General features: G+C 38.8%; 1 pseudogene; it reads right to left on the bottom strand.

The window, feature by feature from the left end:
• Positions 1 to 54,350: 54,350 nt before the first annotated feature.
• Positions 54,351 to 55,563, bottom strand: LOC101442058 (AP-3 complex subunit sigma-1-like; annotated as a pseudogene).
• Positions 55,564 to 72,089: the final 16,526 nt, after the last annotated feature.

Raw genomic sequence — 72,089 nt, 5'->3', positions numbered from 1 at the left:
TTATGATACAATATGTATATAATATTACATTAATATTATAGAATATAGAATATATGGATTATACAGCCAGTAGATATGTGTTTATGTGTATACTGCCCAGGCTTATAATGTATTTTGATTGATAGATAAGTAGACAGAGAGACATAACAATATTAGATAAATAAATTAGAATAAATGTTCTCTTAATACAGAGCACAAGGGAATATAGTCTCAATATTGACAGTAAAAAATATCAGTCTACATAATAATGACACAAGTGTAATCACAACAATGATAAACAAGAATAACACACCTAATTTTACAACTATGGTTAGAATTTTTTTGTTTCTTTTAACTCTGATTTCCAAATATAATTTTATATTTTTTTAAAAAATACATATTACCAACATACATATTTTTCTTTTAGAATCATATTTAAATTAGAAAATTATAAGACAATTCAATATCTCACTAAGAAAGGGAATGCACTGCTCTCTTTGCTCAAAGTTTAGACCTTTCCAGGACTTTGAGGAAAGAGAAAGAGCCTGAGAAATAGAAGAAAGCAGAAGCCTACAAAGAGAAGGGGTGGGTGACAAATATTAAAAAGATGTGTTGTAGAGATATTTATTTAGGCATAAGCCTTTCAGAACTAAACGTTTTCCACTTTGTAAATTATATTCCAAAAAATTAATCATATGCTAAACATCCTAAATTCTGACTAGCATATCACAATGTATGGGTCAGTACTAGAACGAAAACAGATAACTCAAAATCACATAGCTGTGTTGAAAATATGATAGAAATATTTAAATATCATTAACAGTGTTTAAATTAGATCAACACATTCTATTCGACTGGCATCAAATGGAGACTTCCCCTTCCCACTTCCTGTCAACAAAATCACAACTCTAAATCCCTTAACCTCTTACAATTTCTGAGAGAAATTTTTCTTAGGGACCCATGTTTACATCTGTTAAATCCAGGTGGTTAGGTTGCTGTTACATTTTTTAACAATATATTTAATAATTATATGCTCTAAGTGATAGATATTAAAAAGAAATATTTGTAGGTATAGAAAGATATGAAAACCTCAGAAAAATATTGCTATAAGCAATTATATTGGTCTGTTTAGAAAAGCTGACAATGTTCTACTCACCGAGGTTTGCACAACAGGCAAACAACTTGCTCTTTCAATTCCAAACTTGTTCCTTCAATTCCAAAAGGGAGGGCAAGCTTCATTGAACCTTGAGCCTTTGAACCTCTGAGATACCTTCCTATCTGTTTGCTTCAATGTGTAGCTCTGGGCTTTCTGGGTGAGGGATTTAAACTTTTATTAAAATAAATGAGGACTAGGCAAAACAGTAATTTATATTTTAATTTTTACAGTATAAAATGAAATGTCTTGTTAAATATCCCTTCCTTCCTTCCTCCCCCCTCCTTCTTTCTTTTCTCTTTCTTTCTCTTACTTCCTTCTTTTCTTTCTTTCTTTCTCTCCTTCCTTCCTTCCTACCTTTCTTTTTCTAGCTAATCATTTAAAGTAACCCAAGACAAACTATTAAAAGTGCACGTTTTAGTTTTTATTTTCAAAACTTCAGTCGAATTTTTGGCTGAAAGAAAAGTTAATAAACCAAGTAAAAAAAAATCAGGGTTGCTATTTCTCATGTTGTAGTCTGTCTATTCGGTGAGATATAATGCAAGATGCTTTGGCAAAGCCTGAGCAACAGATGCGTATTTGAAGTCATTTCATGAAAGTTATGAAAGGTTAGGGCATAGCTTTAAGTCTTCATTAAATGTATCAAAGTGATGCGTTGTAAGATAAGTGAACCTCCTAGCATCCCAGATGATCTTTTTGAAATGCAAGGCGAATGATGGTTTTCCTTCCTAGCTCATCAGAGTAAATTCCGAAGCCCTGGACCCCCAAGAGCTTGGAGCTGGCCTGGCACCCACAGCTAGGGCTTGGCGTTCTCCTGTTGATCAGCATCATTTGACAGAGCACCAGCATCAGGCGAGGACGTTCCACCTCTAAGATCCACCAAGACAAAAGCAAGGCCACTTTGTAATCATGTCTGAACACTGTCAAAAACATCAACTTTGTTCAAACCACAAAATGACCAAACACCCCCCTCTCCTGGCTGATGTAAGTAACTGCTCCTCTATAAATCACAGCTTTAGCCTTGCTTCCCATTTTATAGAGCAGAAGATTAAGACTCCCAGTCATAGAATTGCTTCTGCTTCCTGACAGTACCAAGCTCCACTTCCTTAAATCTTCCCTCAAAACCCACCTAACACAAGCCCAAATCCTATAATGGTTTCATTCCAACAATCATCTTGCTGGAGACCCTCGTTTCCCTATGGAGTGTGTATTGTCCCTTGATGCAGCAAGCGATAAATTCAATTTGTCTTCCTGGTGGTCTAAAATGTAGCTTTTTGTCCTTTGCCATTAAATAAGAAAACTCAAAAAATTGCTTCCAAACAATTTTTCAACTAATTAAAGGAAATTTTGTAAAGTAGTGAATTGAGTATCGTTGAATATGAGACCACAGAAAATTGACACTGCCATTTATTGAGAACTGTGTTGCAGGAAGTGGGGACTGACTCTTCACCAGTCAGTAAATGGGTCACCATAACATTGATTCTTTAACATATCAAAATTATAGATGTTCTTACAAACTGAGTCTATCTCCAAGAACTACACAGGCACAGTTCTTCTATCCCAAAGAGGGGAGGAGAAAGCGTGCCTTGTACTTTCTGGCTTGCAAATGTCAAAAAGACTTTAGAAAGAATCACTGTGTTTGCCTCAAAAACTTAATATTGGAGATCTTTGCTTATTTTGCTGGGATGTTAGCTTTGTTTTTTGAATAGCCAACATGTAGCAGTAGTTTATCTTTTCTATAAAAATGGAGCTTAGTAATTCCAGGTTTTTCTACCCATAAGGTTCTGATTTTATAGGAAACTGCATTTTAAGCATATTGGTTAAAGAGAATCATGTGTTACTGTTGGAGCCCCTTTCCCTTTTTGCATAAGGGAAAATTAATGTATATTTTTTCAATTTATTTTTACCCTTACATTAAAATCACAAACAATGTTCCTCACAGGAGATTGCTTTTAGTTACTTCCCTAGGCATAATTATCTACTATATTGCAATTAAATAAGCCATTGCTTATTGATGAGTACATATGGAACAGAATATTTTCTTTTTGAATTAGAAACATCTCAAGTATTCAGTCTTCTCCTTGCCAAAGTTACTTTTCAAGTAAAATGTATAAATACCTCTTTACATTTCATCTTGTTTTAGTTTGGTGAAAGAATGGAATTTTTGCTTTGTCTATTAAAGTTAATTTGTTTAAGAGGAATATAGTATAGATTACCTAAATGTGAATTCATTCAATCCATTCTACCTTCCTAACAAACATGTTAAAACGCAGCGCAGGAAACTGTGGGCTTGGATTCAATTTTTTAGGAAATGATAAGGGACGCTCGTGCCCTACTCAGCCCAAAGAAATGATATACAGGACAACTGTGACCCAACCAGCCCCGGGAGACCAGGGCTGTGCAGCTTGTTGACGGCAGTGTGGCCAGAGGTTAGTTCGAGCGGGAAGAGGCTGAGCTCCTGGCAAGGGAGGAGCAGGTACGGCTGCCCCCTGGAAAGGAAATCTACTCACTTCAGAAAGCAGGTGCAGTGGGGCCGGGTTCCAATGCAGGGTGTTCGGTTTCTTGAGATAAGAGCACAGAATGTTGCTACATGAGGGATTGAACCCATTCTGGCCAATACCTTTCAATACCTCTCAAGTCATTCCAGGGAACCATTTCTAGAATTATCAAGTCTTTTATCAAGGAGACCAGAATGAAACCCAGTGCCATCCTTAGACCCATGCCAAGGCATCCCTGCCTTTGGGCCTCCCTGAGCCCTGTCTGGGTGTACTCTCCCCACACCCCAGGTATGAGAGACTCAAGGTGCCTTTCCCAAGATGTCTACATTTTTCCTTTAAAAGAGCATGATCAGGAGAAGGGATGTGGCTCAAGTGGTTGAGCACCTGCTTCCCACATGGCAGGTCCTGGGTTCAGTTCCCAGTACCTCCTAAAAACAAAAACAACAAGCAAATGAACTAAAAAACCAGCTCAGGGGAGCCGATGTGGCTCAGTGGTCGAGTGCCAGCTTCCCACTTATGAGGTCCCGGGTTCATCCCAGCCCCAGTACCTCAAAAAGTAATCATAACAATAAAGCAAGTACTCTTCAGACATGGCATCAAATAAGCACTGGGTACAGACAGACCCCTTCACCACAAAAATATGTGTGTGACGTGCGTCCGCACAGCTCCAGGGCCGGGGCAGTGTGAGAGAAGCTGTGTGGCACTCCTAATGCCCTTAAAGGGAGAATGACTTATTTGCTTCCTCAAACTGGCAGAACTGTATTTTTTCCTTCTTTAGGTCATTCAGCTCCTACTGGTCCTTGAAGGTGGCTTTTCTCATCTCCACAAATGCAGCCATCCCTTCTTTCCAGTTTTCAATGGCAAAAGTTGAAGGAAAAAAAGTTCTCAAGCATTTCCTTCTGTTGATGTTCTCTACAGAGAGTGGACTGGCCAAGAGTTTGTATGTCCCAAGGTCTGAGGTGCGGGCCCCGAGTGGAAGTTTTTGCCAGGGTGTGGACTCGAATGGGGGACCGGGATGTCCACACAGCCCTTGAAGTCTCTCACAGTGCAGAAGGGAGCTGTGAGAGAAGAGGGGCAGGTGTCTCAACCTCCACCACGTCCATCTCAGAGCGTCCCAGGGTCAACCTTCACACCCAGCCCTACACATAACTATGAAGGTGCTTTTGAAAAAGTATGAGGTCAGGACATACTTTTTTAGCAGTTTTCAGCTTGATTGATAACTTTTAATATTATGTCTTTGTATTATTGTCCCAGACCCCACAAGCATAATGGAAATCGTGATAGAATCAGTTTCATATATGGGATGTAATAACACAAGTCTGAAAGGAAATTGGAAAAGAAAAATCCGAAATAGTAAAAATGTGTCAGACCTGTTCAGGACGGGGGCCATTCTGAATCTAATGGCCAAAAGTCCAGAGAGAAATCCCAAAAGTAGATGCATGAGCAATTTAGTGTCTACATTCGTTTAAAGGCATTCTACCTTCTACAGTAGGCAAAACCTTCTATTTTCATTCTGTCCTCACTATGAAACTTCCTGACATTGAGTTTTGTCTTCTCACAAATATTCCTCACAAGGAAGTGATGTTTATCCTGCTAGTGTGGCCGCTATGAAAAATTGGCTCATGGTTTTGAGGCCAGGAGAAGTCCAAAATCAAGATGATGCTTTCTCTGGCTTTGGCTGCTGGCAATCCTTGGGGCTCCTTTCCTTGGATCCTTACATTCCGTCAAAGGGCGATGTCCTCTCCTTTCTCTTCTTCAAGTATTCACTAATTTCCTGGTTTTCTCGAGAAGGCTTCCATTAATACATTTTAAAACCTGTCTTCATTCCATTGGGCCATTGGGCCTTAACTAAAAATACCTTCTTCAAGAGGTCCTGTTTACAGTGAGTTCACACCAACAGGAACACGGATTAAGAGTAAGATCATGTCTGAATCGCGGTACGTAGTTCAACCTACCACATGGGACATCTCCCACTATAAAATTATAGACTGATATTTTGATACCATTCATTTGGTCACTTTGAATTTTCACTGAATTCCTAGACCCAAGAGTTCAATATGGTACTACTAAGCATATATGTTCTTGAGCACTTGACATAGGGATTGTCCAAAGAGTGAAGAGCTCAATTTAGACAAACCAGATTTCAAACACAGCACAAAAAAGAAGAATGTGTAATTCCTTGTTAACTTTTTTCATGTTGATTACATGATGAAATAATACTTTGGATGTATTAAGTAAAATAAAATATATTTTTAAAATTAATATCACCTGTTTCTTTGGTCTTTTAAATGAAAGCTACTACAAAATTTAAAGCTATACGTTTGGCTTTTGTTAGATTACTGTTGGACAGTGCTGCTCCATGGCAAATATGAGATGAATTTATACCCTGGCCTGTCCAAAGCAAGCTTAAATTATGCCCAGTGTGCCTATAGAGTCATCCAGTTTGGCATTTTTCCTGGAGAAATAGATAGGTAGATAGATAAATAGGTAGATAATACATTTGTTTTTATTTTAAACAAAGTATTTCTAAATAATTGCATTCAGATAAGTTGAAATAGGTTTAGTAGAGTTCTACTTTACTTTTCTGGCTTCCTTCATGGTCTCATAAAACAGTATCCAAGACATGTGGTGAGCAGAGTGCCAACTTGAATACTTGGTCACGTCTGCCATGACTTGTCTCTTCCTCTGACCATTTCCAGGAGCAAGATGGCTTCCACCTCCCTTTCAACTTCACCCCAAGCAAGCACTTGCTGATTAAACAGATTAACCCAAAAGCGTGCATGTTTACACAGGGTAACATTTTGACCACTAAATCCTCTGCTTAGATTGGAACAACATGGCAGCATGTGTGGACCCAATTTTGAATGATGTTTGCAGCATGACCAGTTCCAAGTACATCTCTGCCCCATAGTTTTCTTAACTTACTAGGCTCACTATTGTTACCAGGTGTACTGGGTTGAATAGTATCCCCACAAAAAATTCGTGTCCACCTGGAACCTTAGAATGTGAAATCATTTGGAAATAGGGTCTTTGCAGATGTGGTCATACTGGATTAGGGGAGTCCTAAATCCAATATGACATGAGTCCTTATAAGAAGAGAAAATTTGGACACAGATGTAAACACAGATGGAAGACATCCAAGTGAAGTTGGGGCTGGGGATTAGAGTGATGCTGCCACAAACTAGGGCAGCTGGAGCCACCAGAAGGTGGAAAAGGCAAGGAAGGACGCTCCCCTACAGGCCTTGCCAACCCCTCAATTTTGGACTTCTAGCTTCCCAGTCTGGTGTGTGTTTGTTGTTGCTGTTGTTTGTTTATTTTTATTAATTATTTTTTACTTTTAAATAAGCTTTGGATTACATAAATGTTACATTAAAAAAATAGGGGATTCCCATATGCCCCACTCCCTCTCCACCTCACACATTTCCCCATTAACATCATCTTTCATTAGTGTGGCACATTTATACAATTGATGAACACGTATTGAAGCATTGCTTTGAACCATGGACCACAGTTTACTGTAGTCTGGTTTGGTGTTTTAAGCCACCCAGGTTGTAGTACTTTGTTACCCAGCTCCAGGAAACTAAAGCACCATATCACTGCACTCCATCTAAAGGTTTTCATATTACCATTCCAAAACAAATACTTGACACCATCTCACTCTGAGCATACTTGAATCTCAATGCCTGCAGAGAATTTTCTCAAATAAAATGGTCCATGGAGATATGCCACTGTAAGGCATCAACAATTACAACTTTGTTAACTCTAAATGCAGCTTTAGGGCTGTGTCTACTTTGGCTATCTCTGGGATCCTACTGAGATGTGTGTAAGTGCGACCCCTCTGATGATCTCCCAACTCTTTTTTGAAGACTCTTAGCCATATAAACTCATTTGTCTTTTCCATTTCCCCCTTTTATTTAAGGTCTTTTCTAGTTGCATCACCGGCTAGTGATTGGAAGTAACCCCTTTGTGCCAGGGAGGCTGATTCCCAGGAGTCATGTCCCATGCTGGGGGGAAGGTAATGCATTTACATGCTGAGTTTGGCTTAGAGAGTGGCCACAATTGAGCCACATGAAGGCTCTCAGGAGGTAACTCTTAAGCACTCTGCAGCTGTAGGCCTAGTTGAAATTTCAGGCACACAGTCTCATCAGCATAGTCATCAGTATCAAGGGCTCATCGTTGGACCATCCTTCTTCACTGGTCTTTGCCCTTGTACTTGGGGGATTGTTGCTGTTCTGTTGGACCTAGCTCCCCTGGCTAGGAACTCAGCACTCTCTCAGTTGTCATTTGTAACTGTAACTACTATGAAAATACCCAGTGAATATCTGAACATTTTTATGTATACTATATACACACCCTGGAGAACTCCCTCCCAACCATGTGTCCCGCATCAATATCACCCCACACCAGTGTTCCTCCCCTGCCATAGTTGAACCCCTCTGTGGTCCAAAACTTCTTCAAAAATGAAGCCAAATATATTGCCAAATTCAGTAAGTAGGAAAATGACATAGTAATGGTAGGTTTAAGGACCAGAAATAAATACATACTAATTTAGAAAAACTAAAATAAAGTAAAAAATAAATTGAGGTATTAAAAAATGAAAAATATCATAAAACTTTGTTTTTGACATTTTGCCTTTCATCAGTCTAACAGGTGTTGCCCTCCTGGGGGCTATGGAGACACACAGTTTCTATGGTCATGGCAGATGGCTCTGGAGTTCAGTGCCTTGTCAGTGGGCTCTACTTTGGAATTTGTATTCCTGAGTGTGATGGAGTTGGACTCAGATGTGACATTTCTACACATGCCTTGTCTGCCACTTTTACTGAACCTGTGGTTGGTGCTGGGGTTGGTGTATACTCAGAGACTTGAATCTCTGGACTGGCCATGTGCCAGCTGGGACCTGAACCTCAGCAGAGTTGCAACTCCTACTCTCTGGTTCATTGGACTTATCCAGGTCAGCTAACAGGGAGGTGAAGATGGTCAACCACCACATCAGGGAGCCAAGAGTGCCTACAAGTGCAAGCAGGAGAATCATATTCATCAGCCATGTGGGATCTAAGACCCCTCCCAATTTAGAGGTGGAGTGGACATCACCATCCCAGGGTCCACAGGATGGAGGAATAAAATATGGATTAGAGTGGACTTACTGGTATTCTACTATAGACTATTGTGACTAGGAATTGAAGAAATTGTAGCAATGATGTGGAGAAAGTGGCCACGGTGGTTGTTGAGGGCAGAGAGAGGGAAGAAGAGATGTGATGTGGGGGCATTTTCAAGACTTGGAGTTGTCCTAAATGATATTGCAGGGACAGATGCTGGACATTATATATCCTGCCATAACCCACTGAATGTACTGGGGAAACGTGTAAACTACAATGTAAACTATAATCCAGGCAGTGCAGCAGTGCTCAAAATGTATCCATCAAATGCAATGAATGTGCCACAGTGATGAAAGAAGTTGTTGATGTGGGAGGGGTGGGGTGGGGTGGGGGTTGGAATATATGGGAACCTCATATTTTTAAATGTAACTTTTTCGTGATCTGTGTATCTTTAAAAAAAAAAAGACAAAAAAATTTAAGTGAAAAAATAAAAATAAAATAAATGCAACTTTGAATAAGACTGCAGGCAATTTTATTTAGAAAATGTTTTAATAATGGTTATATTGAAAAAAATATTTTCAGAAAAATAGCGGTGCCATGGTATTAAAAAAAAACTTAAAAAATGATTAAAGTATTTGAATATATACCAAGAATAATGATCTTGCTTATGCTATTTTAATGATCATATCATAAAGTAGCTTTAATTTTTTTCTCTAATATACACAAGTATTATTCCTATTTTTTTAGAAAGAATCTATATTTGAAAATCATTTTTGAATGTAATTATTTTGGGGGTCCACCAATATAATGAAGCCAATGTGTTGGTCAGTAAATTCGTATTTTAAGATTTATGTAAATTTCAAAAATGTCAGGGTCATTTATATTCTCAAAAGTGTTCTAGTTGGATGGCCTACCATGGTCACCCAAGCCCAGGACAATCACACTTGCAGGCTTAGGAGTGATTCCAGGCTGTCCATCAAGTCTGGAGTACCGAGGCTGCTTTGTGGGCTTGTCACACAGGCATCCCTCCAGTTGCATCAGCCCTTCTGTAGTTTTCCCAGACTGTAGGACCTCCCAGGATATCCCTCTTACCCTCATCTCATGATATGGAAAGAGAGGGGGAGACGTTTCCATCTGCTTCATCCCTACACGACACAAAGAGCAGTCTAAGGGTTACAATACTTCAGTGTGTTAAAAGAGTCTATACCCGAGGACTGAATACTAGCATATAAAATTTCATACACAATTTGCATTTACTGAACAACTCTCCTTTTATGGACTTCACAATATTAAGGTATGGGACTAAGGTAGAATCTTTTTCTTTGAAATGATTAAAAGATCTCAATTCAGAATTTTTATTATCTAACTCTCCATTTCAAGCCAAGTAAATACTAATTGAATCAATGCCCTAGTGGTAAAATTTTTAAGCATTACCTAAACCAGCAATATATGTTTAAGTGTCAAACAAAATGCAAAATTTATTATGTTATAATCATTTTAATTCTATTAATTACTATATTCATTTAAAAGATACCATCAAATACCTAAGATGGGTTTAAAATGTAAATGAAAATACGACAATATAACCAGGAAAGTCAAAACTAAAATTTCTTTTATCAATTTGGGTTATGTTCCTTTCCTTAGCATGTGGTCTCTCAGAATTATTTCTTTAGGTTCTGTTATTTAAATATATAAAACAAAAGTTAATAAGCCAGTAAGGCTCTATCCTGCTAAAACCCTAAAAGATGTGGGGATCAGGTAAATTCAGAGGAAAGAATGGCCGGTTTCTTTGTCGTAGTCTGCTTTGCTCACTAAGCCAGCACTGGTAAGCCTCGGTGTACCTCCGTGGTGGCATCCACAGAGAAGGGCCCTGCTGGCACCGCCAGCTGGGCTTGGCTGGACCGAGCAGTCAGAGAGCTCCTCCAACAGCTCTGTTTTGGACCTGCAGCAGTTTTGGAAACGCTCTTTTCTGCTCCTACTCAGAAGTTCTGGACATTTCTACACTTGTATTCTTTTATGAATGACAATCATAGAAAGCTTGTTCTAGATGAAGCTTACTGCAAAGATTAAAACAAGGCCTTCATTAAAAATTTAAAGCCCATTGATATTCTGGATAATAGATTGCTTAAACTTTAAGGAAGCCAGCCTTCCTTCCTCCCTCCCTCCCTTCCTTCCATCCTTCCTTTCTCGGGTTCTTCCTTCCCTTCCTCCCCCTACCCTCCCTCCCTCCCTTCCTTCCTTCTTCTCCACATGCCCGTCTGAGATTTGCTGTCTGCCGTGTCCCCTGGAGACCGTCTCCTCACGTTTTCCGCAGCCCGTCCTCCTCCAGATCCTGGGTGCAGCCTCCGAGCTTGGGCCCAGCCGCTCATCAGCACCCCTGGCATGGACCGCCCAGGTCTCTCTCCCCAGCCTGCTTCCAGCCCATCAGCATCAGCACTTCATCCCACACACAATCAGCAAGCGTTCCTGAAAGCTGCTACGAGGTACAGCCCGAAAGTCAGAATCTCAACAAAGGCTCCTTTCACAGACTTCCCAGAAGTCCCATCAATATTCCCACTTATATCTCAGGGTCCAGAAATTAGTCTCATGGCATCATCTAACTGGGGTAGAGTAGAATATTAAGATTTTAATTAGGCAGCAATGCAACTGGAAGAAAACCTTGAATAAAGGAGAGAAAGGTAAAGGCAAATGAGTTTATACGGCTGAGAGACTTCAAAGTGAGTCGGAAGGTAATTCCAGAGGTAACGCTTATGCACATCTCAGAGGATGTCACAGATTGCCAAAGTGGATACTACCCCAAATAGTGGGGCTCCTGAGGGCTCTGGAGACACCCAGGTCCTATGGTCAGAGAAGATATTTTCAGAGTTTGGTGCCTTGCCAGTGGGCCCTGCTTTGGAGCTTGTGCTCCTGCATGACAGAGTTGCACTCAATTATGACTTCTCTACACATGCCTCTTCTGTCCCTTCTATTTGAACCTATAGTTGGTGCTGGAGTTTGTAGGTGTATGTCCACGAGACTGGAATCTTTGGACTTTCCATGTGCCAGCTGGGCCTAGAGCCTCAGTGGAGATGCAACCCCTACTCTCCAGTTCATTGGACTAACCCAGGACAACTAACGAGGAGGTGAGGACTGACAGCCACTCTACCAAGGAAATGAGAGAGCCTACAACTGCAAGCAAGAGAGTCCCATCCATCAGTTATATGGGATTGAAGCCCCCTCTCAATTAGAGGTGGAGTGAACATCACCATCCCAGAATCCTCAGGCCTGGGGAATGAACTATGTACTAGAATGGACTTACTGGCATTCTACTATACATTCATTGTGATTCTAGCAATGGAAGAAATTACAACATTGATGTGGAGGCAGTGGACACTGGAGGCTCTGGGGGGCAGGGAGAGGGAAAAACAGCTGTAATATGGAGGCTTTTTCAGGACGTGGGAATTGTCCTAAATGACGTTGCCACAACAGATATAGGCCATTTTATATCTTCCTATAACGGGAAGAATTGTGTGGGAATGTAAACTACAATGTGAACTATGGTCCATGCTCAGTGGTAATGCCCCAGGATGCATTTATTAATTGCAATGAATGTGCCACACTAATGAAGGATGTTGTTTATGTGGGAGAGTGTGGGAGGTGTGGGGAGCGGGAAGTCCTATATTTTTGGTGTAACATTTATGTAATCTAAGTATCTTTTAAAATATATTAAAAATTATTTTAAAAATACTTTAATTAGGTATACTGTTAATTACAAATGTAATAAGAATTATGTTCTTAATGAAGAAGAGTATGGCTTTCAGGAGACAACTGTCTTTGATACTGTATTTTCACATAAAATGGGATAAATGACACCTTGTTGAATTGTTTTACAAATGGGACTAAATATGTGAAGTATCTAGCCTAGTACCTAACCAATAGCTATTGTTATTAGATTATCTTTGGGAATGGACAGAGTCACCTAGTGTTCATGACCTATCTAAGACAATGCTTGATATAGTTATACAGTGCTTGATATATGCATTGCTAGAATTGGAAGCACACATTATCTATTTGGTGTTCTTGCCCAGACTATTGTACCTAAATTTAATGATGAGAAAGCATGATCAAACAAATCCAGAAAAAGGGATTTTCAATGATGAAACTGGCTTGGACCTTTAAAAAAGTCAATGTTGTCCCATCCAGTCAACCAAATGGCAGCATTAGATACCCCAAGATGCCATTCGCATTTATCACTAGTCTCTCACTAGTCAAAAGTTTTTATATCAAGGACAAATACTGTATGATTACACTATTATGAACCAAATATATTGTGTAAATTCATCAAGTTAATAATTAGAATATATGTCACCAGAAAGTAGAAGAAGGGTAGAGAATGGAAAGCTGAGGGTTAATCTGTGCAGAATTGGTAAAAAGGTGGCTTGTAAATCTTTGGAAATGAAAAGAAATGGTGAAAGCTTATCATGGTGTTTGTAACTAGCCAAGCTATTATATGGGTATGACAGTGGTTGAAAGGGAAAGTCTAACTTCATGTATATAGCCAGAAGGAAAGCTAAAAACTGTAACATGGGACTGTATATGATAGTAAAACTTCATGCAAAACACGAGTGTGGGTGATATTGCATATATAAGACTGTTTTTACAAAATATAAATACCAATATACTAGAGAGAAAGAAACAGAGTAGCAGTTATGACCCGCAGGGGAGGCATAGAAAGATCGAGAGGTGATGAGTTTTGCTGTTTATTATTATTATTACTGGAAAAACGAAAGTGCTCTAAGAATGACTATAGTGACGAGTGCCCAAATACATGATTACACTGAATACCATTGATTTTACACTTTGGATGAATTTAAACTTATTAATATGTATCAACAAAATCTATTTGTTTTTTTAAAAAGTCTTTGTATTAATTTATCTGCTAAAATAACTTATGTGCCTCTGTCTTCTGGCTTGACTCTGAAAAAATATAGAAATGTGTGCTGTGAGTAGTCCCAGTAAACGATCTCAAAATCCTAGCTGGAATCCCATGAGGTCAGCCTGCCTGGCTATGGTAAAGGAAAGGCACACAGACTGGGAAAATCAGGCAGATTCTCTGCTCCGCTAAAGTGGCTTTTAGTCACAGAAAGAAGACTGCAGGTTTGTGCTGGATGATGCTGGCATCACTATTCCATGAAACATTAGTCATTATTCCACATTTGCGTGAAAGATAATGTCTTCCAGTAGACAAAAGCCGTGTGGCTAGGGAGTTCAGCAAAAAGAATTGATTCAAAACCATGCTTCCTGATTATTATCCTTATTGGCGCAGGAGCAGAGAAAGAACTGGTTATGTATTAGCAAAAATCAAACTGTGATTTAAAGGCATTAATTTAGTTAACCAAATGTATGCATGTGATTAAAATGCAATATTGCTGTGATTATAATGCAATCAGCAAATTATTAAACAGCAATCAAAATGTAAACAAGTCTGATGTGCCTGCCAGAAGTCTCCTCATCTCATTATTTTAACTCAATCTGTAAACTAGTTTTTAGTAAATAGACGCTTTGATGTTTCTCATCTGTCACATTTCATTCTTTTCCTTTAATTTGTTAACTGAAAGAAAATATCAAGGACATTGTTAAGGAATGTAGTGTATCTTTCAAAATATAATCAAATCGTATTCAAATGGGGGTTTAACTGTATTATTGTATAAAGTTTGTACTGCTATAGAATAAAAAATTAAATTTAGGTTTCTCATTCACATGTTTTACCATGATTAAGCAACATGTAATGAATAATTCTAACACTTTTTGATGATTAGTACAATTCTTTACAAATTATTTTTAAAAGAAAACCACATATGAATGAGCTTTTTCCTCAACATTAGTATTGGATGTGATCATACTTTTAAAATATTTTAAAGTAGATAATTTTAGATGAAAATCATAAAATTTCCAAAACATAAACATCAGTAAAGTGTATTCCATTTAGATCATACATGTTAATCAAATCATTAGCTCTGTTTGCTCAACCAACATTTTTTAAAATACTTCACTTTCTTTCTGGTCCTAAATTATACAAGAAAGAAAGAAAGATTCTCTAAATTATTTCACCCATTCAATCTCAGCACAGGCCCCAAAAGGAAACCTAAAATATTTTCACTCCCAATATTTCATTTCTATTTTAACTTAACATTGTCGTGCCTATTGTTTAATATGAATCATCTTCTCTAGGCTTGCTGGATTCCTGTAATCTAAGTCTCAATAAAGCCTTGTTGTTCATTGGAAAGTCTTGCTAGAAGCTCTGGATCTTGTCATGGGGTTATAATATAAATGGGTTGGGCTGCCTTCACAAGGTTGAGACACAAAGAGCTATTTCATTTAAGCAAAATAAAGAGTGTCTCTCGGAATTGTTTTCTTAGACAAGGGTGGAGTTGCAGTGGCATTTTATGGTCTTTGAAGCTTGCTTCCAGACATCCCACTTGCTGAGAGCAAGAATTGTCTGTCTCAATAACTGGAACAGCTTGGAAGCATTTTAAAACTCACCTAGTTATTAAAGGAGTTGCTTTTTCTCTTTTCTATATCTTCTCCTTTAAAATAATATTCTTCAACATTAAAAGAGCGCAAAATATAACGTTCCTTTATTCCAACCTTTACACATTCAAAAATTTCATGTAAAATCAATGCATACTCATAATTCTACTTTGTCTATATGCTTCCTTTTTAATTGACAGTAATATATTCTGCAGTTTGTTCATTTTACAATTTATGCATTTGAGTTGTTTCTAGTTGTTAATAATGTATTATATACAAATAATGTAGCCATCTTTATAGAATAATGCTTTCCCCACCTTTTCAATAAGTAAATAAAATGAATTACTGGTGCAATCCACTAAACCGTAAGTAAAAGAAAAACCACCATAACATTCAAGAGAGAATTTGAGTTTTTAGAACATATTTTAAAAAATAACAATGTCAGACAATGATCTATGTAATTTACATGTATTAACATTTAATCCTTAGAACAATCTCATAGAAGTTATTTATAGATAAGGAAACTGAAGCACAGATAAGTAAAGCAACTTGCTTTATGTGAAAGGGCTGATATTCCAACTCAGGTCCTTTGGAGTCAACCTTCATACTGCACTCCCTCTCTAAGGATTAAAAAAAAAAAAAAAAGGATAAAAAAAGAAAGATAGGATTAATATAGTGGCCTTAGAATAGAGATTTAATCCTTTCCAAACACAAATCCTTCAAAATGACAGAAAACAGACAGTAAATGAAGGAAGGAAATAAGGTAGAGAGGGAAGTAGGAGGAGAGAGGGAGAGAGAAAAGTGAGGGGAGGGAGGAAAGGAAGGAGGAAAGCACTGTTGTGGGAAACTGGCCCACCTGTTCCTTATTGTAAATGTTACACCTGTTCTAGTGTAGATGTTGCAGTTGTTCCCTATTATTGTAAATGATGTTGCAGTTATAATAGCAAACAGCTGCTCGGTAGTTTCCAACGAATACGAGGTGGAAACTAGAGTCAGGGCTCTCAGTTCCAGAAGCTTTGAGTTCCCTGGTCCCAGCTTTATCTCCTCTCTCATGTCTCTCTCTCTTGCTTTATTTCTGTAAGTGCTGTGTTGTCTTCCCTTGGAGCAAACCTGTCGCTGAGCTGATCGCAACAAGGCACAAAGAGAAGGGAGGGAGAAAAAAGAAAAAAGAAGGTAGGAAGAAAATAAGAAATCCATAACCGGCTCTCCTCAAGGTTGTGAGCTCTGCTCTCTCACGTGAGTGGTCAGTGACACTCCCTTGTGTGTCCCAGGACTATGATGCCAACATTGTGGCCGTGGTGAACGTGGGAGCCATGCCGACTCGTGGCCACGACGGCCAGCAGTGTGAAGTTGACCTGGTCACTGGCGCTGGCGTGAGTGCCTGCCACATGGAGGAACTGAGGCACACTGACCTGGTGGAGGGTGACGAGGAGAGGATGTATATCAACACCAAGTGCGGGCCTTTGAAGAGGATGGCTCCCTGGAGGACATCTGGACCAAGGCTGACCGAGAGATAGACAGGGGATCCCTCAACCCTGGAAAACAGCTGTTTGAGAACACGGTCCGTGGCGTGTACAAGGGGGAGGTGGTTTGGATGACCCTGGTCGAGATGGCCAAGGAGGGCCTCTTATTTGAAGGGCAGATCGCCCAGAGCTGCTCACCAACGGGAAGCTCAACGCCAGTGACGTGCCAGCCGTTGAAAAGTAAGATGAGAGTCCAGGAATCAGATGACTCTAATGGGGAGCAGGAAGCTGAGCAAGCTGCAACGACAGATACAGGCCATTATAAATCCTGCCGTAACCTACAGAATTGGGTGGGAGAGTGTAAACTGCGATGTACACTTTAATCCACGCTTAGTGGCGATGCTCCAGTATGTGCTCATCAATTGCAATGAACGTACCACACTAATGAAGAATGTTGTTAATGTGGGAAAGTATGGGAGGGATAGGGAGTGGGGCATATGAGAATCCCCTACATTTTTTATATAACATTTATGTAACCTAAGTATTTTTTTTTTTAAAAAAAAAAGGAACCTCTGGATCTTGATGACGAGCACAAAAGAGAAAAGAAATAAAAGGTGACTTTTAGCGAGAGTGGGAATACCACACATTTAAAGTAAAGATGACCTCCCTTTACCCCTTGCAGTCATCAGCCCGGTGCCTGCCTGTCTCACACCCCCCGCGAGCCCTGAAGTGAAGCCTTAGCCTCACGGGCTCACCTGTACCAACCTGCACGCAGGCTGCGCTCTCACGCAAGGAAGACTCTCCCTCTTGGAAAATGGACCTACAAATTTCAGAGAAACCCACACAGCAACCGATACTATTTAACTTGTCTCTTTCGTTATGAATATGAATGTGCAAAAAAAGGAGGTGGGAAACCACCAGATAGTTGAAAGAGAAGCATCAAGATGAACAAAGAGAACAATTGATCCTGAAAGTCTATAGCAATTCGTGAAGCAAAATTTTTAGAAAAAGATTTAATTAAAATGTTAACAAATAGATTTAAGAATAATGCCTAAAAAGAACACTTTTCTATGGAAAAAAAAGAGAAACAATAATCTGTTATACAATGCGATTTTCACTTGAGGTAATGGACCTCTTTCATACCTTAAATTTTCTCAATGCTTAAATGAATGCATTTGTCAAAAATTATAGAATTGTACACTTAAAAGCATGAATTCACTGCATGCAAATTATCCTCAAAAAACCCGAAAGTAAAAACAGTTTTAAATTGTGAATGAAAATTTTTTAAACAACTAAAACCAGCTAAAGTAAATTAGTAACCTGAAAAACAGAGTGAAAGGACAAAGCCAAAAATTATCCAGGAACATAAAATTAAAAGACAAGGAAATGGACAATATGAGAAAACATTTTACAAGACAGGGAGGAAAAATCTGCAAAGTTCAATACACTTGTACTAAGAGTTCCCAAAAATAAAGCCTAGAGAAGAGAGAAGGGGAAAAATCAAACAAGATATTATTTCCCCACCTAAAAAAAGGAAAGGTTGGGAATAGGGAATAAGGAATTAAGGCTTAAAAGATACAAGAGTTTTTACTTGGAACGTTGGAAACATTTTGGTAGTGGATAGTGGTGATGGTAGCACAATATTGTGAATGTAATTAACAACACTGAATTATATGTTTGAATGTGATTAAAAGGGAAAATGGCAGGTTGTATATACGTTACTAGAATAAAAATTTTTTTAAAAACCATGGAACTGCACAACACAGTGAATCCTAAATTATACCATGGACTATCATTAATAGTACAATTATAAAAATGTGCTTTCATCAATTATACAAGTATATCACACTAATGCAAGATGTTAATAATAGGGTGGTATATGGGAATTCTGTATTTTATGCATGATTTTTCTATAAACCCACAACTTCTCTAATTAGAAAAAAAAGGTAAGGTGAAAGATTTTTTCACCCTTTATCTTAAAATGAGCATTTGGATGGTTATATTCCTTAAAGATATTAATAGTATGCCTTGCCTGATTCCCTAGTAGCATGACTGATAGGGACAAGACAAATGGAGAATAGATTTTTTTTTCAGGTTCCTTTACATTTTATCTATCATAAACATTGCGATAATATAGCAAACACTGGAAAATGCCTTTTTATAAAATTTTTATATGATGCTTAGCACTTAAAATTATGTTTGCTCCCCCCACCCATTCCAATTCAGCATGCCGCTATCACGTCTCAGGCCGATTCTGGAGCATTACGATCTGATAGTTTTCTGAGAGTATCTTTGCCCTGTAACTTTTAAGACTGTGACAAAACTGTACACTATCATGCTATAAAATCATCATTCATACAGGTCCCCAAAGTGAGTACATTTTCAGTGTTAATATTAAAAATCTGTATTTTTTTAAATGTCAGAATAAACCAAACCACAAGACCCAGGTTTCAGTTTTAAATAAGTTGGTGAAGGCTGCTGCCGAACACAAAGCCCGTAGAAATCCACGACCACCTGATGAAGCTGGACATGATACGCTTTACTCACCCCACGGATTTCTATATATTCTTTTTTTTTTTTTTTCACTCTTTCCTGCATAGGCTTGATAGATGGCTACCAAATCCTTACAGCATTTTTTTAATGTCATAAATCTGGTTTCTGGCAAACTAAAAATAATGAACACTTATCCCCTTCAGTTTCTGTATTTTGATTCTCCAAAATATGAACTTGAAAATGGCTCCATAAAACAGAAAATAAATTACTTTAAATATATAATTTGGACTTAGCACATCTTATATGACACTGTCTGATTCCAAATTAAGAGAGTTTTCTCTAAATCCAGTGGTGGGGAAAATCGGCTTCATAAAAATGATTTAGGACTAGATGTGAATGGAATGTTGGTTCCATGTTTCAAGAAAGAAGAATAATGAGTTTCTAGGCTCATTAACCTCTAAATAAAAAATTCCTCTGCTGAAACATTATTATTTTTTTAATAGTGAAAACATCTTTAAAGCCAATAATATGCTATATAAGTTTGGGGGGGAAACTATTCATGCAGGGAGTGAGAATGTGACTAAAATATTCAGTGATCCTCACTCAGCACCTAACGTTGCAGGGATCCGCACAGCGCTGCGGCGCGTGCTGAGGTGGACGGGCAACAAGGAATCCAGTCTGCAGTTTCAGGCTCTCCTCCAGTCCTGAGTGAGGTCTGTGGGGTAGCTCTCACTTTCTCCTCCCTTTTCTCCATTCCACACGTCGCTGTGGAGAGTCGATCAGTCGGACGGGGCCTCTGCCCCTGATTCTGGTGGGACCCTCGCCCGGCCGGGCCTGGCCATCGTCAGCACAGGGCCCCGCACTCTCAAGGCATTTCTAAGCTAGGCAGCGCTGTCTTCGCTGGGGTCCGCCTGGAGCCAGGCCCTGACCGCGGGAGGGTGAGCGAGCTGTGGGAGCTGGGACCGGGAAACGGCGCGAGGGGCTGGAGCCCCGGCTGGAGCCCTCGGCCCGCGGCGCGCCTGGGGTCCGGCACGCGCCCGGGGCCTGGTGGAAGGCTGGGCGCGGGCTGCAGCCGGGGCCCTCCCGAGAGACGCGCACGGCAGGTGGGCCGCAGACGCGCCGAGCAAACACGCACGCCCCGCGGGGCTTCCCACGGTCCTGTCCCTCGGATCCCGCCCACCCCCCACCCCCAAAAAGTAGCAGAAACACGAAACCTTCTGCCTCCTCCTAACCTCTCCAGCTTCCATCTCTGCTTTTGAAAAGGACGAAAGGGTGGAAACAGCCTTAAATTATCCGATTTTGCCTTGAATCTTTTTAAAGCCCATTTTGTTTAGCCCAATAATTGCTCTGAGAGGGGTATTGGGACAGTGCCGTGGGAGCTGGAGGAGGGATGGCAGCCTCTAGCTGGGGTAGTGGAGGAGGACTTCCCAAGAGGGCCAGGCTTGAAGGGACTATGAGGAGCAGCTGGAAAGGTGGAGCGGGATGAAGCTATTCCAGAGAGGATGGCCAGGTGCAGGGTCACGGGTGCTCTGAGACCCCGAGAACGTCCTCTAGGGCTGGGATGAGGACAAGGGAAGTCAGGAAAGATGCCTAGATTTAGACGGGGCCCGGCTGTATTTTGGAGGATTGTGAAGGATGGCTTCCCAATATTCACATATTTAATCCCAAATCAAATATCACCAACATAACCCTACGTTTTAAAAAGCTGGAGAAAAAAGAAGTTGGAGGAGGGGGTGAGTAACCTAGCTGAATCTTCATTTTCATTCATCAAAAGTAAATAAATTATGGGCAGCATGGATGTTTTAAGTGGCAATAAAACATGTTATGGAGACACTGTTAAATAAAGTGAAAGCGGGAGTGGGGTCTGATGTGGGGAGAAGGGAAGCCAGGAACTGATTCAGGATAATCTGACTTTTAAGCCTATGAATGTGAGCATGTATGACTTTGGCAAAAGAAAAATAATTTTGTTACAACCTTGCAGGTGCATCCCTCAGTGAATATAGTTAAGAAATAGCATTTGTAGTCACTGTAAGACGCTGCTTGTTCTTTTGTCATCTCTGTCTTCCTTCTAAGAAAGCCATGGAATACTCTGAATGAGCGGAGAAGCTCTGAAAAGTTTTCTTGCTTCTCTTAAATTTATTAGACTTTTGGTCAATAAAGTTTAGTGTGTTCAAAGCTTGCTCCAGTATCTGTTTAAATTATTTCCCATAAATATCAGTTTGAAGGCCACTAAAGGCTGCATTAGAAATAAAAATGAATTGTTCACCATTCCCTCTGAAGCTTTATTTGAAAAGTTTCTTGAACTTTTAATCTAATTCAAATTCACAACATTGGGTGCTGAAACTCAGAGGGAAAGAGGCCACTAGAAGTGTATTCTTGATTTTTGGTTTTTACTCTCAGAAGGACTGAACATTATTTTGTTTTCTTCTAAACAATCATTAGCCAACAACAATTCAGTAAAATTAGTTTTCCAATTAATTCTCTATAGTCCAACATCTAGATACTCTGTTGCCTGTAGGTAAATTTTATTAAGTATTTACCTACATCTCCTCATTAACAGAAAGCTTGACGGTCCAGTGACGACCACAGAGTCAGGCAGGCTTAACAGAAAGATAAGATGTGCTTATGGTGTTCTCCTTTGGAGTTCTGTCAAAAGTGTGCGTATGTGTGTGTGAGTTTGTGCATGGGATCCTTTCCTAAAATGACTGGGGCAGAACCGGGGCTTTCAAGACCTTGCATAATATCAAATGCAAATAAAATGGAAACGTCAGTGACGGTGCCTCTGACACTTATTGGACATTAGTAATTTGAAATTCAAAGGTGCCTGTACATTTGTACTGTTGCAGTTAATAACAGTAATATGTCATTGCACGGCATTTATTTCCTTAGATTTGGAATGATAACTCTGGCCATTTGCCAGCAAAGCAGTTGCTGGAAGCTGTTTCCTTCTGTGATGCTGGTGGATGTCCACTGTGTTATCTCCTCTCTCGCCTGGTCTCCTTGGCAACCTTAGGCACGTATTTCTATTGTGGATGAGCAGAGTTAGTGAAGGTCACACACCATGCTGGAGATAGTGCAAAGGTAAGTGACCTGTAGAGAAATCAGTGGAGTTCTTTGTTTGATCATTGGTTTCACTGGCAGGTCTATTAATTCAACAGCGAGTTAACCTCCCTCAGCTAGGTCACAAAACAGCGATCATGTTATAAAACCCTGGCAGACTGAAGAGCCCAAGCAATATCTTCTCCAGCTACCCGTGAATTGCTACGGCGAAGAGAGGAGGAAAAATGAACAGAAAGGATGAGATGAGATCTATTTTGTAATAAAACTGATTAATTCATGACTTAGAAAAGGAATAGTTGTTCCAACAACATCACATTGCACTGTTAAGTGCCAAGACTATCAGCTCTTTTGAGGGCAGCCTCTCGTGCAGTACTTTGAAACCCACTGCTAAAATTATTTTTGTGCCGGTAATTTTATGATTAGTATAAATTATCCTTCATTTAATTTTCTTAGTGTCAGTCATCTCAAAAAAGACAACTAATTTTTGTTGACTCAACTGTGATTTAGGAGTGTGACATCTTACATTTTAGGCCTGTAAAATGAACACTCAAGTAGACCTACTTCCTTTAGGTACAATCCTTGAAATTTTCAGAGTGGGCCACAAGGTGGCAGTAGGACTCTTGTATCAAGTAATTTAATCCCGAGGTTGAGTTAATCTTGAGATCTAAATGTCAACCAAGAATTTTCCAGAAATTTTTAATGTAAATTCAAGACATAAGTTTATTAAAGCAGCTAAACATAACAGACATAAAGAGTAAATTACGTGCTCTGACAGGTATGTCCTGAGGGAAATGGGCCTGTCTGTCCTGTTTAGGTCCCAGAAAAAAAGGATGTCAGTACAATGCAGCTGCTCCACAGTCACACTATCAATATCTGCACTATAAGTAGATGAAGAATAAATAGAAGAGAGCATGTTCTGAAGTTGGTTTGATTTGGTTATTTTCTCAATTATAACTTTATCATTCTCAGTAATAAATAACTATATTTTATTCATAAACTTATTTGTCTTGGGGACATATCCCTCTAAGCAGTTGCATTATTCTGTGGACTTTCCGAATAACCTGCTTTCCAAAGTCACTCTGAGAAAACTTACTCAGCTCTGGTTGGTATATTTAATCTTTCCAAGATATCCAAGTGGATTAAAAAACATATATTAATTTATCATTCCACAAATCTCCAACACCTGAAGGAGAAGCTAAGATAGGGTAGGAACAGAATAGTAACGATATTATTGCTGTGTTTCAATGGGAGTGGAAGCAAGCAGTTTCTGAGTATCTTCCTGCGCCAGACGACGTGCTTATGCAGACTACATTTCTACATTTCCCTGCTGGGTAAGCCTCGGCTTCCCTATTTATAACAGGGGATAATATCTCCTACTTCATAGAAGGATTACACCAGTGAGATAGTGAATATCAATTGTTTAGCACAATATTTAGTAACACTCAACATGATTTAACCAATGTTCTAGATTTGCAGACTGAATTCTAGATCTAGGGAGGCTAACTAACTTCATTAAAATTACAAATCTAATAAGTGACTGTCTTAGTTTGCCACAGGGCTGCCAATGCAAAGTACTGGAAATGGGTTGGTTTTGGTACTGGGAAATTTATTAGGGTAAAAGCTTACAGTTCCAAGACTGCAAAATTGTTCCATCAAGGCATTGTCAGAGATGCTTTCCCACCAGAGGTCAGCAGCTGGCAGATCCTGGAGTCCTGCCACCTGGTGAGACAGGACAGCCCACTGCCAATCTCTCGCTGCTTTCTCCTGTAGCGCAGCGGTGGGCAATCAATTGACTCCTTGAGCCTCTTGGGGTTTCTCTTTCTACAGCCTTAGGTAGACCTGGAGTCCTCTCTCTCACATGACTGGGTCAAAATGGCAGAGCACAGTTTTCTGTGTCTCTCTGTATGTTCTTAGTTTGTATAAGACCCAGCAAGAAGGCAGAGACCCAAAGTGAGTCATGCCTCACTGATGTAGTCCAGCCAAAAGGAATCTAATCAAGGTCCCTTAACAGAATCTAAAGCAATCACAGGGTCTCACATCCACAGGAATGGATCAGTTCAAAAACAATCTTTTTTGGGATTCACAAAAGAATGTCAAACTATCACCATGATAGGTCGAGACTTTGAACCAAGACTGACAATTTCAAAGTCCATGCCTTTGGCTTCCCTGCTTTAATGTCTCTATTTCGTATTGAGAAAACTCTTTCTGAATCATTTCCTCTTCAAAATATTTACTCTTCAACTTGTGTTTACAGTTTCATCTGGCAACATACAAACTACTCCTGCCACCCTAGAAGTTCACATTTCACATAGGCATGGTGGGTGGATTGTTGCATGTTTTCCTCAACCCCAGAATTGCAGGTCTCCATATGTTACCCAGAGTAACCTTCAATCATCTAGTCACTTGCTAACACACATGTTGCTTGTGGCTTATAGAACCAAGTTTGCTCTTAAGATCTCAGTTTCCTTCTCCTACCTCTCATTTGAACTGTAGTGTCTGGGGAAAACCCAGAACTAAAATCCTACTAAATATAGAACTGGTTTGTTCTGCAATTTTTTTCCCCATGTACTATTTTCAGTACCAATTCAAGCCTATCACCACGCCCCTCAAAAAAAAAAAAAAAAGGAAAGAACAATAAAAACTTCCTCTCTAAAAGAGAAGTAGCTTCATTTTACTTATTTTTTTTTCTATTTGAAAAGCAAAAACAACACATCAGCATTTCCTTATTGATTTTAAGAGGCATAAGTTCAATTAGTTGAGAAAGTAATAATGTTTTTATAGTAAAACTAGAGTTTGAAAGTGAAGGAGAAAACTTAAGACCCCAGATTCCAGATAACTGATAGGCCTTGTATCTATATACTTCATAAATTGAGGAAATCGAAAGCCATCTTAATAGTTAATAGACATATAAAAATTTTTTTTTAATTTTTAAATTTTTTAAAAAGTTAACAGACACAAAAGGGGATCTTTGACTTACTGACAACCTTTGTCTATAGCCATTTGCACTTTTTTTTAAATTGTAAGATAAGTCCTTAGTACTGCTTTATACTGTTGTCGTTTGTGATTGTTTCACATATTGAGAAACACTGTAACCAAGTTCAGGAAAAGGAGCTCTATGCAACATAATACTAACTATCCTCTAGAAAAAGAGTGGAAAAAAGAAGTCTTTTAAGCCAGTGGTTCTCCAAGTGTAGGCCAGGATCAGTGGAATCAAACCAGGCAAGGACTTATTAGGGACACAAACCTGAGGGCCCCATTCCCTTTGACAAGCTCTTTAGGTGATTCTGATGCATTCAAGTCTGAGAACCATTGGCTCAAACCATGAACCATACTTTTCAAGTATATCATTTTGTCTATAATACACAGAAATCACAGACATGAAATTGGCTAGAATATAGTCTTCATTTAGTGAGAAATAAAACAATATCCCATTCCTGGTATTCCCAATGTCAATAATATCTCTTGGCTGAGAAATTCAACTCTTCTATGAAAATCAACTTGCGTAAATACACTCACTTAGCTGTTTCCTACCATTTCCCACCACCAAAAATATTCACAGCAAATATTGAAAAATAGAAAATTTTAATTTTAAAGTTTATAGCTTTTTTAATTCAGTAACCATTTACATCTACGTAATTAAGGGATTGTATGTACAATTAAAAACAAAATTATACTTTACCAAAATCATTTGACCCCATTCTTCTTTAAATAAATAGTTCAGAAATTCCTGTCCTATTTAATATTTAAAATGAACCTGATTTGTGCAGGCTACATTCAACTAGATTTAATTTCAAATTTAATCTCAAATAACTTTAAACTATAATATACATACTTATGTGTTTTATTGTTGTATCTGTGTATACATGTATCTTATTTACTTCCCTGAAAATACATAACAGTATCAGACATTTTTAAAGGCCTGGCTGTTTTTGGCTTCATATCTGACCATGGATCTACACTACTACTGATCCTCATTATCTCTTACTCTCCTCTGCTGGCTGAAGGGTTTTTAAAAGTCATTATACACAAAAAAACTATACAGATAGCCTTGTTAGCTAAATTAAGTGATAAGGTTTACTGGTTGCATGTGCCTAATACTGATTTTATATTAATGTAATATCAAATTAGCCAAATGTTCTTTTAAATGATGGATAATATCCATTCTGTTCATATGTAAATTGATATATCTTATAGATTCTGTGTATAAAAGACAAAGAAAGGAGAAAATTTCATTTATGAAATGATTTGAGAGATTCTTTAATGTCATGAGTCTATGAAGTTTATGAATTAGCTAAATTATGGTATATATGCTTAAAAATATGAAATAACTAACTGGAATTGATGGCATTGGAGTACCTCTTGCCCCGGAACCTGTCTTCTTTCCACATTAAGAAATTTTACCCCCCTCTGTAATAGACTAAAAGTACAAGTTCAAATCATTTCCCTATGATGAATATTTAACTTATGTCTTAAGTTTCAAATTTTGCAAAACAGGCTGCTTTCTGGAACTTAAATGTGAAGACTATTTTTCCTTTTTCATTAGAATAACACTTCTGGGAAGCATTTACCATAACTAGCTTACTATATATCATAGCTATATATATTTTTAAGCTACTAAAATAATAGATATAAAGATGTTATTTTATTACCAAAATAGCATTTAACATATTATTTACAAAAGTATGTAAGATACTCTATTTTCATGAAAACTTCCAGTCTCTTTCTGCACCCTTCTTTTTTCCAACTTCTTGTTATTTCTTCTGTACCCTGGGTATTCAAGCACTAGCAAATAGGAAAAGTAAGTCATTACATTTTTAGAGCTCATTAATATTTAACCAAAGAGAAATCTAACCCTCATCTTGGATCTGGATTCAGACGTGTGTTCAGATATTTTTTTTCATACAAGGCTTCTTCCAGAGAGCTGCATATAAGCAAACATCTGCCATAAACTTGAAAAGTCATAGCAGGCAACATTTAAACCAGTGAATTGGGATGAGGGTGTGACAAGGGCATTTATGGACTTTAATCATCAGTGAGTTGATTTCATAGATGGTTGATTACATCTACAATCAACCAAGGAGATTGCTGTAAGCAATGAGTGACATTTTATCCAATCATTTGAAAGCCTTAAAAGGAGTAGTGATTTCAGCATTCAGAGAAAAATTTCCAGCTCAACTTCAGACAGCCAACATCTCCTGGGAACTCATCAAGGACCTTCATCAGAGCCTCTGGTTTGCAGCCTGCCTGCAGAATTTGGACTTGTGCATCCTCACGGTCATGCAAGAGAATTTTATAAACTCATACTATTGACAGATACCTCTTGTCGATTCTCTTTCTCTAGAGAACACTGACTAATACAGGGTGGTCCTGAAAATATCCCATTTCTGTACTTCCTATGCTCTATTGCCACAGAAATTATAGTTCCATTTCTGCTAAGATGTAGAAGGGAGAGGGAAGGAAAGTGGGGGGAGAGGGGAGACAAAACTGAGGGGAGAGAGGTAAAGAGGGAAGGAGAGCAGGAAGGAAGAAATCTCCTTCCTTTAAATCTCCTTTAAATCTCCATACCTCCCACACTCCATTTAATAAAAGTTATATAGGTCAAATTACCTTTCCTATGTGTCTTGTTTTTAATTTCTTTGCGAGTTGTGTTCACACTTAGTCTGTGTAGTTGATGGGCCCTTCCAAACATTATGAGATGCTTATCACTGTCCTAGGGCCTAGCACAGTGACTTTTTCTTGGGAGGTACTCGACAAAAAAGTGTGTAGTGGAATTTCCATAAGTCATAAGCATCTGGGGTAGGGAAGATTAACGCTATAGTTCATTCATTCATTCATTCATTCATTCATTCAACAACTAGGATGGTGTATGTTCTGGACACAGCACTGGGCCCAAGGAACGCAGCAGTGAATAAGTCAGAATAGGTCTCTGCTGTCTTCCAAGACAGCCCATATTTCAGTGCAACTGTTTATAAAATAAAAGATGAACTGATGGGATATTGGTGCAGAGAATTTTAGAATTGACCATTACTTTAGAAGTTATTTGGTCAGCTCCCCATGTTTCACAGATAGATGGATTTAATATTGATAGGAACACACCCAATAAAAAGAATTGATATATTATCAACAAAAATAATTTCTTTTAGGTAAATAAATGTCTCTAACTTATTGTCTGCAGTAAGGAAAGCATGCCTTTAGGACCTTTAACTCTAAAATTATAATTATGAAAATATGCTTTTTAATCTATATAGATATTTTTCCTTCATTAAAAATTCTTCTTGTAAACTAGAAGTGCCAAAACTATAAAGAAAAATATTTTTTAAAAAAGAAACAAAAATATTTAAACATTGTATCTAAAAATTAAAATTAATACTTTTTTAAGAGCCAATGAACATTTCCTGACACACTATGATAGATGCTGAAAATGTACTGCAATGAATAACAGCATTCTTTTCTTCATAAACTTGTATTTAGATAAGACAAGGAAGAAAGTGACACCTGACATAAACAAATAAATAAAATACAAATAAAATGCTATTGCTTCTACCTGAAAATATCATAGAAGTGCCCCATGATGAAAGTCAAATTTGAATCAATTTAAATTTTAGGTGGAATTTTTGCATTGGAAAGATTAATAGAATGGTCATTTTTAAGAATAGGGAATATCAGAAAGTGTAACACCGAAATAGATAATCTGTGGTACATTTTGAATGAACAGGAATTAATCTGGTTTTGCTAGAACACAGAATGCAAAAAGGATAATAGGAGCTAAGCCTAGAAATGTAGACTACGACCAGATTTCAGTGGCAAAGAGAAGCTAAACCTTCATGTTCATTTATTTATGTTTTATTTATATGTAATTAATGTTTTATATGTGTAATTGACTCCAGCATCCATATCAGAACTAAAAATTATATTGTTCATAATTATTACCGTCAAACCATTTCAGAGTCTAGCTCAGTGATTGATAACATAAACGAAGTTGCTGAGTTTACATATAATTTTTAAAGTCATGCATTTGAATTCTGAAATGAAGATGATAAAGTCCTTTGGCAATATGCCTGTCTTTCTAAAGAACTATAAAAAAGTCCAGGTGCTGAAGTGATACCTAGTATTTAGAGGTTCTCCCTGCTCTAAGTTGGGTGATAATCTTGAACACATAATTTTAGTTATAATTATGAAGAACTGACTAGAATAAACTAGTCTTAGTGGAGTATTTTTTTAAATCCCACTAAATGGAATAGTTTGCTAAAAATAATATTAGAAATAGGAGATGTGATAATAAATCCATTATCAGGGCAAAACAGAGACTTACAAGAATAATCTCAAAACAAAGTCTTGACATAAATTACACTATTCCTTTGAGCAAAAATACTAGATAAATCAGAATGTGGTTTAAATTCTATGTCCTGCCAAGGAGAGATTTACGGAGTCTGGTCCACACCAACCACTCTGGAAAAGAATTGGGTATTGCTCAATTCAAAGGTCATGGCTAAATGATAAATGCAGGCCAAAGAACACAAGTGGCTGGACTGCTCTGCTCCCACTGCCCCTGCTGCCAGGGCCAGTTATAAATCAATATGTGACGTGAGCAGAGTGCACTGCGGCGATTCTCCTTCCCTTTAGGTAACCTCAGCACAGCGTGCCCTCGTGCTGCCTGCCGCTGTGGAGGGCCCGCTCTGTAGTCTCATTCACGTCTCCCCATCTTCACTGTTCTATGACCCAACCTTTCCTCCTCTTCTCTGCAACGTTCCCACTGGAACCAGACTCAGTGCTGTGTGGGAAATATCATTTGATAAAGCAATCTGTGTGAAGGTCCTTCATACATAAAATCAGCTGGATTTCCCTCCAGAAGTATTTGTTTTTTTAGGAGGTATCGGGGATTGAACCTGGGACCTTGTACATGGGAAGCAGGCACTCAAATCACTGAGCTACACCCACTCCTCGGGATGTATTTTTTTTCATCAGTTTTATTGATACATATTAATAAAGCATACAATTAATCCAAAGTGTACTATCAGTGCAATTTGGTATAATTACATAGTTATGTATTCATCAATTCAATCATTATTATTTTGTTTTTACCAATGTTAATAGTAATAAACAACAAAAAAAAAAACTCTACCCTTAATATTCACCTTTCAATCTCTCTAAACTTTGCGTGCCATCCAAGCTGCCATTTCATTTCTGTCTCTCTAATTTATTTTGTACAGTCGTATTTTCCTTTTCTCAACATTTTTTTCAATTTTATTATTACCTATTAATAAAGCATAGATTCCATCCAAAGAGTACAATCAATGGTATTTAGTGCAATCACATGTTTGTGCAGTCATCATCATAATCACCTGCAGAGAATGTTCATTATCCTGATAATAATAATAATAAACAAAAAACAAACAAAACTCATCAGCTCTCTATCTATGTCTTGCCTGACATACATAGCTCCTATTCTTTTTCCTTCTTTCTAGTATATTTGTGTTTCTATTTTGTAAAAACTGTCTAAAATATACAATATCACCCATATCTGTATTTTACGTGAGGTTTTACTATCGTATACGGTCCCAGGTTACAGTTTTTAGCTTTCCTTCTAGAGATATTCATGACCTTAGACTTTCCTTTTCAACCACTGTCATACCCATACAATAGCACTGTTAGTTACGAGCACCATGATATGCTTTCACCATTTCTATTCATTTCCAAAGGTTACAAACAACGTTTTTAACAATTCTGTACAATTAACCCTCAGCTTTCCATTTTTTACCCTCCTTCTATTTTCTGATGACCTATATTCTAATTATTAAGTCCATGGGTTTACAAGTTATGTTTAGTTCATAATGGCGCAATCATACAGTATTTGTCTGCCTTGCTTCACTCAAGCCAAGAATTTTTAAAAGCTCAATTTAAAATTCTCATGGTGGAATGCATGACATTGTTACTTAAAGGAAATTCTTATCCTCAGTAGTAAGCTAGAACTATGCTATTTTAGGCAGGAGGTCTTTTTGTTTTCTTAACATCCCTCAGTTTATAAATTAAAGACTAAGGGGTGAAATTAATCAGTGAGTTGTGATTTATTTTTCATTCTACATGCTTTCATTTTCCTTTAATCTATTTTATCAGGTAGCCAAGTTCTGCAATTCCTTGCCTTAGTGAATTTTTTTGGCAGGGCAGAAAGCAAGCTTCTCTTATATAACAAGAACCCCCAAACCAGCCCAAACCCTGGAAATGGAAGAGAAGATTCATGGTCCAGTGAGCAGTAAAACAAAACAAAAATCTGCTTTCTAAGCAGTACTCCCAAGCAGGTAGAAAAACCTCTGAGAAATGGCTACACAATACACCTAGCAAAACTGAATTCTTAGTCTTGGGGTTTCAAGCTTCACCACATTTCTCATTCCCCAAATATAGAGTGGAATCACCACCAGCACCACTGGAAGCAAAGGGTCTGCCCAGTTGGTACAATAACCACTGTGAACGTGGTTATTGTGACCAGCAGATTTTACCTCAATAATGTGATGACTATAAAACCAGAAATTTTTAACCACCTTGGAGACAGGAGACCTAAAAATACAATTCAAATAAAAATTTCTCATCAATTCCATACCACCTCAGATTCAAATTTATTTTGACTGGATGAAAAAGTAAAGAAAATGGTAATTCTTGACTCACCAAAAAAAAAGTAAAGAAAATGGTAAGTCTTGACTCATCTAAATTTTTAAACTGAGATTTATATACGCTATATATAGCCTATAATAGTTTATGATCTAAAACTTGCACAGTCTACTGTGGTTTTGACTACATTCCAATATAACACTAGAGAATATTCTTGGACAGCTGTTTGGTAGTCAGAAGTTCTCGACACCTCTGCTTTTATTTGCCACGTACTTAAAGCCACCAGTCACTCTTTATAACTGTTGTCCTAACGTAATCATTAATAATGTTCCCTTTCAGTCTCCTGATAGAGAACTCATTCAAGTACATCAGCCTGAATAGGCTGGATTATGCTGCTCTAATAAATAGCATAACATCTCAGTGGCTTAGCACAAGAGTTTGTTTATCAGATACCTTCTAGGGCAGCTGTCCTATGTCCTACGTACTGGCTCAGCATTCCCTGCACCTCCATAAGGACACATGGTTTCCATGATTGCCACGACAGGGAATAAGAGCTCACCAAGTGTCTTAGGACAGCAATAAATGACTTGCGCCACTTCAGTCCACAAGCCCTTAGCTAGAACAACTTGTACGGCTCAGCCTATCTGCAAGAGGGAAGTGATTTTCACATTTTTCAAGAATAGAATAGAAATATGAGAATTATAAGTCTCAACTTTAGATAAACAAGAAATATCAAGGGGACTATTTTATGCTGAGATCAGGAAGCTGAAAAATACACTCTTGCATAGGCAGGTAAGTACCTTTGCTGCTATCTTCATGCTTAATCATGTTCTTGGCAATGATGACTCTCTCTGAGGACCCTAACCTAAAACAGGTCTTAGAGTCAAGATAAGAGAGCCTAAAGTTTGCTTTTCACAAAACCGATAAGAGAATCAATCGCAGAAGAAAAAAACAAAATCCAAAATATGATTTAAGATTCTTTTTGTCTGATTACATAAGAATAAGAAAGACATTTAAAAGCCATAAAACAGAAGTGCATAGTTTAGAAATATATATGTATTTTATAGCCTCTAAATTAAAGAGTAGTCAGAAATAAAAACCATAAGCTAATTCATGCACATGCATTAACAATCTATTACTCTATCTGTTGTGAAAATCAACCATTTGTTCACTGGGGTATCAGCATATTTTTACAATATGCTTGAAGCACCTTTCTCTGGTATGAAATTCAGTATGTTTGAAATTGGATGAAATGCAAACTGATGAATGAAAAATATTGCCCAAGTACTATCTGTTATAACATAACAAAAAATAGTGTAGACATTGCTTGCTCAAAATACTTATTAAGCACTAGAATAGAAGTAGATGTTATGAAGACTACAAGAACATATATGAAACAAGATACTTACCCTCATGTACTTGAAAGTGCCTGAAAATACATATCTAGAGTCTTCCTCTGTATGTTTAAAGTAAAAGAACAAATGCTAAAGTGTTATGAATGTATCAAGATGATCTGTAAGTTGTCGACCTCACTAGTAAGAAAAATATGAGGAGTCAAAGAAATTATTTTAGAATGATGACACCATTTATCCCAGATTACCCAGCAAAGGCTCTTTATAATGAAAGCCAGACTTCTAAGCTAAGATTAATTAATAAGATCAATTATGCTGTAAGTAACATGGACAGAGTCATGCTAATCATATAAAACCAGACTGGGCAAATTTAAGAAGGAAATGAATATTCATGGTGACAGCAAAATTTAGAAGAAATTTTGCCACAGACATCCCTTTTAAAGACAGATCAACAGGGGGTTTAAAAGCCACCATCTTTCCCCCGATCCACTGGTACCAAGCTCCTTTTTCCCTTTTGGGGAGCCAGCAAAAACTGGGCAGAGAGAATCATTGTTACCAATTCTGAAATATAATGGAAGAATTATCAATATACAGGAAGGGATTGTGGATCTGATTCTGTTATATTGAGAAATAAATATTCCCAAGGATTTGAGGCTGGGATATAAAAAATGGGGAGTGGGTGGTGCCTATTCATGAAGAAATGTGTACATTGTAAGTGGAACACTAGAGGATTTGAGAGATTTTCTCAACTAGGGGATAAAAGACCATCTTTGTGTACAAGCTCTGAAGACTGACATGGTGAGGTTCTGAGTCTCTTACATGCAGTAAAGAAATGAAAGCTAAATAGAATGAACTCTCAGGTCCTTCAGTGCTTAGGTATGCTTCACTCAGGTCTTAAAGAAGTAAAGCACCATCAGAGTGAAAATAGAAGAGGCATCGCCCCTTGGTCTTGACAGCAAATGGCTCGCCCCTGTCAGACAGGATCAAAACTTGGATTGTTATTATGAGAGCTAGATAAACTCAAGTCCCTTTGCGTTACCCCAGAATTTAAACATGCAACAATTTAAAAAATGAAGAGAGAACTGCACAGAGGAACTGGAAGCATCCATTAATTTTTACTTGCAGACATGCAAACATATAGTATAGGACTCGGGAATAGTAGTCCCCTGTTTGATCAGTCCCATCTCCATACCCCCTCCCCAGGATAAATAACTTCCAATTATTTCTGCTTTTAGTTCTTATGATTACTTACCTGTCTCTAAATAAGGTGTTTATGCCATTATTTCTTGACTTACGAACTTGGTGTGTCAATTTTTATTCACTTAAGACAATTATGTCATAATAGTCATAATAAGACGGCTATGAAGATTTAGCTTCTATTCTCCTTAGTTTTTTCAGTATTTTGGTTTTGCTATCATTTGCCTTTGTAAATCTGGTATTTACCACTGTTACTTCCAATCATATCCTGAAACATCCTTTTAGCATTCCATTTGTGAGGACAGAATCTTTTGACTCTTCACTTTGAAAGATGATGATCCATTTATTGCCCTTCCATGCACCTCTTCTCTCCTCTTTTATCTTCCAACTTTTGTCAACCTGTGGTTTTACTTCTATAATACCAGAGTTGATAACATTTATGGTTCCATTGTTTAACCATACTATCTTCTATTCTTAGTATATAGGTTAAATCTTAAAAATTGAAAACCTCCCAACAGTATTGTGTTACTTGGACTATGCAAATATTGTTCACTCTGGGAACAATTATTGCGTGACTTAAGAAATGTTAAATTGACACTCCTGTCTTAAAATCTACCATTTTCTCAAAATCATGCCATGTTTTCATTTTGCTTTCAATGACTTTCTTAGACTTTTACTGTATTTTTTTCTTCTGGAGATTGCTTGTTTTCCATAGGTGGTAGATTGAGTCCTTTGTGGACCCCCAGAAAATCACGCTCTTGAAACTGGTCCATTCCTGTGAGTGTGAATCTATTGTAGGGGGTGTGTTTGATCAGATTACTACAGCATGCATGGCCCAGGGTGGGTCTCTTACCAGAGGCCATTTTTAACTGGATGACTACAGAGAGAACAGGCAGCAGAAGCAGAAACTCCCAGAAGCTGAGAGAGAAGTCCCCGGAGCCATAAACTGGAAGCAGCAGAGCCCTGGGGAGAAGGCAGCGACTGGCAGGTGCTGGCATGTGCCTTCCCATGTGACAGAGAAGTCCAGGATCACCCTTAGCTGATCTTCAGGGAGAAAGGCATTGCCTGATGAAGCTTTGATTTGGACACTTTCACGGCCTGAGAACGATAAGCTTATAAACTAACAAATCCCCATTGTAAAAGCCAGCTCAATTCTGGTATATTGTCTTGGCAGGCTTTAGCAAACTAAAACACAATTATAATGAGAAAAAAGCTATTCCTTCATCAATATATTTCAATTATTCTTGAAAAAAATTTTTTAAGATTTATTTTTCTAAATCTATTTCTCTCCCCTTTCCCCCACTCCAGTTGTCTGCTCTCTCTGTCCGGTCGCTGTGTGTTCTTCTGTGACCGCTTCTGTCCTTAGCAGCACCGGGAATCTGTGTTTCTTTTTGTTGCATCATCTTGTGTCAGCTCTCCGTGTGTGCAACGCCATTCCCGGGCAGGCTGCACTTTCTTTCGCACTGGGCAGCTCTCCTTATGGGGCGCACTCCTTGCACATGGGGCTCCCCTACGCAGGGGTCGCCCCTGTGTGGCACGGCACTCCTTGCACGCATCAGCACTGTGCATGGGCCAGCTCCACACGGGTCAAGGAGGCCCTGGGTTTGAACCGCGGACCTCCCATGTGGTAGGCAGACGCCCTATCCATTGGGCCAAGTCCGCTTCCCTGAAATTTTTAATAACTCTGTAACTTGAATCCATTTCAATATGTTTCTTTTTTAACTTTTTAATTGTTTTAGGAGGTACCAGGAATTGAACCCAGGACCTCATATGTGGGAGTTTTTTTTTTTTGTTTGTTCTCTTTTATGGAGGTACTGGGGATCAAACCCCAGATCTTGTACATGGGAAGCAGGAACTAATCACTTGAGATACATATGATCCCCTTTTAAAATTTTTTGTTTTGAAATATAGATGCACAGAAAGTTGCAAAATAAACAGAGAGGAACCATGTACCTTTCACCCAGTTTTCCCCAATGGTTACATCTTACATATTTATTATACAATGTCAAAAGTAGGAACTTGACATTAGCACAATATGTGTGTAGAGTTCTATGCACTTTCATCACATGTGTAGATTCTGTAACTACCACCAAGTCACAGAACTATTCTATTACCGCATAGATGTCTTTCCTGCTACTCCTTTAAAATCACCCTTTCCCCCACCACCAGCCCTAACCCCTAGAAACCATTAGACTTTTTTTCATTTTTTATCATTTTATCATTTCAAGAATGGTATGTAAGTGGAATCATAGAGTAAATGACGTTTTGAGGTTTTTTTTTCACTCAAGAGTGAAATCCATTGAGATCCATCCAATTGTTGCATATATCAGTAGTTTGTAGAGGTATTCCTTGATATCAATATACCATAGTATACTGAACTATTCATCTATTGAGAGACATTTTGGTTGTTTTCCAGTTTGGGTCGCTTAAAAAATATAGCTGCTATGAGCATTCATATACTGGGTTTTGTGCAAACAGAAGCTTTCATTTCTCTGGGATGAATGCCCGTGAGTGCAATAGCCATGTTTTATGGTAAATGTGTATTCAATTTTTTAAGAAACTGCCAAGCTATTTTCATAGTAACTCTGCCAGTTAACATTGTTTTTAACTATGTATGAGAGATTTTGTTCCTCTGCATTTTCATCAGTGTTGAGTATCATCAATATTTTTTATTTTAGTTGTTCAATGATAGCTCATCAAGGTCTTTATTTGCATTTCTCTAAGAGCTAGTGATGTTTAGCATCTTTTCACGTGTTTATTTGTCATCTGTATAAATCCTTTGGTAAAATGTCTCTTTATGTCTTTTGATCATTTTCTAATTGGGTTTTTTGTATTATTAATGTGGGGTGCTGAGTCTTCTTTATATATTAGAGATATGAAGACTTGGTTAAATATGTGGATTGCAAATATTTTCTTCCAGGCTGTAGCTTATCTTTTCACTTTATAAGTGGGTTTCACAGAACAAAAGTTTTTAATTTTGAGCAATCTGATTTATTGATTTTATATTTTATGAATCATGCTTTTGGGGTTATGTCCAAGGAGTCTTCAGCAACCGTAGGCCCCAGAGTTTTACTCATACGTTATTTTCTAAAAGTTTCATAGCTTTACACTTTACATTAAAATCTTTGAACAATTTTTAGTTATTTTTAATGTAAGTTGTGAAGCTTATATTGAGGTTGGTTGGTTTGTCTGTTTGTTGCCTATTGATTCCAATTGCTCCAGCACCATTTATTGAAAAGACCATATTTCCTCCACTGAACTGCTTTGGCACAGACTTTTTTGTTTCTGAGTTCCTTATTTTGCTCTAATAATATAAGAGTTGCTATATAACTAGTTTTAAAATCAGATACAGTGGTTCCACCTACTTTGTTCTTCAAAACTCTTTTAACCATTCTATTTCCTTTGATTTTCCATATAAATTTTAGAATAATCTTCTCTATATCTATACAACTTCTTGCTGGAATTTTGATAGGAATTGCATTAAATCTGTATCTCAGTTTGAAGTATATTGGCATACTATGTCCCTGAACTCAAACTACCCCTCAATTTATTATATAATTGGAACTCTAATTGGAATTTTGTAGTTTTTAGTATACAAGTCCTATTAATAGTTTCTTAGATCTTCACCTAAGTATTTAACATTTTTAGTGACTATAAATGGTGTAGAACTTTTTACATTGATTTCCACATGCTCATTGCTAGTGCAAAGAAATAAAATTGATTTTTTGCATGTTGTTCCTGGATCCTATGGCATTGCTAAATATACATATTAGTTCTAGGATTTTAAAAAAGATTTCCTGGGATTTTTTATGTAGATTATCATCTGGGTGACTTTATTTCCTGTTCTTGCCTTATTACATTGGCTAGAACTTCCAGTAAAATATTGAATATCAGTGATAAGAGGGCACATCTTTCCTTGTTTCTGATCTTAGTGGGGAAATCATTCAGTCTGTTACCATTGGGTATCATGTTAGGTTTTCATAGATGGTCATATCAAGTAGAGAGTTTTCTCTTCTATTCCTAATTTTTCCAGGCATTTATAACAATAGTTGTTGGATTTTGTCAAATGCCTTTTCTGCATATACTGAGATAATCATGTGGGTTTTTTTCTTTGTTCTATTTGATTGGTTGACTTTCATTTGTTGAACCACCTTGCATTCCTGGGATAAATCCCACTTGGTCACAGTACAGTACTTTCAATATGTTATTGAATTAAGTTGTTAGTATTTTGTCAAGAATTTCTGCATCTATATTCTTAAGGGAAATTAGTGCATAATTTTCTTTTCTTTGATGCCTTTATCAGGCTTTTGTTTCGGAGTAATGCTTGGCTCACAGATCGGATTAAGATGTATTATTGTCTCTTGAATCCTTTGAAAGCATTTGAGAAGAATTGGGATTAATTCTTTAAATGTTTGGTAGAATTTATTAGCGAAGCTATCTGATTCTAGACTTTTCTATGGTGGAAAGTTTTTGATTATTGATTCAATTTCTGTATTTGTTATAGGTCAGTTGAGATCTTTTATTTCTTCTTGATTCAGTTTAGGTAATTTGTGTGTTTCTAAGAATTTTTCCATTTCATCTACATTATCTAATTTGTTGGTGTTTTAATTTCCAAAAAATGGGTTGGCTTAAACACTAAGAATTTATTAGCTTACAGTTTGAGACTGAGAAAATGTCCAAATCAAGGACCAGTCAAGGTGATGCTTTCTTCCCAAAGACCAGTTGCTGGTGAGCCTTGGCTCCTCTGCCACATGGCAAGACACATGGTGGTATCTGCTGATCTCTTCTTCTCTTCCAAGTTTTGTTGCTTTCACTCCTTGCTTCAGTGTTTTCTCTCTCCCTCACCCTCTCCTTCTCCCTCTCCCTCTCCCTCTCTCTCTCTTTCTCCCCTGCCCCCGCCACCCCACTTTCTCTCTCTTCATCCCCTTTAAAGGACTCCAGTAAAAGGATTAAGACCCATCCTGAATGAGGTGGGTCACACCTTAACTCAGTTAGCCTCATCAAAAGATTCTACTTGCAATGGTTCTACACCCACAGGAATGGATTAGATTTAAGAACATGTTTTTCTGGAGCACATGCAGGTTCAGTCATCACAGTTGGCATTCAATTGTTTGTAGTATTTGGTATAATCATTTTAATTTCTGTAAGATCAGTGTGATGTCACTTCTTACTTTGTCAGTCTAGCTGAAGTTTTGTCAACTCTGTCATTTTTTCAAGGAACCAACTTTTAGTTTTATAATTTCTATCAGTTATTTTTATATTCTATTTTTCATTTATCTAATCTTTATTTCCTTCCCTCTGGTAACTTTGCTCTTCTAGTTCTACGAGATGTAAATTTAGGTTATTTTTATTTTTGAGATCTTTCTTCATTTTTAATATAGGTATTCATAAGTATAAATTTCTGTCTAATTTGCCTTCACTACTTCCTATACATTTTGGTATGTTACACTTCATTTTCATTTATTGCTGAGTATTTTCTAATTTCCCTTGTGATTTCTTCTTCAACCCAGTGGTTGTTTGAGTGTGCTTTTTAATTTCTACGTATTTGTAAATTTTCCAGTTTTCCTTCTGTTATTGATTTCTAGCTTCATTCCATTGTGATCTGAGAAGATACTTTGTATGGATTCAATATTTTAAAATTTATTGAGATTTCTCTTGTGTCTTAGTATATGGTCTCTCTGGAAGAATAATCTGTATGTACTTGAGAAAGATCTTTAAACAAAAGTTTGGTAGAGTTCTATAGTAAACTGGCCTGGGGATAATTGTTTAGGAGATTTCTAATTAAAAATTCAATTTCCTTGATAATTATCTGTTTCATGTTAGGTGACTTTTGGTAGTTTGTATTTCTTGGGGAAACTTTCCTATTTCATTTAACTTGTCAAATTTATGTATGTAAAGTTTTTCACTATGTTCCTTTACTATCATTTTGATGTCTTCATGATCTTTAGTGTGATCAAGTTTCATAATTTGTGTCTTTTATCCTTTTTTCATTTTCAGTCTTGATACAGGTTACTCAGTTTTATTGCTCTTTCCAAAGAATAACTCATTTGTTTTGTTTATTTTCTCTATTGTTCTTGTTTTCAGTTTCATTGATTTCTGCTTATTATTTTCTTATGCTTCATTTGCATGTATTTTTCTCTTATATTGAGGAGGGAGCTTAGATGATTTATTTGGAACTTTCCCCCTCTTCTAGTATAAACATACTAGTGTCATAAATTTCCCTCTCAACACTGCTTTAGTCATGGCCCATATATTTTGATGTAATGTATTTTTTAAAATTCAGTTTAATGCATTTTTTTATTTCCTTTGAGATTTATCTTTGACCCATGGACTATTTAGAATTGGGTTGCTTAATTTTCAGATATGGATATTTTTTTCTGTTACCTTTCTGCTGTTGACTTCTACTTTGACTCCATTGTAGTCAGAGAGAATATTCTATATGACTTCAATTCTTTAAAAATTTTTGATCTTTGTTTTTTGTACAAAGACATGGTCTACCTTGGCAAATGTTTGTGGGGCCTTGTATAGAAGGTGTATTCTGCTCTTGTTGGGTGGAGTGATCTATAAGTGTCAAATATCATTGAGCTCTTCTATATCTTTGCCAATTTTATGTCTAGCTGTTCAGTCATTTGTTGAAAGAGTGAGTTTGAAATCTCCACCTGTAATTGTGAATTTGTCTATTTCTTCTTTCAATTCCAAAACTATTTCCTTCACATACATTGCAGGGCTTTTGCTTTGTGTGTATATATTTAGGGTGGCTATATCTTCTGGGTGAATTGATTCCTTTATCATTATGTTATGTCCTTCTCTTTCTTTGGCAATATTCTCTGGTCCTAAGTGTATTTTATCTTGAATTAATATAGGCACTCTTGATTTATTTTAGTTTATGTTTATGTAGTTTACCATTTTCTATACTTTTCCATTCAACATATGCATATCATATTTGAATGAGTTTCTTATAGACAATAAATCATTGGATCATGATGTTAATTTATAAATCCACTCTGCCAAATGCTGTGTTAAAATTGGTATATTTAGACCATTTACATTCAATGTAATTGTCAATAAGGTAAGACTTAAACCTGCATTTAATTTTTGCTTCCTTTTGTTCCCTTTGCCTTTTGGTTCTCTGTTTTCTTTTATCTACCTTCCTTTGAGTTACTTGAACATTTTTGAGAATTCTTTCATTTATCTATAAAGTTTTTCATTGTATATCTCCATATAACTTTTCAAATATATCATATCATACATAGATATCTTATAAAAATATATTGATAGCAACAATTTACCAGCCTGAATTAAATGTAGAACATTACCTCCTTTTACCTCTTGTTGAGGACTGAATCACTTCCCACACAAAAGGCATGTTCAGGTCCCAAGCCTTGGTCCTGTGGAGATAAGCTCATTTGTAAATAGGTCATTTTACGATGTTATTAGTTAAGATATGCTCAAACTGAATGAGGGTAGGCCTTAATCCCAGATGGCTAAAGTCCTTCTAAGCAAAGGAAATTAGATGGAGAAGAGATACCAATTAGATTCCAGTTAGAACTGGAAGTCAATGGAACCAGGAGAGAGATGAGAAGATACTGCAATGCTACAGAAAAGCCAAAGACCAAGGATCACTGGCAGCCAGCCCCCAAATGCACCCTCTTCAGAAAGAAAGCATTGCTTCATTGACAACTCAGTGTTTGACTTCTCCTAGCCTCAAAATTGCGAGTTAATAAATTCCCAATGTAAGTCAAACCATTTTATGGTATTTGTTTTAGCAGCCAGGAAATTAAAACACCTCCCTTAATTTCTCCTTTCCCAAATTATATTTGTCTAATATTTCTCCTATATACATTAAAAGCCACTTGAGAAGTGTTAGTTTTGCTATTCTCTTATTTTTGCTCTTTTCTGTAGTTTTTGCTTCAGCCATTAAACTTAATTTAGAGGCAGCGGACTTAGCCCAGTGGTTAGGGCATCCATCTACCACATGGGAGGTCCCCAGTTCAAACCCCGGGCCTCCTTGACCCGTGTGGAGCTGGAGGCCCATGCGCAGTGCTGATGCGTGCAAGGAATACCGTGCCACGTAGGGGTGTCCAAGTGTAAGGGAGTCCCAAGTGCAAGGAGTGCACCCCATAAGGAGAGCCGCCCAGTGCCAAAGAAAGTGCAGCCTGCATAAGAATGGTGCCACACACACGGAGAAATGACACAAGATGATGCAGCAAAAAGAAAAACAGATTCCCTTGCCACTGACAACAACAGAAGCAGACAAAAAAGATGCAGCAAATAGACGCAGAGAACAGATAACCGGGATGGGGGGGAAGGGGAGAGAAATAAATAAATAAATCTTAAAAAAAAAACTTAATTTAGAAAACTCAGAAGATGAAGTAAAATCCTCTTGAGTCATTTACCCATATTGTCTTCCTATCTTCTATTGCCCTCATGATTTTATTAGTTTTTTATTGCTGTTTTAACAAATTATCAAAAACCTAAAAGTTTAAAACAATACAAATCTATAATTTTATGGTTCTCAAGCTTAAGAGTGCAAAAACAAAGTTTATAGGACTAAATTCAAGGTGTCCTTAGCACTGTGTTACTTCTCAAGGCTCTATGAGAAAATTTGTTCCTTACCTTTTCCCAACTACTGAGGCCAACACATTTCTGACCTAGTTGCCCTCTTCCAGCTGTCACTTCACTCCTTCTGCTTCTCTGACACTGTCCCTCTTGCTGCTCTATTATACATACACTTGTGATTACGTTGGACCCACACATATAATCCAGGATAATCTTCCCATCCTGAGATCCTTAACATAATCACATCTGCAAAATCCCTTTTGTCCTGTAAGGTAATGTATCACAGGTTTTGGGGATTAAAACATAGACATATTTGGGAGACCATTATTGTACCTACCACAGTCTGCCCTCCGATCCCCAAAGATTTATGTATGTCCCATAAGCAAAATACAGTCACCCTATATCAATACTACAAAAGTCTCAACTCAATATTGTCACATCAGCTAAAGGCCAAAATCTCACCTAAATTTCATCAGCTCAAAAGTCCCGCATCTCATCATCTGAATCATCTAAATCAGGTACAGGTAAGGCTCTGAATTTAATCATCCTGAATCAAAACTCCTATCCATTTGTGGACCTGTGAAAATAAAAAACAGGTTATTGGCTTCCCAGAATTTAATGGTGGAACAGGCATATAATACTAATTATAAGCATTCCTCTTTGAAATGGAGAAAAGAAAAGAAAAAAAAAAATCCCAAGCAATTTACAAATCCAACCAGGAAAACGGTATTATGTTTCAGAGACTGGGAATAATCTTTTGTGGCTCATGGATTCACTTTGTGGGTTCCTTGCTCCGCACTTGGAGTCAGCTTTCCTTTTTCATGAATGTAAGACGTGTATATAGCTGCGTAGTTATAACAGCCTGTTTACTACCTGTAGAATTTTAGAAATCTGACAGCCTTCTTTTACTTTGTGCTTTCTTTATCCACAGTGTATCTGCTGGTATAAAATTCTCAATAATTTGGGCCCCACCCATTCACGATGGTGGCATGAGATGCTTCAGCACCCCATCCACCCATTGAAGCTTTGAACAACCAGCAAGAACTGGAAGAAACACCTTTCCAAAAGCTCAAAAAACAGCTAAATACTTAACTAGACAAGTGCAGAATCAAAATAAAGGCTACTTAAAAGTGGTAGGATCTTCTGGCAACCTGGCTGTCCCTTCTCCACCTCTCACTGGTTTGATGTGGAATCATGGTCCCACTTCCAGAGTGAGCAGAGTAACCTGGTGCATATATTGGGATCATGTATGTCTATCTATGATTCAGTCTGTCTGGTAGTGGCCTAAGGGATTTGCCATTTTAGAACTTGCATTGTGTGTACAAGGGAGCTCAAGGAACTTTCCTACAGAATGCTGTGGGAGAGTAGTCAAGTTGTATGCCTTGGGCAAGGGATTGCTGTATGTAAGATACAAAGTGCACAGGACCCTATTTCCTAAGAAAGAGCTGTGTAAACAGGAATTCTAAGGCCTCACATCATGCCCAAGACAAGACATGTGTGAAAAGATCAGGGAGGCCCCTATGCTTTGGCCTGGAGCTGGTCTCCAGCTGTGTAATTCCTAAAGGAAAGCACCTGCACAGATCAGGTCAATCTGTAAGACTGGAAAATGTGTTTTATTTTTCTTCCTTCACCTGTTTTGTTGTTGTTGTTAGTTCCTGGCAATCAAGGAAAGCTTTGTCAAAACATAATATGAATACAAGCTTAAGGAACAGACACCTCAGAGTCTAAATTGCAGTGATAACACATGAGAATATCAAAATATTCATTTCAATAGAAGATCACAAAATACATGAAGAAACAGGAAGTGACAGCTCAGGCAAAGGAAAAAGAACACTAAAGCATTAGAAATCATAAATGAGGAGAATCAGATCTGGGACAGACCATACAAAGACTTTTAAAAAATGGTCCCAAATATGCTCAAAGAGCTAAAGAAATGAGGAAAATGATAGATGACCTCAAAGAGAATATTAATATGGAGATGAAAATTAAGAAAAAGTACCAGAGCTGAAGACCACAGTAACAGAATTAAAAGTTCTCTAGAGAAGTTCAACAGCAGGTTGGAGCTGGCAGAAGAAAGAATCAGAGAACATTAAGATAAGACAACTGAAATAATTTAGTCGAGGAGCAACAAAAAGAAAGAATGAAGAAACATTAGCAGTACCTGAGTAACCTGTGGGACACCAACAGTGTACCAGGAGAAAAAAAATGGGGAAACGGACTTGGCCCAGTGGTTGGGGCATCCGTCTACCATATGGGAGGTCCGCGGTTCAAACCCCGGGCCTCCTTGACCCGTGGTGCCGCACCACGCAGGGGTGTCCCCCACGTGGGGGAGCCCCACGCGCAAGGAGTGCACCCGTAGGGAGAGCTACCCAGTGTGAAGGAGAGTGCAGCCTGCCCAGGAATGGTGCCACACACACTTCCCATGCCACTGACGACAACAGAAGCGGACAAAGAAACAAGACGCAGCAAATAGACACAGAGAATAGACAACGGGGGCGGGGGGGAGGAGGTGGGGACTAAATAAATAAATAAATCTTTAAAAAAAAAGAGAAAAAAAATGGTTGAAAACTTCCCAAAATTAACAAAAGACATGAATGTATACATCCAAGATACTCAACAAACTCCAAATAGGATAAACCCAAATAGACCCATGTCATGGCACTTTAAATCAAATTGTCAAATGCTAAAGATTAAGAGAGAATGTTCAAAGCTGCAGAGAGAAGCAACATGTCATGTATAAGAAGCATCAATAAGATTAAATGCCAATTTCTCATCAGAAACCATGGATGGAAGAAGACAATGGGGTGACATATTTAAAGTGTTCAAAGCAAAACAACAAGAACAATAACTACAAAGATAACCAAGAATCCTATATCCAGCAAAACAGTTTCTCAAAAATAAGAGAGATTGGGAAATGGATGTGGCTCAACCAATGGGGCTCCCATCTATCATATAGGAGGTCCAGGGTTTGATGCCCAGGGCCTCCTGGTGAGGCCAAGCTGACCCACGTGGAGAGCTGGCCCATGCGGAGTGCTGCCCTGCATGGAAATGCCACCCAACATGGGAAAGCAGCCCCACACAGGAGTGGCAGCTGACGTGGAGAGCTGGCACAGCAAGATGACACAACAAGAGACACAGAGGAGAGAAAATAAGAGGACATAGCAGAACAGGGAGTTGGGGTGGTGCAAGAGAGTAATTGCCTCTCTCCCACTCCGGAAGATCCCAGAATTGGTTCCTGGGGCCATCTAATGAGAATACAAGCAGATACAAAAGAACACACAGCAAATGGACACAGAGAGCAGACAATGGGGGGAATGAGGGGAGAGAAATAAGTAAAATAAATCTTTAAAAAAATGAGAGATTAAGACATTCACAGATAAATAAAAGTTGGGAGAGTTTGTTGCCACAAGAACAGCCCTACAAAAGAGATTAAAGAGAGTTCTTCAGGTTGAAAGGAAGGGACAATAGACAATAAATGGAAACCACATGAAGAAATAAAGATCTCCAGTGAGGGTAACAATATGGGTAAATATAAATGCCAGTACTTTAATATTTTTGGTTTGTAACTCCACTTTTTACTTCCTACAGGATCTAAAAGGCAAATGCATAAAAAGCAATGATAAATCAGTGGCTTTAAACTCATAATCCATAAACATGTAATTTGTGGCAAGAACTACATAAAGGTGGGGTGATGGAGGGACACAGGAACATAGTTTGTGTATACTATTGAAATAAAGTTGATGTCAAAGCAAATGAGATGGTTATAGACTTAGGATGTTAAATTTAAGCCCCATAGCAACTACAAAGAAATTATTGAAGTATATGCAAGCTCAGCAAGACAGAAATGAGAGTACCAGTTGCGGGGGACTGGAAAGCAGGGGTAATGGGAAGTTAATGCATAACAGGTGTAGTGTTTCTGTTTAGGCGATGAGAAGCTTCCAGTCGTGGAATGTGGTGAGGGTACTGCAATAATGTAAATGTGATTAAGACAGGAATATGGTTGAGATGGGAAAGTTATGTTTATATATATATATGTGTGTGTGTATATATATATATATATATATATTCCCACAATTAAAAAAAAAAGGAAGAGCAACTAAAGATATAATGGCAATTAAATGCAGTACATGATCCTGGATGAGATCTGGCAATGGAGGAGAAAAGGCTCAAAGGGATGTTACTGGGACGTATAAAAGAATTGAAATATAGACAGTAAGCTTTATATCAATATTAAATTTCTTGAACTTGATAACTGTTTTTATGGTGGTTACATAAGTGAATACCCTTTTTCTTAAGAAAGGTATATGGTAGTATTAAATATTCAAAGAGCATGATGTATACAACCTACATGCAAGTATTCAGAAAATGGACTGATAGACCCATAGATAGATGGAGAGATAGATGACAGATGATAGAAAGCTATAGATAGATAGATAGATAGATAGATAGATAGATAGATAGATAGATAGATAGATAGATAGATAGAATGCTATAGCAACTGTGACCAAATGTTAAAATAGGGGGGTCTGGGTATCTGGGGGGTTATAAATATATTGGAGTTCTCTGCAGGGGTTTGTTTATTTTTGTAATTGTCCTATAAGTTTGGAAGTATTTCAAAATAAAAAGCTTTTTAAAAATTCCCAAGCACCTTTGGGTCCCCTATTATGTCCCTGGAATTCCTTCCGATGGACAAGAAGCTCCTCCACAGACCTTTCCTGGATAACTCCATTTCTACTTCTGATTGATGTTTAGATGCCTGAGGGTATCCCTGAGTCAAATGCCTAATTTCTTCAAAGAGCTCTGTGTGTGACTGAATATACTGAATTTTCCAAAAAAGGTTATCCAGCCCATCCTTGACTTTCTCTCCAGAGCCTGCTTTGATGGCAGTGAATCTCTGAATTGTAGTGTCTTTTGCAATCTGAATAGGTTGAGAATTTCCCAAATTAATATATATATATTTTTTGCTTAACAGTCTTTCCTCATTATCTATTTCCTCTTGCACAGTACTATAAGGAATAAGAAGAAACCAGGTCAACTCTTTGCTTGAAAATATCTTCATTTAAACATACAAGCTAATCTCTTTATTAATTCTGCTTTCCACATATTGGCAGGGCACAATTCAGCCAAGATTACTGCTACTATGTAATAAACATCCCCTTTCCTCCAGATTCCATTAACACGTCCTTCATTTCCTTCTGTGCCCTCATCAGCACTGCCTTTAGTATCCTTTATTTCTACTAATTCTTTTTCAGATGATTTATCTTCTCTAAGACAGATAGTTTTGCCTCAATCATGCCCTCTTACTTCCTTCTGAGTCCTCACTATCAGTCTATTGTGTTAATAATCTGTTAAAAGCAGTATAGGCTTTTTCTATCACGCTTCCCAAATTTGTCAGGCCTCTACCCTTGACCCAATTCCAAAGCCACTTCCTCATTTTGAGATATTTGTTATGGAAGCACTCCACTCTCTCTATCAAAATCTGTTAGTTTCCTATTGCTTTTGTAACAAATTGCCACAAGCTTCCTGGCGTAAAACAACACAAATGTGTAATCTTACAGTTTGGGAGGTCTGAATTCCAAAAAACAGTTTCTGAGGCTAAAATCAAGGTACTAGTAGGGTGTTGCTTCTGGAGATTTGAGTGGGAGAACCTATTCTTTGTCTTTTCCATCTTCTAGGTGCTGCCTGCATTCCTTGAAAGTAGTATAGCTTTCGATTAAAAGGTCTCTGTATTACTAAGTCTCACCTTTGCTAGTCCCTTCCCTAGAGATAGCAGGTATTTACTGGCATGTATTTTGTTTGTGCCCATTGATGTTTCCAGGTCACTGGATTCTTCAGCTCCAAGTTTGGGATATGAGGCAAAAAGAAAACTCAGGAACCCATCACCATGTTGTTTCTCGGGTCCCAAAGTCTCTAGCCCATCGGATATGTAATGGAGGTTCTTAGCTATATTTAGCAGGAAGAATAAGGAAAATGCCTTAGCCTTTTGAAATAATAATATTTATTTAGGCTGCCCCTACAGAGTGCATTAGCATTCGACTTCTGTATCAAGCCTTTCAGAATCCTTTATTCTCTTGGTCTCTCTTCTATGCTGTCTTGCTGAGACGATCTCTTGCAATTGGGTCTGTACTTCTTAGGACTTAATCTCCCTCTTCCCCCCTTCAAATCCCCTCCCCTAATTCATGTTCTATTGATGTCTGGGACTTCGAGTCTCAGAATGGTTGTAGAAAGACAACTCCTAAGTTAAAAGGGTAAATGGTGCCTCAAAATAAAGGGCTAAGTATAGACTAAGGGACTTAGAAGGCCTGAATTTCAGTCACAAGTTAGCAGTGGGGAAGGGAATACATTTTGTTTTAGTGAATGTTTTGGTTTTCTAGGCTGCCAAAATGCAGGTACCATGGAATGAGTGGCTATTTAAAATGGGGACTTATTGGCTTACAAGCTTACAGTTTCAAGATTGAGAAAAATGTCCAAATCAAGGCATCATCAGGCAATACTTTCTCCCTAAAGATTAGCCATCAGTGATCCTGGACTCCTCTGCCACATGGCAAGGCACTTGGTTGCACCTGCTGGCCTCTCCCTTCTCTTTGTGTTTCGTTATTTTCAGTTTCTTGCTTCTGTGGCTTTCTCTCTCTTTGTCTGATTCATTCTCTTATAAAGGACACCAGTAAGAGAATTAAGACAAAAGATCCTACTTACAATAGGTTTACACCCAAAAGAATGGATTAGCTTTAAAGACTTACTTTTCTGGGGTCCATACAGCTTAAACCACCACAGTGAGAATGTATGTAATGGTTATGATTGTGATTCTAGTTGAGCTTCAAATGTCCAGTATGTGGAAATTCCTTGCAAATTATTGTGAGATTTGTTGTTGATTTTAATTTCATTTTGATGTTACTTTGTTGTCTTTTTTTTTTTTATTTCATACACATTAGAAGGGTTATGTTATGGACAGCCCATCAACACCATTGTGAAACAAGATTTCCAGATTGCTACCCTTGACTGTTTACTGCATAGCTCTGTCCACCTGTCCCAGGGGCACTGGACCGCAAGCTCAACCTATCCTAAATTAAGGCAAACCTGGGGTTCAGCATTTCTTCTCACTTCTGTCTCCCCAGACTTGTTTCTTTCAATTAATAAAGGCACTAATCACTCAACTGCCCAAGTCAAAAAGCTGCAGGTGAAAACTCTATCCTTGCTCTCAACCTCCACATCTTTTGCGTTTCTTGATTCCTCTCAAATCTTTGCTGGCTTTTCCTATGCCAGGTCCTAAAAATCTCCCTGCCATCAGTCTTTATACTTCCAGTTGAAGGCCCCTTCATTTTATCTTCCCTTCCAGCCAAAAAAAACTTAAAAGGCACATCCTGCATTTTCCCATTTAAAATTCTTAGTGGTTTCATCATGATCATGAATGATTTGTTTGATCATGAACAAATTGTTTTTCAAATCCTTCATGATCCAGCCCAAAGGTTCTTTTTTTTTTTCATGTTACATCCAAAAAATGTAAGAGGTTCCCATATACACCCCCCCCACACTCCTCCCACATCAACCACCTCTTTCATCATTGTTGCACATTCACTGCATTTGGTGAATACATTTTGGAGCTCTGCTGCACCACATGGAGATTCTCAATCCTGGATATGCCTTAGAATCACTTGGGCAGCTCTTAAAAGTGAAAACTTCCTTGGATGCTGTTAATTTTTAAAAATCTCCTCCCAGGTGATTCCAGTGAGCAACTGTGGCTGAGAACCATGGAAACCACTGGGTCTCTTCACTATCTATCCATCATCTCTCTCCACATTCTCTCTAGTTATAGCTGCAGAGTCTGCTGGTGGATTCATTACCATCTTTGAACTTTGGGTACAAAGTAAATTCTTTCTGGTTCTTCCAAGAAGAATCATACCACCTTCTTACTACTTGCATAGCTGTTTATTTGTCTTCTTTCTTAACTGAATCCAATCTTTGAGGGCAAAATTTTCTCTTATTTTTTTGGACCACAATTAACAGGTGCATAGTAGAATGTGAAATGAATCACAAACTGTACTTAATAAGTGCTTGTATAGATATAGATATATACATATACATATATTGATTATAAAGGTTTTCTCTCTCTAAAGAAAAACACTGGTAATATGCTTACTTTTTTCGGTTTTATGTATCCTTTCTTAGGCCACACCACCCCCAGTAAGTGTAATCAAAGATAAGAGTAAACATAATTGCAATATCACACCCACAGAAAATAAGTGTTGGTGAGGATGCGGGAAATAGGAACACTTATTCATTGCTGGTGGCATAGTAAAATGCACAGTTGCTGTGGAAATCAGTTCGGTGGTTTCTCAGAAAACTGAAAATAGAATCACCATATTCCCCAACAATCTTACTTCTTGGTATATACCCAGAAGAACTGAAAGCAGGAATTCAAACAAACATTTGCACACAGATGTTCATAGCAGCATTATTCACACAGCCCAAAGGAAGAAGCAATCTAAAAGTTCATCGACAGATGAATGGACAAACATATGAATATATGCCACGCAGTGGGGCATTATTCAGCCATAAAAAAGAGTGAAGTTCTGATCCATGTGACACATGGACTATGAAGACACTACGTTGAGTGAAATAAGCAAGGCATAAAAGGACAACTATTGTATGATCCTGTTTATAAGAAATACCAAGAATAGGCAAATCTCAGAGAAACTGATAGTAGGGTATAGGTGACCAGGGGCTAGGGGTGGGGGTGAGAAGAGGGAGTCGTTGTTTAATCAGCACAGAGGTTCTACTTGAGGAGATGAAAATGCGGGGCATTGGATCTTGTTGATGGTAGCACAATATTGTGAGTGTTATTAATACCACTGAATTCTACACTTGAAAGTGGTTGAAAAGGGAAATTTGGGGTTGTATGTATGTTACTACAATAAATTATTTTTCAAAATTGCAGAATTGGAAATCGTCTTTAGCCCTCAGATTCTAGCAGTGTAATACCTGGAGGTCCTCATGCATTTCTAAACGTCTCCCTTTCCTTACCTGGGAGGGATGGCTCAGGGCCTGGTACCATTCTCTGTTCTGCCATCTCTCAGGCTTACCTGCTGCTACTCTTCTCACTCTTGCAGATCTGAAATGTGTCACTTCTCCCCATTGCTATCCACATGGTATACTTTCACTGCAAACCAAGTAGCTATGGATTCTATTATTGCACAGGCAATAACAAGTATTTTATCTGTCTAAGAAAGACGATTACTTTTTCATGGGATCCCAAACAGAGGTGGTCTTGCCATCTCAGATTTTTAGACTCTCTTTTGTTTAAAATGCTCCTTAGTTCTTTTGCTGAACTCTTTTAAAATACAGTATACTCAGACAGGCTTGGACTCACCTGCATTTACAAAAGCATGTTCTGTTTAAAAATGCTGATTCCCACCATCCTCCACTTTCCTCAATTCAAATGCAGTTGTTCCAAAGCTGGCCCAGGCGACTCTGCTGTGGAAGTCCTCTAAAGGAACTCCTTACCGTGAGAGCATTCTGAGTGCCAGAATAGTAATACTTACAACTCAATGTCCAGTTCCACCTGATCCAGATATTTAGTTATAATAATACCTGAAAAGGTATTTTTTAATTTAGATTTTTAAATTTTATCAAAGTAATAACTGTATGGTTAATAAAAATCAAATCTTACTTCAGGACTTAAGACAAAATCAACAGTTCCTTCACCCATCCTTCCTCATCTCTAGCCTATTCACCCCAGGAACTTTTTCTTTTTCTTTTTATAATGTATTTTTATTAGAGAAGTTGTGAGCTTACAAAACAACATAACAATCATGCACATGTGTGGAATTCCCATACAACACTCCTCCACCAGCACACTAGGAACATTACTTTAAATCATTCCTGTTTTAATTCTTGTGGTGGCCATTTCCTTACTCTAAAATTATGCACAAACGGCTGTCTGTTGGTTTTCAAATGTAGACGTTCCCCATCATCGTCTTCCAGTGATGGCTAAGGAGACTGTTCATGTACATTACTATTGCTGCTCTCCCATTTCTATTTTTTTTACTTGATTGCTTCCACAATGTCTTATTCCTTCAGAACAATCCCATGTAAGCCTATACTTCCTGTTCCATCAAGCATAGATGAGATCTCTTGCTTCCCCACTTGTAAGATGACAGCATTCACTTTCCCAGTTCCTCTCCACCTCTTTCTCCCCTTCCCAGCTTCTAACCTTTGTGAGTTTTCAAGGTTGATACCATTTTTATTATTTCTAATGAAATCGTTGTTATAATTAAGTTAGACGTGTTCTTCAACCTGGGACTTTATAAAGGCAAAAAAAAAAAAAAGGATTACTATGGAATGAGAATCGTGTAGCATTTACAGTTTAATTATGCATAATTTTATGCAACAAATTATGCATAACATATATTAATGTTCTTAAATTAGCCTTCCTAAATTAGCTTTCAATCTCTCTGCACTTAGAACTAGTGAAAACTTGAGCTGGCTAGATTTATCTGCTGCAGATTTACCTTCTTTTGTTGTGTGGGTTCTGCTTGACCCCCTTCCCAGGTTTTGTCTCATGGTAACTGCCTGTTGCCTCCTTGTACCTGAACCTTGAGTGCTAACTTAAAGTGGTTTTCAGTTTCTTCACCTGTAACTGCTCCAGATTGTGATTTCTAAGAATAGATTCCAGTTGATGCTCAAAAAAGATCTTGCTTTCTGAAATGGGTTGGTAGAATACCTGATTTCTTTCTTCTTTCTCTAATTATGTGTATCTGCTGGGGTAATTTTTAACAGTGATAAAACATACCTTTAGTTTCTTTGCTGAGACAGGGGTGTAAAAATTATTGATAAAGTGGATATCAGGCAATCAGAATGGTGTTTTAGAAGTCCAGTTACATTGGAGTTTACTTAAAGTAAGAGAAAAAGTTCATAATATTTTCATACAATACATGCTTGGTTCTTTGAATAGCAATTGTGACAAATAGAAAGAATTAAGTAATGATGTACTTAATCCTATACAAAACACAACATTTTGGACTGTATGTAATTAAAGAAATGTTGCAAATACTTTTCAACAGTACTCTAGTAGCCAAAGCATAGAAGCATGCCTTAAGTGGGCATAAAAATGCAGTTTAGATCTACTGGAACTACTCGATTTCTTTAAAAATCCTCATCCAGGAAAGCAACATTCAACATTACATACTGATTTTACAAGTTTCTTTAAAAGCCCTGATCCAGAAAAGCAACATTGAACATCACATACTGATTTTACACAATCCTTGTACTGTACCTTGCTTTTGATCCAAGAGCAAAAATTAAGACTCTCCTCCTCTATTTTTGGTAAACAACTGCATATTAAACTGAGATTACTTTTTTCCCTGGATTTTTATCTGGGAATAGACTTTTTAATATTTTTGCTTAAAAGAGGGTAGGTTTGGCACTTTTATGCTGATATCATCACTGTTACTATTTCTTGGGGATCTCAGGAAGATTCATGTTCTTTACAGCTGATACAGCCTGGGCTGGAGCTCCTGCTAAGCCAGCTTCAATTTCTCATTTATTCTGGGCATGTATTTGTGTGATAATCTCATTCCTATTGGCCTCCAACACCATGCCCTCTCACCATTTCTGCCAGAATATCGTGGACCTTGTCTACATGTAAAATTAAATACAGTTTACATTTTCAAAACACTGTCTAATGCTTCTACAAATGCTTGAATTAGATCTAAAATGCCAAGTTCACTTTCTGAAGAATACACATAAGGGACAAAATATAATGTGGCTTAATGTCTGTCAGTCAGTTTGTTGTCAAAGCGTCCTGTTAGCAATCTTCCTCCTAGGAAAGTACAAACATTTTCAACTTTTAGAAACTGTTTCAGTATCCTGGCTGCTGAAACAAGCACCACACAATGATTTGGCTTAAAAAAAGGGGGGTGGGGTGGGGAGGAAGTTATTGGCTTGTGGTTTTGAGGCTAGATGTCCAAAGTCAAAGCAGCAGCAAGGTGATGCCTTCCCCTGAAAGACTACCTGTTCGCAGGCTGGCTGCCACGATCCTTGAGCCTTGGCTCCTCTGCCACTTGGCAACGCACATGGCGGCCTCTCTGGGCTTCACCCTTCTCTTGCAGGTTCCCATTGATAGTCAGCTTCTGGCTGCTCCCTCTGGCTTCCTCTTTCTGTGGTCTTACCTCTAAGTCTTTCAGTAGTAGGACAGAGACCCATCCCGATGCAGGTGGCACACACCTTCACTGAAGTTTCTCATGAGAAGGTCCTATTTACAATGGGTTCACACCCACAGGAATGGATTAAGTCTAGGAACATTTCTTTCTGGAACCATCCAAGCTACAAGGATACCCAATGGAAAGTCTCCCTTTCGATTTTTTGCTGTGCATCTTCACTCAAGGGTTGGTAGAACATGGAGAGCTGCATCATCTTGTGGTTGTTGAAGACAAGGATCTGCTTGATCACGGATGGGCCAGGCTCACCAAGGTGGGTCCTGGGACCAGAGTGGGGTGCCAGCCTCAGTATCTCCCAGAGATCCTTCCCCACCCATCCCCTCCCACTGGCACCTGGTCTAAAGTTTAATAATCTCAGTTCTAATGGAAACTTAATATATGCCATGCAGATTGCCTTTTGTTAACTCTTATTCACTATCTCTTATTTCTCAACTGAGAAGTCAACTCCTCAGAAGGGTTTTCCCTCTTGTACCACCCCAAGTCCCTCTCTGCCCCATTTCTTCTTCATTTTCTTCACAGCACTGATCACTGAGTGCTAGTTCTGAACTGATGAGTTTAGCTCTACTAGAATATGTGCTCCCTGTGAGCAGGCACTTTGTTTCCCTCCCTTTCACTGCTGTATCCCCAGTGTCAGAGCCTTTATTGGCCCTCACTGCATTAGTTCTGATGGCTAGACCTGCAAAGGTTTCTCCCCTCTTCCTGGGTGTAGGACCAGGCTACATTTCCCAGCAGCCCCCAGAATGAATCTTGGCCAAATGACTACATTTTCATCAGTGAAACATGAGCATCTGTGGGGTCAACCCCCAGGCTCTCTTTCCCTCCCTAGGGAAGGTGGTTGATGGTTAAAGGGAGGAAAGTCCCTAAATGTCAACTATCTCATGGGGTAGAGCTGCCCCACTGTAGCAGTTTGGCATTGTTTATGAATTCCAAAAATAGATATTGGATTATGTTTGTAACCTGGTCAGTTCCTCTGGGTGTGTTCCCCTTTGTATTAAATTCAGACGTTTCACTTTTACTTGATTAAATTATGATTAGGGCTTTGATTGGGTCATGTCAGTAGGACACTGAGGCCCCGACCCCTTGGTGGGCAGGCACTCACAGAGAAAACTACAGGGCAGAGGAGAGAGTTAGAGTTTTGGATGCTGGAACCCCAGGAAGAAAACCCACAGGAGAAGAACATAGAGGAAGAGAGATGGCTCCGTAGACACCGCAGAGGCCCTGGGAAAAGAGAGCGCCTTATGGTCCATACCTGACCTTGTGAAGAGAACAGAGCAATTGAGCTCAGAGAGAAAACGAGCCCCAGGAGAGAGACAAGGCTTGCCCCAGCCTACAGCTAATATTGGAAGAAGTTGGGACCATGAAGCCTTAAGAGAAAGAAGGAGGCTAAACCCTTGTAGACGTCAATAGCCATCTTGCTCCAACACGTGGCAACATTTTGGTGAGAGAAGTAACTTATGCTTGGCCTGGTGACTGTACGCTTCTACCCCAGATAAATATCCTTTATAAAAGCCAAAGGATTTCATATTTTGCATTAGCACCCCTTCGACTGACTAATACACCCACCAATCCAGATGGCAAGCTGTGTGTCTGTTATGTGAAGAGGAAATCATGTTGTTGTTCTTTGAGTCATATTATTGGGCTCTTATAAGAGTAGCTTAGCCTCTTACCCTAACAAAATAGGTGCTTAATAAATACTTGTTGACTAACTGAATGAATGATGAGCAAGCATGCTAAGGAGATATCCCGTTTATACTGGAGGTATTTTATTTACAATTGGAGAAAGAGAATCAGGAAGTTAAAAACCTTGTTCAAGTTCACCCAGTTTTGGACTTAATCCCAGATCCAATTCCAAAGACCATGATTTATCCTCTACACCAGTGGTTCTCAAACATTAGTGGCAAAATCACCTGGAAACCAAGTTAGACCACAGATTTCTGGGATGTACTCCCCTGAGTTCACAGGAATGCAGATATCTCTGCTCTAGGGACCACACTCTGAGAACAACTGCTCCATACCACCCTGTCTGCCCAGGACTCTTCCCCAATGCTCCTGTATTCTACTAGGATTGTATTGGAGGAATGGAATTATTTCATGCTATCAGTGGATATGAAAATAGAGAAAGGGTAACCTATGGATTTAATTTGAGGTATAATAAAAATATCCCTTAAGACAGCGGTTGTCAGAATTTTAACAGGCATCATAATGACATGGAGACTCATTACAGCGTAATTCGCTGGGCCCACACCACCCCCCCCCTCCCCCCCTGAGATTCTGATTTGTGGGTCTGAATGGGGCATACAGATTTGTGTTTCTAACAAGCCCTCAGAACATGCTTTTGGAAACAATGTTTTTAGGCAGAACCATATGCCATTTCCTGTTTAGTACATCTGTGGCTGCAATTACTAAGGGATTTTTGTTGTTTTGTTACCATTTATTTTCCTATTTAACAATTTAGTACTTTCACGTTATAATTTCCTCCAAAGAGAGCACAGCATAGTGTATCTTCCTCTCTTTAAAATATGAAACAAGTTTTCCCAGGATTAGGTCAAGGAATATTTGTGAAGCAATGCTGACCTTGTCCATCTCAAGTCTACTTCTACTTTGTCTCAGAGTGGAGACCAGCAGTATATCTATCTTTCTCCTGTCTGAGGAAAGGTACTCCTATCTGGGGCACATGCCAAAATATTTGAGATTTGTTAACACTTTCTTGCTAGAATCTTAATCCCATTTCTAAGTGCCTCTCATGAGTTACCTCTGAGACCACACTCCTGTCTTTTATGAGTCCTTTAGCATCTCATTCTGTAAGGATGCCTGCTGGAGTACCTACCCTGGTCTGTGAAAATGCTGGTATCAATGCAGATTAGAATGTGACTTTGGAACCCTAATTAAATTGGGAAAGGATGAGCAGACCAATAAGGTATCCTTATTTAAAATTTGGCACCCAAAATTTAGTGAGCAGGGCAAAATATTTTTTTTGTTTGTTTGGTTACAGAATTATACAACCTTAACCTTAAAGTTGAACCACAGGTCTTATAAGCCTTACTAAATAACTTTTGCTATTATCTAGTTTTTGCAGAAAACTCAAAAGAAAATTATACAGATCACCAAGTACTGACGGATCCTAAAAAATAAGTCCAGAGCACTTATGCAGGGTATGTTAAAAGATTATGAAACAGGTTCCCTAAACCCTAACCCATTACACATAAAAGGCAGTATAAAGGTAGGTGAAGAGTTCTAGATGAGATTGAAGAACAAATAGAAATATTTGGAAGAGCTCTTATTTTGCTGTGACAGCTCCCCTTTCCAAACCTGAAAGAAGCCAAGTGAAGAGACTTCAAGAGAAGGATAAATGAACTGGTCCTTACTCATTCAACAAATGGTCACAGGTTTGTGACAGTTTGAAGTTCTTTTGTGAATCCCATAAAAGATTGCTTTTGAACTAATCCATTTCTGTGTGTGTGAGACCCTTTGGTTGCATTAGATTTTCTTAAGGGACCTTGATTAGATCACTTGATCAGCTCACTTTGGTTGAACTAAGTCGGTGAGGTGTGACCAGGATGGGTCTCCGCCCTCTTGCTGGGTCTTATATAAACTGAGAACACACACAGAGAAAGAAGAGACATTTAGAAGAGGGAGCTCTGCCATTTGAACTCTGCCCCCCCCCCCCCGCCCCCTCCCATGTTTGCTTAACTTTAGGGACACAAAGGGAACTAGGACCCAGCTCTGAATCTCGGCTTGTCAGAGTGGCTGGAAGAAGGACCAGCATTCACCTGAGTACCTGGAGCATCACCTGGGCAGATCTACATCAAGGGTCCTGGGCTCCAAGCCCAGGGATTCAGATTCGGGAGGTCTCAGGCAGAACTCATTTTTAGGGACTTCGCACCCCATTAGGAAGAGAGACTCCTTTCCCTTTGTTACGTTCTGTTTAAAAAATTGTTTCTTTTTTAAAGGCTTGAAAGATTCAGAAATGTAAGAGGGTTGATAGAAGACTTTCTTATCAGTCTTTTTATTTAACACCGAAAATCACACTTAGACATAAGGTGTTTTCATTACCAATTTCATCTTCTCCTGCTGCATTTGTTTGTTTGGTTTGGTTTGGTTTCTGGAATAGGTTTCAAAGTTCTGAGCGGAACCTGAGACCAAATGCTTCAAGAGAGGTGACCAGAAAAATGTTCATTCATAATCTGTGAAGAGGGTAATGACAGTTCCTACCCCCGAGGCTTACCGAGAGGTCTACCTATGTCAACACCCTGTGTAAGGCTCTAGAACAGTGGCTGGACAGCATGACTGCTGTACAGAAACAGCGCATTCAGTAACCCACCTGCCCCAGCTTCGTACATGTTGCCTTGACCCTGGCAAGGTAACCTGCAGCCGTCTTTATTACCGTTAAATATAGCATTAAATTGAAACTCTACCTGTCTTATTTACGGCCCTGAGGAGAGAACTTTATTCTGTAACAGAAATATAACAAAGTTCCAAGCAAACAGACACTCTTGAGCAAGATGTAAAGACGAAAGAACATTTCATGCTTTTGTTCACTCCCTTTTGGAATTTATCTCATGAGACTGGAGTTGCAGTTCCACGTGTTCCTGACGCAGGTTTATCAAGGCCACATTCATAGAGGTCAAGGAGCCAAAGCTACTGAGCTATAAGGATATTAGGGGTTTCCTGACACATTTAGGAAATAGTATTTTTTTTTAAGATTTATTTTTTATTTATTTCTCCCCCCTCCCTCTCCCCTCTTCTCCCCCTCGCCCCCCAGTTGTCTGCTCTCTGTATTTATTTGCTGTGTGTTCTTCTGTGACCGCTTCTATCCTCATCAGCGGCACCAGGAATCTGTGTTTCTTTTTGTTGCGTCATCTTGCTGCATCAGTTCTCGTGTGCACGGCACCATTCTTGGGCAGGCTGCACTTTCTTTCGCGCTGGGTGGCTCTCCTTATGAGATGCGCTCCTCGTGCATGGGGCTCCCCTACGCGGGGGGAACGTGGCAGGGCACTCCTTGTGCATCAGCACTGTGTGTGGGCCAGCTCCACAGGGTCAAGGAGGCCCTGGGTTTGAACCTTGGACCTCCCATGTGGTGGGTGGACACCCTATCCATTGGGCCAAGTCTGCTTCCCAGGAAATGATATTTTTGATAAATATCTTAGATAATTCTGGTGGAGGAGATGGGAAGAGCACACTGAAAAACACTAGACTGTTGTTCTCTTAGTAAATTTCAGTCTAGCTCATAATGTTTCAAATGTAATTTAATTTTGAATAAACCACCTAAACTTTTCCATTTCTTGTCAGTTTAGATGAGTGAGAATAAAGGACTTGCTTAGTAATAGTTATGCCAGGTTTGTGCATATTCTTTGAGTAGGAGCAGATTAATTTATTTAACCTTTCACTGCTAATTCATAGTATCACACAAGAGTCCTGTATCATTTTTCTGGTTTATAAATTACCCAGGAACAATTCAGTGATTCAAGCAAGCCAGGTGCAAGTACTCCAAAATATATACATATGTCATGTGGTAGCATGTGAGCCTTGCTTCTGTGCTCCAAGTAAAACTTTGTACATTGAACTGTTTTTCAATGGTTTTGTAACACACAGTGAAAATCCAACAGTGGTTAAACTACATGTATAATATCAAAAACAGTAAAATTTCATGATGCATAATGCTACTTACATAAGAATACTTTAAGCTACTTGTATATTGAAGTACATTAATGTGTGTGTGTGTGTGGAGTTGATAAATGTGGGAATGTTTTTGGTGAATCTTATCTGAGGCTTAATTTATAACTTTGTCCTTATATTAGAAAATGGCTGATGTCAGACAATTAAAAGAACAAGAAAAACAGTGCCATAAATAAATATCACATCTCACCAAAATCATGGTTTTTCCAAAGATAAGAATTACAGGAAACAGAACTATTGAATTCTAGGAAGTTTTTGTCTATACCAGTGGCAGTGGCCTTTCAAATCTTGACATTCCTTTCAAGTCATGCCTTTTCAGATAAATGTGTGGGGCAGTAGGTGGCTATATCCAAGGAATTTTGGTCATTTGATGGTATTGTGAAAACACCAGGCTTTTAGGAATGCCCCAACTTACCATAGTATGGCTCAGCACCCTACTGGTGTCTGAGTTGAAAATAAGAAAGAACATAATGAAAAATCAGTATTTCCTTTCCTTTTCTTTTTTTTATTAGAGAACTTGTGAGTTTACAAAACAATCAGCATTTTTCTTAAAGTACTTTTTAACTAGAGAAAAGGAAAGCTGTTGAATCTTTAAAAATTCATTTTCCGGCCTTCTAATATGACAGAACAGAGCCTTTAACTTTCCTTTGGACAAGTAAGGCGAAACCACATTGTCTGGTTCGATTGATTAATTCATGGAATCAACAGATGGTCAGGAGTGTATATGAAAGATAGGGGCTCCAGAGAACAGTGGTATCACCCTGAGCAGGAGAGAGCAAGAAGTTGATAGCTTTATTTAAAATAAACAGGAGAAAGAGAGAACAAAACCTCTGAAAATGCACAGGGGAAAGGATTAGTGGTCACTGAATACATGGCAGGTGTTAAATGAAACAACGTAAGTACTAAAAGGCTACAGGTGTATATATAGAGAGAAAGATAATCCCGACCTAAGCTTGGAACAAACATACACAAGAAAATCCAAGAGGCAGCTCCCTGCCCTTGTGCTAGCTGGGTGAGGACTTGGTTGGTCTCTCTGGCCTGAACTGTATTTCAAGGCCCCCTACGTGGCCCCGCTCCTCTCAGCCCCTTGCCATCCCATCCCACTGTGGCAACCCCCTATGTAAATCCCTCCTGGTTTCGACCTTTGCTTGGAGGACAAATTTCAATAATAATTGTAACTCACAACTCGTTGGCACTGCAAGATCTGGGTAAAATGGACCAAGTCCTGGCAATTGCATAGCCTGTGAAAAGCAAAAAGCCACTGTTAGATCTCTGTCATTTCTGGGCCAGATCCACTCCCAAGGTCCTGGTTCTATAAGCGCTGTCTCTGGGCGGCTCCAAGTTGCCTCCGTGTGAAACCCATTTCCTTGACGAGTTTCCACAGAGAAGAAAAACCTGTCCAATGAAGCCGTGGATCTATTGAGTAACGTGTAGAGCCGGCGAAGGTCTGTGGTTTGGGGGAGAAGTTGCACTGGGTTCCATCTAAATAAACTTCAGCCAGTGCGGATGCGGCAACGTCTCTCCCTCTCCCTTCCCTTCTCTCTTCTCATATTCCTCCCTCATCTCCTTCTCTGGAACAAAGGGAAAACCTCTTTTTGAAGCATGCATGGGCTTTTAGTGTTAAACATTCTTGTTGCCTGAGCGTGACTTTGGGATGTCACCTTCTATCTCAAAGTATTCATTGACATATTTTTTCTCCCACTGAAGAGATTCTCCTCCTATGCTGGATATTTGCTGCTTGTCTATCAGAACGATCTCTGCCCTGGCCCACGACCCAGGAGATCAGTGCCCCTGCATCTGCAATCCCACCCCTTTGGCTTCTTGGTAGGTTTAGCCAATGGGAGGTCCCGGAAGATGATGAGGATTGTAGGGAGGGGGGTTGAGATCGAGGTACACTCTCTCAGCCCCCTCCCTGCCAGGTTCCAGGGTTGGCTCTGTCTCTCTCCTTGTCCTCTCTGCATTCTGGCCGTTCTGCCATTGCCACCTCAGCCCTAGGGCTGGGAAAGACACCCAGGGGTGGCACTCTCCTTTCTGGGTTTCTTTAAATCCTGGTCAGCCTTTGTAAAGTGTCTATTAATCCTCTAATGACCCAGGGTGAGTGCGCCAGGATCCTGAATTCCTAGAAGGAGTTTTGGTGTCTGCCGTCTATGGCTATAATTCCTCCAGTTGATAACTCATAATGGATGGAGCATTTTATGGTTTGGATCCACTTTGTATGCCCTTTCTCATCAAACTTCCTTCTTTCCTTAAATCTAATGGAGCATAACTTCATGCCCTTGTACAGGCCGTTTCCTCTGCTGAAAGGAAATGCCCTTTTCTTCTTTTCTGCTCAGCTCCAATCTCTTTATTCTCCAAGATGCACTGCAAATGTCACCAGTCTGGAAACCCTGTTATTTCACCACCCCGTCTCCAGAATGACTTGGACTCTGTATTCCCATGTGGTAGTTATTTTGCTACATGTTTGTCTTCCCCTCAGAAATTATGTCTTCCTGTTTTTAATCCATCATTCATTCATTTGCTCACCAGTCACTGGTAGCTAATTTTTTTTTAGGGATTTATTTATTTATTTATTTCTCTCCCTGCCCCCCTCCCCGGTTGTCTGTTCTCTGTGTCTATTTGCTGGGTGGTGTTCTTTGTCCACTTCTGTTGTTGTTAGTGGCACTGGAATCTGTGTTTCCTTTTGTTGCGTCATCTTGTTGTGTCAGCTCTCCGTGTGTGCGGCGCCATTCTTGGGTAGGCTGCACTTTCTTTCGCCCTGGGCAGCTTTCTTTACGGTGCGCACTCCTTGCGCGTGGGGCTCCCCTACGCGGGAAACACCCCTGCGCCTGCGTGGCAGGGCACTCCTTGCCCGCATCAGCACTGCGCATGGGCCAACTCCACACGGGTCAAGGAGGCCCAGGGTTTGAACCGCGGACCTCCCATGTGGTAGACAGACGCCCTAACCACTGGGCCAATTCCGCTGCCACTGGTAGCTATTGATTATCTTCTACATTCCAGGCAGTATTACAAATCTGTGGACAGCGCATTGAACAAAACAAAACTCCAACCCTCAGAGGGCTTATATTCTAGTAGGGGAGACAAACAGTAAACCAGCAAAGAAACAGATTTATAATGTAATATCAGGTAGGGATAAATAATCAGGGGATGAAATGAAGCAAGCTGAGGGGAGCGAGAGAAGGCCTATGTTAGACCTGGACGTCTCTGAATTTAGACCAGATTGCTTCCAGGCAGGCAAAGAAATGATAATTAAGTAGAGACCTGTGTGAAATGAGGTTAATATCTGAGGGTAAATCTTCCAGCCAAGAAAACAGCAATGCAAATATCCCAAGAGAGAAGTGTGCACGGTTTAGCATGTTTGAAGAAGGGCAGGGAGCTCAGTGGGCCAGGGAGACTGCTGGGATGTGAAACCAGCGGGCAGCCCAGGTGAGGTGGGCACAGGCTTTGCAGTCCAGAAGCACAGGTTTGGGAGCCTCTGGAGGCTTGTGTGTGGAGGTACCGTGACCCAACTATTCATTTTACTACCCCAGTGCATAGATAACTAAAGTGCAGGAACCCTCACTGTCAATTCTGTGATGTTCCCTTCTTTAGCCAACACTAATTTCCCAAGTGTTATAAAACTAGCTGTGGCTTTTCTTGACAGAACATCAGGCAGGATGCCTGTCATCTGAGGTAACAAGCTGGGAGGTGACAGACCATCTGCTAACGCTGTCCCCTCCTGGGCCCTCTGCTTGGTCTCCTTGTGGTGTGGAAAAGTCCAGGTGTATTTCAGGCCACCAGAAAAACTCTTAACCAGAAGAGTCTGCTATTTAAATGTGAAGCCAGAAGACAAAAATACAGTTCCACCTCTGTCAGAGCCAAGAGCTTATTTTTTCACAGATTTTGACTTGATAGTTCTACTTTTATAAACCAATTTTTATTGAATTTTTAAAAGAATGGTTTACTACTAAGAAAAACAGATTGTTACTGGATTTTAGTTACATTCTTGGCTATGCTGCAGAAATGAATTTCAAGAGCACACCAGGAGAATTAGGTCAGTAATTTATTCAGGTAGGAAGGAAAGAGATGGGAGAAAGTAACAGAGCAGGGGTCCCAGGTAGAGAGGTAGGGGCTGAAAAGTGATAAAGCAGGCTGATTTATAAGCTACAGTTCCCCATGATAGGTTATAAATACCCAGGTTTACTTGCCTGGTCATGTGGCAGAGGAAAAATAGTGATAACGGTGCGCAGAGGGCAGGACAGGTCCACAGGTGAGAGAGAGAGAGCCAAGAGCGCTTGTTCAGGCCCCGTGCCTGGCCTTTTGAGCTGTTACTTATTCCACCCCTTTGCTAATGGCAGGGGAAGGCTTCCAGTTGTTTGCTGTTTTGATTGATTACCTCACCCATCAGTTGCCCAGAAGGGCCCAATGTTAAAGTCCTTGGGGAATATCTGGGGCCTCTCCTGGCTTCCAGAGGAAGTCTTTGTTCTGGATGGCAGAATCTTGGGGGTGGGGGTCTTCCAGCAGCCGTCTTGGGGGTTACTGATGTCCATGTGGACTTTCTGCCAGGTTCCAGATCCATCTGTTGATTCCCTATCCTACTAGCCTGCTTCAAGATGCTAAAACACATACATTAGGGGAAGTGGACTTGGCCCAGTGGTTAGGGCATCCGTCTACCATGTGGGAGGTCCACGGTTCAAACCCCGGACCTCCTTGACCCATGTGGAGCTGGCCCATGCGCAGTGCTGATGCGCGCAAGGAGTGCCGTGCCACACAGGGGTGTTCCCCGAGTAGGGGAGCCCCACGTGCAAGGAGTGCGCCCCGTAAGGAGAGCTGCCCAGCGCAAAGGAAAGTGCAGCCTGCCCAGGAATGGTGACGCACACATGGAGAGCTGACACAGTAAGATGACGCAAGAAAAAGAAACACAGATTCCCAGTGCTGCTGATAAGGATGGAAGCGGTCACAGAAGAACACAGCGAATGGACACAGAGAGCAGACAACTTGGGGGAAAGGGGAGAGAAATAAATAAAAATAAATAAATCTTTAAAAAAAAAACATATATTAACCAGCATTATCTCATTTCTAAAAGATATGTTTCTGAAATATTTTAGGATATTATCATTCATGAATCAAAATAAGAAATTGCATGAAAAGACACAGATTTCATTACATCTTTTCTTTTTGTGAATTTTAGTGTAATGCAACCACTGGGAGGAGTGTGGAACTACGTAGGGACGGTTGGCCTCAGATTGCCCATTGACTATTATTTTTTTTTTTACGGCTAATTTTGTTTTTTAATGAGAAACATCTGAGTTGTACATACCACAAACATCTTCAAGTTTCTATACCAACCCATCAACAGTTAAAACCGGAAGCATCATTTCACAGTTTTGTTTAACTGTTGATGGGTTGGTATAGAAACTTGAAGATGTTTGTGGTATGTACAACTCAGATGTTTAATTTCCAGATGAGTACATAAATGAGTAAAAGGACACTATATCCTAGAAGTACTGTATATATTGTTGCACTTTGTTTTATTTACAATGAAATGAATTGCTTCTATTAGTAATATTTTGTGGTGATTGAGCAGTCTGAAAAGAAAACATAAATATATATATATTTCTAGTTACACAACTCTGATGTTCTGAAGCTTTTTTCTTTTAATAAATAGCTCATCAAAAAGGCAATTATAATTGAAAATCAAACAGGTTGGTCATGAGTAGCTAAAACCTACACATTAATTACATACAACCAACAAAGCTTCTTAAAGTGAGTGTTGACTAAGAGCAGATGGTCCTTGTTGTTTTGGTAATGTTACAGGAATTTACCCAAAACACTGTAACTAGGGTTCAGATGAGGCTTCTGATGGTACAATTTCAACCTCAGGAATTCAGTTTGGTTCTACTCCAAGCACTGTTTCTCGCCCCATGAAGAAAAGGAAGGTATGACCAAATCCAAGATAAAGTGACTGCCTCCCTAAAAGTTTTTTAACTACAGCCCTTTTTAGTATTTGGAAAATGGAAACTTCTTTAGTATATCAAATGCAACAAACCCACCAGAAATCGAAAAAAAAAGAACAGAGACTAAATTGCATTGTAAGAGATTTGGTTTAAACAGAAGAAAGACCTTTGTAACCGAAAAAATATCTAGATGTAGTAAACGGGTCACCAAATGGTCCAAAAAAAATTTCGCCCTTCACATCTGAAATAGCGTGTCAGGAAGCCATGCTTTGAAATGGCTAAAGGTTATTTTAGAGGTTAAAAATATGAAATTGTTTTGAGAAAATGGGTGGTTTTCCATTCAATTAATTGTGGGTATCAAAAGTTTTTAGAACACATCCTTATCCATATTATTAATAATAATAGGACTTCATCTAAATTAAAATCTTTTTTTAAAAAGATTTATTTATTTATTTCTCTCCCCATCCCCCCCTACCCCAGTTGTCTGTTCTCTGTGTGTATTTGCTGTGTCTTCTTTGTCCGCTTCTGTTGTTGTCAGCAGCATGGGAATCTGTGTTTCTTTTTGTTGCATCATCTTGTTGTGTCAGCTCTCCGTGTGTGTGTCACCATTCCTGGGCAGGCTGCACTTTGTTTTGCGCTGGGCGGCTCTCCTCAAGGAGTGCACTCCTTGAGCGTGAGGCTCCCCTACGCGGGGGGGGGGGGGGGGGGGGCACCCCTGCGTGGCACGGCACTCCTTGTGCGCATCAGCACTGTGCATGGGCAGCTCCACATGGGTCAAGGAGGCCCAGGGTTTGAACCGCGGACCTCCCATGTGGTAGATGGACGCCCTAACCACTGGGCCAAATCCGTTTCCCTAAATAAAAACTTTTGTGCAAGGATTTCATCATGAAACTACAAAGACAACCCACAGAATGAAAGAAAATATCTGGAAACCACATATCCAGTAAGCATTTCATATCCAGAATATATAAAGAAATCTGACAACTCAACCACAAAAAAAAAAACTCAATTTAAAAATGTGCAAAAGACTTGAATAGATATTTTCCCAAAGATGTGGTCAATAAGCACGTGAAAAGATGCCTCAAAGTCATTAGCCATCCGGGGGAAATGCAAATCAAAACCACAATACCATCTCACATCCATTAGAATGGCTGCTATTAAACAACACCAACAACAACAATAGAAATTATCAGGTGTTGGGGGGGATTTGGAGAAATAGGAACACTCATTCAGTTTTGGGGGTTTTTTGTTTTTTGTTTTTTTGGTGGGAATGTAAAATGGTGCAGCAACTGTGGAAAACAGTTTGGTGGTTCCTTGGAAAGCTAGGTATAGAATTGCCATATGACCCAGCAATCCCACTTCTAGGTATATACCCAAAAGTTTTGAAAGCAGGGACTTGAACAGATATTTGCACAATGATATTCATATCAGCATTATTCACAATTGCCAAAAGATGGAAACAACCCATGTCAACCAATGAATGGATCAACAAAATGTGGTATATACATACAATGCAATAGTATTCAAATGTAAAAAGAAAAGAAATTCTGACGCATGCTGCAACATGGATAAACCCTGAAGACCTCATGTTGCCTGAAATAAGCCAGATGCAAAAAAGACAAATATTGTTAGTATCTTGCTTATATGAAATAAATAGAATAAGAAAACCCATGAAGAGAGTAGATAATAAATTACCGGAGATCAGAAGGTGAGGGAAATGGGGAGTTTATTGCTTAAAGGGTGCAGTTTCTGTCTGAGGTAGTTGAAATAGTTTGGGTAATAGAAGTTTGATTAAAATTGGAAATTTGAGTTACATACAATTTACTATAGTTAAAAATTCAAAAAACAGAAAAGAATAATAGAATAAATTGCATGAACAAAGGTAAAATCTGAACTGCTTTGCATGAATATTGTAAATTTCTCATCAAAATTACTCTATAACCCCGGTAGAGGAACAAAAGCAAATAAGCAATATATAGGCATACAGAAAGAGAATTATGGTCTTAAGAGGGAAAGTTTCACCTAGCTGTTTGCAAAGCAGACACATTCTCCAAATGGAGAGGAGATGAAATGATTTCATTTATTAGAGGTCATTTGGTTCCTCTAAAGGTTAACTAGACACATGTCTGAGGGCTTTGTTTTCTAGTCCCTGCTCAGCATCTAATTAGCTGTGTGACCTTGAGTAAGCCAGTTACATTCTTTGTGCCTTATTTTCTTCACCTCTAAGCTCTCATTTAATTCTAACATTCTATTTGGATAAGTTCTAAAACTAGGACTTATAATGGTTTTGTTCTTAATGTTGAAAAGGCTTTTTCCAGAAACTCATCTTCAACGAGAAAACCCAACAGAATTTGTAGAGGATGCTATGTTGCACCTATACGTTAAGGTACAGAATTCCCCCCCACACCCCCTCCCCCCCACACACAGAGTTTTCCTTTTTATTAACATTTTGCATTAGTGTACTACCTTTGTTACAATTTACAAACCAATATTATTATATTTATATTATTAACTGTAGCCCATATCATGTACATTCGAGTTCACTTTTCATATTATATAGTTCTATGTTTTTAAAAAAACCTTTACTCTGGTAACATAAACATAATCTAAAATGTCCCATTTTAACAACTTTCATGAATTCAATTCAGTGGCCTTACTTACATCCACAATGTTGCACATCATCCATATTTTTATGATGAGTTAAATCCAGGAGCATTACTTAATCAGATTACTTTATTTCTTTTTCTCTCTCTCTACTCATTCTCTTTTTATTCTCTTAAAATAGTATGTGGTGCCATAAATATACTTTATAATTTTTTTTATTCTTTCATGTAAGGTCACTCTGTATACTAACCATATTAGGAAACTAATTTTATTCAATATTAATATTGTACAAGTTATTAAAATTTCATTGCCAATAAATTTCCAAAGAGGGTTTTAATTAATGAGCATGAATTATTCAATATTAGGAAGCCCATGTTTGAATTGTAATTTCTCCTTGCTTAAATTACATTTCAGTGTCCACCAATACTGTCTTAAAACACTAAACATTTAGCATTAAAATACATCGACGATGGTCGATCTAGGAGAAGGTGTGTTCAGACCGGAGTCTGTAGAAGTTGGTTCCCTTTGAACCTATTGATCAGTCTCTGATTAAAGATTGGTGGCACATTTATACGTCTGACACCCAAGCCCCGTAATAAGCTGAGCTCCACGCTCTTGTGACAGAGTGGTCTCCCTATGAAGTCCCTGACAACTCTTCAATTAACTTCTCTTCCAACAGATAGTTAAATGGATGTTGGAAAGCTCAGACTATTTATTTTTAAAGGGTAATTTTAAAACTCAAGTGGTGAGAAGAGCCACTGCCCAGGAAATTCGCCTGGCCAAGGTGCTAAAATGCATGGAGACATGCTGAGCACATTCAAAGGTCCCTGCAGCTGTTGGCTGTTAGTGACCCTTTCATCTTTGATCTCCAGCTCTGGGTAAACTTTTTAATGCTGGAAAATCCTGATCCCATGGGGTTACTATGGCCCCAGAGAGCTGCCCAAACAACTCAAATAACAGCTCACCCTTTCATGTTCATATTCTACTTGGATGAGGCTTTCTAATGTAAAATTTCACAGTGTTTCCCTGGGCCCTATGCTCAAGTTCACTTATTAATTTGTTTGCTTATTGATTTGTTTGTTTGTTTTAATGTGTAGTGACATTAGGAGTCATGGGTCAAAGGTAATACTTCTAGATTTTCCCCTGGGATCATAATACTTTTGCCCATTATGTTAGTACTTTAAATTATATTCCTTCTGTTGTCCACTTTTCAAAGTCAATTAGTCCTTCTAAAATGTCAAATCCCCTTCAAAGGATTCAAAAGTAAAATACAGATTAGTAGCAGCCGTCATCAGACAATTGTGGTTTGAATCGTCTTGCCTCAAGTTGAAGGTCGAGAGTATGATGTTAGAGATAAGTGGTCACACTCGGCTTCCTGGTAAGTCCACAGGATGACACATCTGCATTTCTGCAGACTCCAGTTGGCCTGAGACAACCCTGGCCTGTCTGGCTAGTTCCCAGACTGGGAGATGTCCAGCAGAAGATGGTGGCAAAGACATTCAGGGCAAAACAAGCAACAGCAACAGAAAAATTAGGTGGGGCCAATGGCAGAGAAATGTCATTACTGGCATGATAATTACTGAGGCAAAAGAGCTGTCCTGGGTTGCGCCAGCTCAAAGATGCAAAATTATTCCCTGCATGTCTGGTTAGGCCTGCATTCCTGGTGTGTAAACAATTGACCCGAAGTAGAATGTAATCTGTGGAAATCTAATAATCTCTGGTTTTTGCTATGTACGTGTCTTTTCTAATTTGCAGAGGAAGATTGACCTGAGGTTGAAATTTGAAGACCTGAAATTAAAATGAAGCCGGAACAGAACCTGTTGCCTGGGAGATGTATATTTCCACCCTAGAAGCATTACCTAAGTTCTAGATTCGTATATCCAGCTGTATTTAAAGAAAACAAACTCATTCTGTTTCCCTCGAACCTGCACTTATTCATGTACTTTACAAACATTATTTTTTAGTAATGCCTCATTTACCCTCGTGGCTATGAATGCATATATTTTCATTTTATATTCTGTACAAACTGGACAATCAATATTTACTAAAGTGACCCTGGTAATGTATCTTGAAGTCATTCACTTCTAACATATACTAAGCTCAAGAAACCAGAAGATGTTATTTTTTTCTTAAGATATTGCTTGCTAAACTTTTATTTCTAATTTTACAAATCTCAGACAAATTCCAACATTATCTGTTGGGAGCTCATAACAACCAGTGAAGAAAACTAGGGGAGAGCACAGAGGGAGAAGGCAAGGCTACCCATGTTCTGAAAGGAATACTGTCCAGAAAGGGAGATGGAATAAAAATAAAGAGGCATGAACAGTAAACCAGCGATAGAGAAATGGAGAAGAGATCAATTTAGGACCCAGAGATGGTGCATATGTGATGCGTGAGCTAAGTTCTCCTCCAAAGGTCAAAGAAGGGCATAGGTTGAAGGTGTGGGGACAGGAAGGGTTGGAGGCTTTCCTTGGAGGGCAAGGTCCTGAGCTCCAGGATAAGTCAGGTGCACTGTGGTAAGTTGATGATGTTTGGGTGGGCACATTACCTCCTGCTGCTTCCACCATCTCTGCCACTGCTCCTGGAACTGCACTTACCCCTACCATTAGCTGTGGACCTTTGGGATCTTGGGTCGCATTAGGAGAGAACAGACAAGACTGCTCAGATCTCCCAACCCTTCCTTCACTACCTCCCCGCC

This window comes from Dasypus novemcinctus, chromosome 14 (genome assembly GCF_030445035.2).
Source record: "Dasypus novemcinctus isolate mDasNov1 chromosome 14, mDasNov1.1.hap2, whole genome shotgun sequence".
Classification (NCBI taxonomy): Eukaryota; Metazoa; Chordata; class Mammalia; order Cingulata; family Dasypodidae; genus Dasypus; species Dasypus novemcinctus.
Note: the sequence above shows the minus strand (reverse complement) of the source record. Positions and strands in the feature narration are given on the sequence as shown.